Here is a 72089-nt window from a genome sequence, read left to right as displayed (position 1 = left end):
CTGTCTTGAAAACTCTAAAATTAAGTCAGGAGATTGCAAATGAATGTCAAGCACCCTATATACAGATAACCTATGATTTAGCTATTGGTCGTAAGGATGCAAACGATACATCGACGTTTTTCAAACATCGATATATCGTTCATAAACATCGATATTTTAACATCGAAATTGAAACTTCTAACATCGATGTAACATCGATGTAACATCGTTCTTCATGAACGATGTTTTATGAAGGATGTCAGCATTCAGATGAAAAAAAAAAATGCATATAAGGGAACGTTATTGCAACGACAAATCGGAGCTTTAATAGTTTACCAGATAAAGCCTTGGTTTCCTAGAGAGCAGCACCGCTATCCGTCACAGGTGTGAGCAAGACAGACTTATATACGTGCATATAAGTCTGTCCCGCTCACACCTGTGACGGATAGCGGTGGTGCTCTCTAGGAAACCAAGGCATAAAAGATTATGGTGTGTAAAGATTTGTAGTTTTGGCAACACTGAACGAAGCAGTTGCTTCGCTCCCCCCATTGACGGCTATTGTGTACTGTATTTTATTTGACGTTCACTATATCAGAGATCACAATTTAAGAAAAAGAAGTGAACTTATTGTTAAGTGTGATAGATAACTCAATTGAGTATTGCTAAAGTACGTAATGTATCTATTATTTTAATAATATAAGTATTGAATTAAATAACTAAATACGGTTTTTATCGCATTTATTACGTTTTTATTTTTACATGTGACGTTTCGAACACTTTTCAGTGTTCGTGGTCACAGATAGACCGTACCGATCTGATTGAAAACCGTATTTAGTTATTTAATTCAACATAAGTATACTCTATTTAATTGTAAATAGTGAGCTTAAAAAGATAAACGTTTATTAAAAGGTTATGTTATGTGACAGTTAGGTTATTCTTGCTTTGACTTATTGTATAATATAGATTCAAAATAAGTATTCTCTATAAATATTTCTTAAAGTAGGGACACGTCTCTCGATTTCCAGTTGTTGTTTTATTACACACTATTTTTACGATAATATGGTTACGAAATTTACGAAAATAGTGATGGGATACGTGCGCTTTGTATATCGATATTCGTTTATTTGTATTTTGTTAATGTACACTCTAAGAAATTTAAATGATTTTATTTAATTTCTGATACGGATCTGTATGTATTTAAGTAGTATATTAGTTATATAGTACCCATCACAAGCTTTGCTTAGTTTTGTCCACGAACATTTATTTACTTTGTCCATGATTATTTAATTCTCAATATTGATGTTATTTTTAGATAAAATGCCACCGAATAAAAAGAAAAGCAAAATTTGGAATTATTTCAAGAAATGTGACAATGATAAAGATGCTGTTTGTAAACTTTGCAATAAAAACCTAAGAACTTCAGGTAATACTTCAAATATGCGGGGCCATCTAGAGAAGGTTCACCCAGAAGTTAATAAGGAGGTTACAGAACTTACAGAAGAGGAGCCAGTAGGAAAGAAAAGTAAAACCTGTAATGATGATGACATAAACAAAGAAGTTCAATGTGCACAGCCCATTGCAAGTACTAGTACTGCTACGGATGTTGTTATTGTCGATTCCAAACATATTTCAGACAAACCTACCTCAAATGTCAAAGAATTATTTAATAATATTAAAAGCATCTCAAATACTGAAGGTAATAAACATAAAAAAATTACTGAATCTATTGTGAATTTCATCATCATGGACCATAAACCGTTTTCAGTTGTAGAAGGTAAGGGATTTATACAACTAATGAAGGAAATTGTGCTTTTATATAAAATCCCTTCAAGAGAAACTTTAAAAAAACGCGTAGATGATAAATATGAGGCCATGTCAGAAGTTTTCGAAAAATATGTAAAAGAGGCAGAACAATACTGTATTACGTACGACATTTGGACTGAGACAATGGAAAATAAGTCGTTTGTTGGAGTCACTATAAATTTTTTAGAAAATTTCTAACTCATGAGCGGATCTCTGGGAGTTTTTGAACTGTTTGAAAAACATACAGCTGAATATTCACAAAAGAGACTTACAGATATTTTACAGGAGTGGAATGTTTCAATTGATAAAGTAACAGCTATAGTAACTGATAATGATAACACGGTGATGAAAGTTAATCGGGAGATGTTTGGCTAAAAAAAAATTATACCTTGTTTTGCTCACACAGTTAATTTAGTTGTCACGAATTCGTTGGATAAATCTAAAGTTGCATCTACCATCATAAGTAAAGTACGTGAAATTGTAAAATTCATTAAACTTAGTGTCAGTGCTAGTGACGAATTGCGCAAAAAGCAAAGAGAGAATGGATTGAAGGAAGGTCAGGCAAAGAAACTAATATTAGACGTTCGTACTCGGTGGAACTCGACCTATTATATGTTGGAACGTTTTATGGACTTATTTGAAATAATTGGCGCTATATTGTTATGCCGTTCAGATGCGCCACCGATGATAACTTCAAATGAAGTAGGCTGTCTGCGCGAAATCATACAACTTTTGCAACCCTTTGAGAGATTGACAAAAGAAATTTATGTGCAAAATTATATCACAGTAAGTAAAGTCATTCCTCTCGTAAGCTGCTTACGAAACATGCTAGATAAATATTCAGCAACATTTGAATGCACCTTGTCATTAAAAGCAGAAATTGAAAAGGAAGTTTCTAAGAGATTTGATAAACTAGAGCAATGTTCATTGTTGGCAATTGCTACTGCATTGGATCCTCGTTTCAAGCTAATGCATTTTAAAGATCATATTGCGAAGGGAAAGGTCATAAATTACATAAACAATTACCTAATGAGTAATGAAACGAGCGCAAATGAGTCTTCTGACGAATCGGAAAAAGGCGATAATATTGAAAGTAATATATGGAGCTACCATCATATAGCACAACAGTGCGTAAGCGTAGATAAGTAAAATGGAAAATTGAAAGGGTAATGTATGATGATGTATGATGATGTATATGTGAAATGTGAATGTTTTTGTTGTGACTATATATACAGGACATAAAATAGCCCTTTTTCACACCCTTATATCTCAGAAACTACATGAGCTATAATGTTGAAACTTTCAACTTAAGTAGATACCCTGGGACGCCGTAAATCAAATTTCACGTTCACGGCTCTCATCGTTTCCGAGCAATAAAGCGTCAAAAAACGGCCACGCCCCGAAATTTTGTTACTCACTCATATAAATTCACAGCAAAACTGAGAAATGGTATAAAGATGCGGTTTTCGTTAAAATAAATTAGAGAAAAATCATACCCCAGAAATACTTCCAAATATCAAAATTTTTAACGGGAAATGGGAAATTTCGCTAATTAAAGGTGCATTTTTACCCCTTTTAAAAATCAATGGTAAAATATGAACCAATCAGAAAGCTAGTTTTTTTTCCTATACACTTTGTATGGGAAAACTTAAATACGCTTAAAAATTTGTTATTTATATAATTTTTATTAAATTTGAATAAATATTAAATAAATAATTAAAAATTAAATGTGTATTTCAATATTTTCAACTTAAAATATTATAAAAATTAAATAAAATATTTCGAAAGAATAAGACCCTATCATATTCAAAGTACCATGTAGAAAACATATTAAAATTATTTTGTTACATTAATTAGGAAAATTTTAATTTGCTTTTATAGCAAAAACTGTAAGAGATAGAACAAAAGTTTAAATGCAAGAAATGTTCCTTGCATAAAATTAAACAATTCTGTATGAAAAATTTTTTTGTAAAGGTAATTGTTTTCCCGTGAAGAGCAAATAAATTAAAAAAATTAAAAAAATTAAATTGCAATTTTCGAAAAAACGGTAAGAGATAGAACAAAAGTTTATATGTAAAAAAATGTTCCTTACATAAAAATAAACAACTTTTGTTTGAAACATTTTTTCAAAAAAAACAATCATTTTCCCTCGAGAAAGTAAATAACCAGTCCTGTTTTTTTCGTTAATGCAAAATCAAACTATTTTTGGACTGACATAAATTCACAGCAAAACTGAGAAATGGTATAAAGATGCGGTTTTCATTAAAATAAATTAGAGAAAAATCATACCCCAGAAAAACTTCCAAATATCAAAATTTTTAACGGGAAATTTCGCTAATTAAAGGTGCATTTTTACCCCATTTAAAAATCAATGTTAAAATATGAACCAATCAGATGGCTAGTTTTTTTTCAGAAAAGCTGATTGGCTATATCAAATGTTTGTTTTATATAAATATAGGTGTTTCAGCAAACTTGCATTCACATCATCGTGTTCGATACAACCAAGTGACAACATCTACCTGTGTTTAACAAGTGTTCTTTAAATTCAAGTGGTAAATGGTTCAACCAACCATAAAAATTTTTAATAAGAGTAAATTTCTTAAAATATCCTGTGTGGGTATTTTAAAAGAAGAGTAAATTATTTAAATTTAATTAAAAAGTGTTAGTGTTAAATTCATAAACTCGTCCTAAATGGACGGAATAGAATCCACTTCCCAAGGAAGTGATTCTAACCAATGGATCACCGTTTCAAGCAAAAACAATAACAACAGAACCAGGCTCAACAGCGGCTCTAAACGACCAAGACCAGATTCACCAGAATTTGTTTCTGGCAACAAATTTGCAGCCCTTCTCACGACAGAAGGTAATGAAGAATTTTATCAAACAATCAAAAATCAACAAACAAAAAATCAGCAACCTAATAATGCTACGAAAATTAATAACGCTCAACAAGTGACTACTACAAAAAAGCCACCTAGACCACCACCGATCATTTTACACAAAACGGTCCCAAAGCCGAAAAAATTTGTGGAATATATAAAAACATTGTGTCCAGGAGGGTTCCATTTAAAAAATGTTGGACCTACAACGCAAATTCATATCTACATTAAAGAAGATTATTTAAAAGTGAAAAACCAACTAATAGCTACAAAACTGCCATTCCATACGTTCACAGCCAAAGAAGATAAAGTTTTATCGTGTGTACTACATGGTTTGTACAACGCAACCATTGAAGACATCGCCGCCGAATTGGCTGAAAAAAATCTACCAGTGACAAACATCTATAAAATGAACATCAAAGCAAGAGGTAGACACTTATTTAAAGTTGACTTCCCAGCTACGACAACGTATCAACAAGTACGTAAAGTGTACGGGATACTAAACACAAGAGTATACTGGTCCAAATACCGCAAGGGTGATGGCCCAACGCAATGTTTTCGATGTCAGGTATTCAGCCATAGTGCTTCCAATTGTTACTTGGAACCGAAGTGCGTTAAATGCCTTGAAAAACACACTACCAAAGAATGCAAAAAGGAAGCGGAAATAACTCCAAAATGTACAAATTGTCAAGGTGAACACCCGGCCAACTACAAAAAATGTCCTGCTTATATCAGCTATATTGAAAAACTAGAAGAAAGAAAAGCGAAAAATTTTAAACCTAAATTTATTGCTGCACCGATACCTAAAACAAACGTTTGGCAACAAAGATTATTACAACAAGAACGTGAAAAAACGCAAGAAGAAAATAGACATCAAAACAACTCCAACGTTGACAGCAGCGATTTTTCAACTTTAATGAAAGAGCTGAACGAGTTGAACAAATTAGTCGACATCAAAAAAATGATCAATGCCGTACGAGAACTTAACAACATAATGAAAAATACTACAGACCCAATGGCGCAAATTCAAGCGTTCGCCATTTTTGCATCAAAATACGAAAAATGAAAATAATAAACTTCAACGCGAGAAGTGTATTAAACAAATCAAACACAATAAAAAAAATGTTAGTGTGTGAAAATGTGGACATTCTAGTAATAACAGAAACGTGGTTAAAACCTAAACATAAGTTCGGTGTCCAAGGGTACAAGACTTATAGGAATGACAGAGCAGCAGGAAATGGTGGAGGAGTAGCCATTTTGATAAAAAGAAACATACAACACCACCATCTCTTGGTACCAGAAGTCAACACAATTGAATGCGTCGCCATCTACGTCAACAGCTTAGAAGCAAACCTTTACGCTGTCTACACTCCAAAACAGGTACTTGATAAAACTGATCTGTATATAATAACACAAAATATTCCAAGATTCTTTATGATGGGGGACTTTAATGCCCATCATAAGAATTTTACAAATTCAAAAATAACTAATCATAATGGTAAAGCATTGGGTGATTGGCTTGAGGAAAACCTTGATTTTTCCATCAACATACCTGGTGACTTTACACGCTTAAATCCGGACGTTATACTAGACATAACTCTCCACAACACATTATATCCGATTACTTGCTCGGTAATCGATGGTCCTGCATCCGATCACCTACCGGTGCTTAATAATATAAAACTTGCGTTACCAAAAATTCAAAAAAGAATGGTGGACGATTTAGCAAATGCGGATTGGAAGGCCTTTAAAAAATATATATCAATTAACCTTCCCTTCACTCCCCAAATCAATAACACGACAGACGTTGACAACCTTATAGACTTACTAACAGACACAATAGCTGAAGCCGACAAACTTTTCATACCTAAAAAACCTTTTTTCAACCAACTAAATATCCAAATAAATAACGAAATTCGTCACCTACAAAAACTCATTAAATATTGTAGGCACAGATACCAAAAAACGTCAGAAAAATCATATTTAAACACACGACAATTACTACAAAAAACGCTTGAAGCTAAACTCGCGGATCTTAACATTCAAGCCCAAAACGAAAAATTAAAAAAAGTAAATCACTTAACAATCTGGCAAGAACTGAAAAAGTTTAAAACATGCTATAACGAAATCCCCACATTACATAAACAAAACGCTGCTCCTGCATCTACCAACCAAGAAAAAGCAAATCTTTTGTCTGAAGCCTTCCAAAACGCATTTCTACTTAGCTCCAATCTTGCGCCACTAGACATTCAAAACAAAACTAAATTATTAGCTAACAAAATATTAGAATTAAAATCTGCGCAGGATGAAATTGACAAAACTTCTACTACCGAAATCAAAACCATTATTAAGTATTTAAAAAACAAAAAATCACCGGGTGATGATCGGATACAGAACCATCACCTAAAAAATCTACCAAACAAAGCACTGGGTATGTTGAGGGAAATATTCAATTTTTCCCTCTCCAACAATTATTTTCCAACTAAATGGAAAGTAGCCACAGTCATCGCCTTACCTAAACCAAGCAAACCATCACATCTTCCGACCAACTACAGACCTATTAGCTTGTTATCTACATTGGCTAAAGTTTTTGAAAAACTAATTCATCATCGTCTTCAACGCCATCTAGATATGAATAAAATTATTATTAACGAACAGTTTGGTTTTAAAAGAAAACACGCAACGACTCAACAACTACACAGACAGACACATGACATAATAAACAATTTCAAACGAAAAAGGTCTACACTGATGGTCTGCCTGGATATTGAAAAGGCGTTTGACTCCGTGTGGCATGACAAATTAATAACAAAACTTCATAAGCTTAATTTACCATCCTATCTAACAAATATTATAAACAATTATATCAGAGACAGGTGTTATTATGTAAAGATCGGTGATACCAAATCTAACCTTAAATCAATCCCTGCTGGTGTCCCACAAGGATCAGTTTTGGGCCCCACACTATTTAACATATTTGTAAATGACATACCAAAAACAAAAAATACCAAAATCAGTATGTTTGCTGAAGACACCATTTATACAAGCTTTTATAGAGCACGTGAACATCTCGCAATATCCACAATTGAAAAAGCCCTTAACAATGTAAACAATTACTTCAAAAATAATAATATTCAAGTAAATACAACCAAAACCGAAGAAATCATTTTCTCCAAACAAAGCAGCTTGCAAAGATCTGCAATAAATTTCAATAATCAAAAAATAATTACGAAAAACTACATAAAATACCTAGGAATCAATAATAAATAAACATTTTTCAATGAAATAGCACTGTATAAAAAAAAAAACTGAATGCAAGTTTCAAATGCATGTTTATTAATTGATAATAAATACAATAATTATTACATTTGTTGCTTAAGTAAAATAATATGAGTTATTCTAAGTACCTTGAAACCTTAATTTATACATAACAAATAACAATTCTTAAATAAGATAATATATATATATATATATATATATATATATATATATATATATATATATATATATATATATATATATATATATATATATATATATATATTTTTTTTTTTTTTTTTTTTTTTTTCAATAAATATTTTTCAGTGACTTTGGTTTTTTATTGAAAAAAAAATTAATATTAAATTGAAAATTTTGTATAACAATTAAAATTTTAAATTTTGTGTGTGTTTGTGACTTTTCTGAAGAAAACTTGAATAACCAGTGAGTAACTGTTAAGATATTATTATATTTATTTTATTCGTTTATATTTTTTTACTATGGATATTAACTTATATATTCTAGTTTCAAAATTTATTATAATGTGCTCAGCTCAATTTTTTTATAATATAAAAGAATATTTTGATTGTTATAATCAAATGCTACTTTATTTAGCATGTATATGCGGGTGTAAAGATATTATTCTATTTATTTAATTCGTTTATGACGTAACTTTTAATTAAAGATGATTCAATTTCAACAGTTAAGTTTTTAGTTTTTTAATTTTTTTTTTTAAATAACATGCTTGAAATGAATTTAGTTAATATTTGTTTTAGTTGATTCAAACTCCCATAAAGTATGAAAGAAACCTTTTTTTTGAAACAAAATTTTACAGCAACTGTTAACATACGAAAAATCACGTAATTTGAAACCGCAAAGTCGTTTGATAGCTTGTATATACTAGTTTCGAAATTTATTGTTATTTGCCTAAATCATTTGATTTACTAATTAAATATTTAATTTTTTTATGCATGTCTTAAATTGTTTACGGAGATAGAGTTCGAAAAAATGGGTTTGCATCTTTTTCAACAGTTTATTCCCTCAAAAACTTTCTTTTGAATATAATTTTTTAAATTTCCTTTTTTTTGATACCCTAGTCGATAAGTTTCGTTAATTTTTTTTTTATTACCACTTTGTTAGGTCGTACCAAATCTTCAAATCTCTTGGTTACTAGGACGAATATAACGGTGGCTTAGTTGTTGAAATTCAATATTTGAAAAATTGTGTCGTTTAAAAATACGATAAAATGAAGAAATTAAATACAAACGCGCGAAAAACATAATTACTTGTGGACAATTTTGGGTGGAATTTTGCAACTCCATGTCAAAGTAGATGTCTTGAATCGATTGAGACAAATTTTGTTTCCACGTTTAGTCTGAATTACAGTGTATTTTTATGGTAATTATGATTTGATGTTCTCAAGTGCTCATTATATTTCATATTTATGCCTCTTTTAACGCGCTTTTTTTTAGCATAATTCGTATGTTAGTATATTGATTAGTATGTAACGAAAATTATGAACATGATTTTGACTCATTTTAAAACTACGAATTAACTGGAAATTTGGTTCACTTATCAAGGACGGATCAAGAACACAATATAAATAATAGTTTTAAAAAACTAAAAAACACTTTTTTTGTAACTAGCTGAACAAAAGGGTAAAAAATAATATCTTTAAATTAAAAAAAAATTATTTTTTCATAAAAATGCGGGAGGCGATTTTTATGATATTTTATTTATATTTACAATAATTGAAATTTAACATACTTTTTTACGATCTAATGATTTTTTGAATTAGAATATATTAATTTATTACCTTCTAGTTCAGCTAGTTTTTTTTTAAATCAATATTTTTATACCATGTATATATGTAATATGCAAGGTATACAAAATATTGATGCTATGAACAAAATTTTGATAAAGGCGTTTACAAAATCACATAATTATTCCATTTGCGGTTGTCTGTCCGTCTGCCTGCCAACACAATAACTCAAAAACGAAAAGAGATATCAAGATGAAATTTTTACAGCGTATTCAGGGCGTAAAAAGTGAAGTCGAGTTCGTAAATGAGCAATATAGGTCAATTAAGTCTTGACCTATCCAACCGACCCATCAATTGTAAACCGTTAGAGATAGAACAAATGTTTAAATGTAAAAAATCTCTCTTATCAAAAAATAAACCACTTTTGTTTGCAACATTTTTTCCTAAGCATCACTGTTTACCCGTGAGGGCGCAAATTATTCGTAAATTGTGTAGTATGTATTATTTGGGGACATCAGTTTATGTATGTGTGACGTGACACGTGTGTATGTGTAATGTGATAGAGTAATCAACACTGTCTTTGCATGGTATTTCAACAAGTAACTCAGTCAGTTGTTTTTTTATTCACTTGTTAGTTTTAAATTTTAAATTTAAATAATAAATATCTTTTTAAGGAGAACAAGATATTATTTGAAAATATTTTTGCTGAGTAACTCATACATGGCTACTCATAAAAAGAAAACTTTCAACAAAAGGAAAACCGACTTCAAAAGAAAATATTATCCAAAATTAATTAATATGCATTAAAAAGTAAAAAAATAACGATATTATAATGCAGTTAAAATTATTGTTATTTTTGGAGTCGGTGTCAGCCAAGCTAATGTAGCACACTGTTCTGTCAGAGCTGTTTCCTTGGCTGATACCGACTCCAAAAATAACAATAATTTTAAATGTATTATAATATCGTGATTTTTTTACTTTTTAGTGAATATTAATTAGTTTTGAAAAAAATTTCTTTTGAAGTCGGTTTCCTTTTTGTTAAAAGTTTTTTTTATTTCGTGGTTTTTAGTGAATCTGAAGTACACAAACTAATCTTTCACTAAAAAAGAATCATCGAAATCGGTTCACCCAGTCAAAAGTTCTGAGGTAACAAACAAACAAAAAAAAAAAAATACAGTCGAATTGAGAACCTCCTTTTTTTTTGGTTTGAAGTCGGTTAAAAATTTGAGGTACTTCAAATCATTGCCAAAGAAAATGAATTCAATTTTTTTTGTACTGCTGATGCAATTGTTGTCCAAAAAAACAAAAATATGTGATGCTTTAAGGCAAACATAATTTTTTGTATATGTTTCAAGGCGAGTTTAGGGTTCCGTATGCGAAAAATTATTAAGCGGATGAAACAATTTGGATTGTTTTGATTGATATGTATGAAAGATATTTATTATAATTTGTTTTATCTTTATTGCATGTAAGAGTTAGGTTTTCTTGCCCAAAACAATTAAAAAATAGGCGATAATCATTTAAATAAGTTTAGTTAGGACAAGACTATAAGGGTAATTGAGTAGAAAATATTCTTACATAGTTTTCAAATTTTAGTTTAGTGCTACGTATCTGAAAAATTTATCGAAGTTTATTTAAATTTTGCAAATTTCACTTGTTTTTACTTCTCAATTAAAAAAAAAAGATATTATAAATTTGACCGTTATGTATTTGTGTGTGTCTGTCTGTGTTTGTGGCATTGAAGCGAATAAACGAATGAATCAATTTTGATATCTCTTGTTTCATTTGAAAGACAATTTAATGAGGAGTGTTTTTAAATATGTTTCAACCACGATTTCAGGGTTTCATATCCGAACTTGTGATGAAAATTTGATACTCATAAACTTGACAGTTATTGTGTGTCTTTCAATAAATATCTGTTTCTAAACTAATTAAATCCTACATATTAGAAATTGATTATTTCATCTTAATTCACCGTTTTCGAATTACTAACGTTTAAAATAGTTCAAAGTGAAATTTGTTGACAATAAACCAAGATATTTGTATTGTATTGTTAGAACCAAAAAAATATATTAGTTTTTTATATTCACCGATAGATGAGTCTATGAGCATAATATTTTTATTTTTAATTTGTCTCATCATAGTGCATTTAATTATTTAGTTTTTTTCTATAATATGTATGTCATTGTGAAATAACGTACCTAAAAATTCAAGCAATAAACTTGATAATATTTTTTCTTTAAATCAATTTGATACTATCGCCTCTGTAAAAGTTAAACTTAAACTTTATAATACAGTAGAACCTCGATAAGTTAAAGTCCAAGGGAAACACAAAATATTTTAAGTTATAGAGGTTTTAAGTTATCAAGGGTCTATGTTAGGTAAAGGTTAATATAGAGGTATGTACATGTTTCTATGTACGCTAGTTAATATAGAGGTATGTACATGTTTCTATGTAGTTACTGAGGGCCTATACAGAGATTATTTATTTAAGTTATAGAGGTTGCGTATTTTAAGTTATAGAGGTTTTGGGCTCTGATGGGAAGGGAACATAGTATTTTGTGACGTAACAGAGGTTTTTATGTTACCGAGGTTTAAGTTATAGAGATTCTACTGTATTATTGAAACTAAAAAATAATGAATGCAAAATGTGAATGATCTGAAAATAGTTTTTCAGGTGTATTTTATAATAAACAATTTTCATTTTTTAAAATTTTTCTTGTATTTCCCAGTTTTAAATTAAAATTTTAAATAATATACAATTTTTGAATAGAAAAAAGTTTGTATTATTTAAAATTTTAATTTAAAACTAGGTATAGAAAACAAGAAAAATTAAAAAAAAAAAAAACACATGTTCTGTATAAATTAGGTAAACGAATGGTTGTTTTTTTCTGTATCTGATACAATTAATTTATATTGATAGTATTAAATTGATTTAAAGAAAAAATATAATCAAGTTTATTGCTTGAATTTTTAGGTACGTTATTTCACAATGACATATTATAGAAAAAAACTAAATAATTAAATGCACGCCTATGATGAGACAAATTAAAAATAAAAATATTATGCTCATAGACTCATCTATCGGTGAATATAAAAAACCAATATATTTTTTTTGGTTTTAATATGAGGAAAAGTTCAAAATATCAAATGGTGAGTTCAAATATGTGTATAGAATTGGGCTTCTATATGTATCTATAATCTTAGGTAATTATTAAAAAAAATTTTATATGCTCCTCATTTTTTATCTTTTAGATTTCAAATAAATAAATTGCCAGTTTTCAAACGAGCTATTGGGCTTTCAAATTAAAGAATTTTTTGTTAAAATACAGTTCTTAAAACTTTGTTAAAAATTTCTTTTCACACTTTAGTTGTATATATTTCATGTTCTGTAATTGTTGTCTATTACAATATTATTTAGAAAAAATGAAGGCTTTAAAAATTTGTTGCATAGATAACAAGTTATTATTTTATCGAAATTTTAAATTTGTAGCTAGCCGGACTTTTTTATTGTTTGAACCTGTAACCGTTATTCAGTACATAAAGAACTGTTTTTGTTTAAAGTTTCAATTATTTGATAATGATCGTACTAGTTAAAAATATTTTTTTAAATTTTATAAAATTCGAATCAATTTAAAATTAATATTTGATGTTTATTCCTTATATATTACAAATATTTTATTAAAAATTTGATTTACAATTTGAAAGTCCTTCGGATATCAAAATCTTTTTAAGAAAACCATATGCTTTGAAGTTTTCATTATATTTAATTAATTTTATTTCAGATTTTAGTGCAATAAAAGATATTCTTTTATTATAATTTATTTTAAACTTAATATCACATTTATAAAGATCTTAATTTATCATTTAAAATCATTTTCAATTGTAATACGTGATTCTTTTCTCGTGATTTCTAGCTGTGAAAACGAATAGGCCTTCCTCAGTTTAATTATTATAATGGAAATTAAATATCTAGTCCCTAACACTGTACCAATTTCGCATGTCATAATTTCAATACCAGATACAAGTGAAAATTTATTTTATAACCTAGCCTACGCGCTATATAGAAAAAAATACAAAAACTGGAAAAAATTTGCTCTACATATTCGACGAGAAGTAGTAAATTTTATTGCCCAAAAGTGGGATATAATTAATTTTTTTATTCGTAACCGTAATGGAAAAATGTATAAATCGCGTGAAGATTATATGCTTGAAATGGGCAAAAAAAATACATATGGTACCGCTTGTGAAATTCGGGCTGCAGTAAGAATATATAAATGTCAAGTAGAAATATATAGAAGTGAAAACGCACATCCGTATGAAATATATGGAAATAATCCCGACTTAGTAATACGTTTGTTTAGTACGTGCTATGTAGTTGCCCTGGTTCCCAATTATTGGTGAACTGGTGTTCGAGTTTTGGGGTCCGTCACGTGTGAGGGTGTTAAATGTGGAATTTGTATGGGACACCCAATTTCCCAGAGGTCCTTTGAGGCTGGTTCACTAGCAAGCTTAGATGTTGACAAACCTGGGTTCATGCAGGCTGAACGAATTAGACATGAGTCCAAACGACGTCGACTAAATGTTGTTCAAATTTGGGTACGGTACTGTCCGTCTGATTCACATATGGTTCAACTTATCTGAGTCCGACTTTACTTATTGACAGTTGTTGGTAATAAATTTTAGAAACTCAAATGTCAAATACATATGTGTACGATGAACGTGGAATTTGTCGTTTGTATAATTCGACGTCGCGATTTGGATGAATGTCCAATCTGTTCTTGCGTTGGCGAAACTTTTAGGTGTGTTCGTATTAGTGGGATAATTACAATCAAATTTGGACTATGTTGGATAAAATTGTAGGTTATGTTTACCTGTAAAATGTTGAGTGTTCAATTTCTTGGAGTGTAGACTCGCCGAAAACCATTGTATAATTGGAGTTTTAATTTAATATCCTCCAATTCTTGGATGACAAACTCCTAATTGAAACCCACGTGTTGGACGTATCTTCCACAGGTAATCTCGTATTTTGAATAATAAAAAAAAGATGAATTTGTTTAAAGATAATTTATTTTGTTTTAGGTATTTATCCAGAAATACAAAATCGAAGTACAGTTGATTGAAACAATTTAAGTAATGCTACTCGATTGAAACAATTTAAGTAATTCTACTCGATTGAAACAGTTTAAGTAATTATTTTATACGTGTCTTCACTACGAAGTTCAGATAATAATTTAGAAAAGGGTAAGATCGTTGTTTTTCTGTTTTAGGATGTAGGTGGGGTTTTGGAGGCAAAATTGTCACCAACCAGTTGAAAAAAAACATAACTATTATGTTTGTATGAAGTTATGTTATGCAGTGACTCTGATGAAATTTCCCTATAAATAAGGGTGAATCTACTAATGTATTTTTAGCAGATTCACTACATAACATACGGTAAAGTTGAATGGCCCACATTATGATGTCTGTGAACCGGTATATAATAAGGAATTAACTGGAAATCTGAAGAAACAGTTTTAAAAAAAATATATTTAAATTATAAAATATATAAAGGAAGATACTCAACAAACAGACGCAGATGAAGATGAACTTGAGGAAGGCTTTAATAACCTACAAAAAGAAACTAAAAATACGAATTCACAAGCTAACAGCAATATCCTAAGCTTCACAATACAAAGTGGGAATTCTGAAAATGATGATAATTGTGGATCACTTTATGAATATGAAGATAATTTATCTTTTGTATCTATGGAAGTGCATCCAGAAGACAATAGGCGCATTGAAAATATTGCAATTTCAAACGAAAATACAAAAGAACTAAATACAAATTTATACTATCAACAGAAAAAGAGCAACAAGAGCCAATCCAAATTTTCCAATAATATCATAAATTTAAAAGTGGAAGATAGATATATTCCACATATCAAGACTAATATACCTCGAGATGGAAGCTGCTTGTTTCATTCGATTTCGTATGGTATTTATGGAGAAAAAGAATATTTAAATTATACCCAAATTGTACGTAAAGACGTTGTACGATATATTGCAGATAAGTGGGATGAATATCAAAACTTTACGTGTAATCAATTTGGTAATCCTTATTCAACCAAACAAGAATATGTTCAAGAAATGTAAAAACATGGTACTTATGGTTCACTTATCGAGGTTAAAATCGCTACTTTGCTTTATAAACGGCACATCGAAGTTTATTTGAACGAACACAACGTGCAATCATTTGGAGAAAAAACAAATCCTCTTACAAGAATATATTTTTCGGGAGAAAATATTTTGTCTGGCCATTTTGATGTTTGTGAGCCTTTAAATTGTGACAAAAATTCAAATGATACAGCAAATGAAAAAGGATTGAACGAAACGAATCAATTAAGAAACAGTAAATTAAGTCAAGCGGAAATTTCCAAGAATATTATAAATTTAATGGTAGAAGATAAATACGTCCCACATACAAAAATTATTATGCCCGGTGATGGAAATTGCTTGTTTAACGCACTTTCATATAAACTTTATGGAAAAACAAAGTATTTAGAATACACTCAAATTATCCGTAATAATGTTGTAGAATACATTTCAGATAACTGGGATGAATTCAATTACGTAACGTGTAATGAATATGGCAATCCTTATGCAACCAAAGAAGAATACGCCACAGCTATGTCTAAACCAGGGACATTTGGTTCAATTATCGAAATTAAAATAGCTGCTTTGTTTTATCACCGTCGAATTGAAGTTTATTGGACCCAGAACCAAGTGTACCAATTTGGAAAAAACACCGATCCTCTTATACGGATATATTTTTCGGGAGAAAATTCTCTCTTCGGTCATTTCGATGCTTGTGAACCACTAAACTGTGACAGTAGTTTAAGTAACGAAGATTGTACAATAGAAACTAATGAAGTTGATTTAGAAAAAAATAAAGGTGGTCGACCCAAAAAAACTAAACGTGGTCGACCAAACTTATCAGGAAAATCTTTGAACGAATAACGTGTTGATGCCAATCGACGATGTCGTATGAAAAAACCTGAAGTTAATAGAAAAGCTGTTTCTGTATATACAAATAAAACTATGGATATAAAAAAAAAATCCATGAAATATTATCGGTTAAAAAAATTTTATGGAAATACCGAAAAAATAATTAGCGAATTAACGAAAATCATTGGCGATAGAGTTGAAGCTGAAAGAATTATTAAATGGACCACTGTTAATCGCAGAAATTTAATAGGCCATTACTTAAGAACTTATGAAAATTTAAAAAAAAATCTTGTTGTAGGTCTAGAAAAATATCGTTACTTACCGGCTAACTCAAATACATTCACAAAATTTCAATCGTTACTTGGCCAAAGTTTACATCGTTCTACACAAGAACCATATTGTGCAGAAACATCTTATAAACCATTAGAGCATGATAAAACGATCATTATAAACGATGGTGGAAAAGCTTCTCTTCTATATAATTTTCCACAGGATAGCATAAATATTATTGAAGAGAATAAGTGCTGCTGCAATTCAAACATTTGTTTACTTACTGAAAATAAATTAAAAATATTAAAATCGAGATTTATGGATATGTCAAATTGGTGTTCCAAAACAACACTAATACTCATTTTTATATCAGAAAATGAAGACTCATTTGACAATAACCTCTTCACTACTGACTTATTTGAAAAATTAGACCCTCATTGACAACTTTTGTACAATATTTTGTACATAAACTTTAATGTACACAATTTAATGAGAAACGAGATCAAACTTGAAATATCATACTAAATTTCAAAGGATAGATACTTACGAATAAGAATTGTCACTATTCACAGTTTTTTGGTATTATTATAAAAAGTTGTACTTGTTGAAAACAGCCCAATTGTGTTAGTGTTCTGAGAGTTCATGCTTTGTTTATTTTATTTGTGTTTTTCATTCTTTTTTCGTGGAAATTTTGATTAATTTTTGAGAAAAATTAATAGTTAAATATTTAACTAATTGAAATATAATAGGTAAGTTATCTTTTATAAATTTTTCATGGACGAATTTTCAATGTAAAATTGATGTACAATATTTTGTACATTGGTTATGAATAGTTGTTATATCTGACAGTTTATTGTTTTATGTCATATAGATTCCATACGTGCCATGGCGAATCAACAATTAACTTCGTCTGAAATTTTACAAATTTTAGAAGCTGATGATGTGTCTGATATTGAAATGTTAGAGGACGATGAAGATTTTGACGACGAAATAAATGACTTAGATATTATGAATGATGAATATTTAATTCGCCAAAATATCGTAAGAGTAGGAGCTGATGTTGTTCGTAACAATGAGCGTGAAAATCTCAATGATTTTGAAGAAGATATTCCCGAAGATGAACCCAACCAAGAAAATTCCGATCCAAATACTCCATCAACTTCAAAATCAAAGACAAAAATATATTGGCGAAACAAAAACTTCACCAGAAAAAGTTGTATTTTGCTGGCTGAAATCGATGAGGAAATCGAATTATTGTCACCAATACAATACTTTTCAAAATATATTACTGACGAGCTTTTTGAACAAATGGAAATGTATACGAATATGTACACTGTTCAAAAGGGACATACGAGATTTAAACATTGCAGTGCAAAGGAACTGAAAATACTTTTTGGTCTACACATAGCAATGGGATCACTAAAATTTCCTCGTATAAGCTTATACTGGGATACGAGCCTATGTGTTGATTTTTTCACAAAAAACATGACACGAAATCGATTTTACGAACTCCGGAATAATTTGCACTTGGTGGATAATTTGGCAAAAGGTACTAATACCGACAAATTTTATAAAGTGCGGCCCATTTTCGATTGTATTAAAAAAAGAATGTTGGAACTGGAATTAGTACAAGAAGTGTGTATAGACGAACAAATAGTGCCTTTCAGAGGACAGCTTTCCATGAAGCAATACATTAAAGGAAAACCAAACCCATGGGGCGTAAAACTGTTTTTATTATGTTCCAAAAGCGGCCTTTGTTATGATTTTATTTTATACCAGGGATCTACAACCGGTCTTGATGAAAAGTCCTTAAAAATGTACGGTTTTGGTGCTACGGTTGTCTTACAGTTAGCAAAAAGGCTTGACAACAAAGGCTATTATCTATATTTTGATAATTATTTCTCGTCATACACACTTTTACGAGAATTAATATCTAAAAACATTTACAGCATGTACAGTTCGGGTAAATCGGTTTCAAAACCCTCCGTTCCTTGTTGATAAAAAAGAAGAAAGAGGACATTCGCAAGAAATTTGCAATAAAGAGGAAGACGTAGTCCTTGTGAAATGGAAAGACAATCGAAGTGTTGTCCTTGCTTCAACTTTTGTTGGGATAGGTGAAGAAGATACGGTGAAGAGAGGGGATAGCAAAGAAAAAAAGTATATTCAAGTTACTAGACCAGAAATTGTTAAAAAATACAATAACGGAATGGGGGGAGTCGATCTTATTGATAGACTGATCAGTCTTTATCGCATTTATATAAAATCGCGAAAATGGACATCAAGAATGATATTTCATGCAGTGGATTTGGCTATAACGAACTCATGGATCGAGTATCGAACAGATGCCATGAAACTACAAATGCCAAAGAAAAATATTTTGGATCTTTTACATTTTAGAATGAGGATTGCGGAATCGTTAGTAAAAGTAGATTCTACATTTGTTGGGCGTAGGAAAGGACGACCATCTTCTCGTGCTTCGACAAAATCAAGATCCGCAACGCCAGATTTTATTTTACATAGTCCTGAACCAATTCCTGGACCATCGAATCAATTACCAGAAGTTCCAGAAGTTCCTGAACCGGGTCCTTCAAAAAAAAGAAAAATTGAAAATCGACCGATAGACGAAGTGAGAATGGATACGGTTGACCATTTGCCTATCCATGACGGAAAAAATGCTCCAACACGATGCAAAGCAAAAAAATGTTTGGGAAGAACATTTTTTAAGTGTGTCAAATGTGAAGTACATTTGTGTATAAACAGGGAAAAAAAATGTTTTTTGGAGTACCATCAATAGTCAAAAATAATTATACTTTGAAATAAAAAATAAAAATTAATCATTGATTAACTGTTGTTATTATTTTATTACGTTCCACAACCAATGTACAATAAATTGTACATTCCAGAAAACTCACAATAAAAGGAAAATTTTTTTTTTCTGTTGTTATTTCGTCAAATGAAAGTATTTTATGAAATCTTTTCACGAAAAATATTTTTTTACTACTCGGCGTTCAAAGTTGGGTTTACCGTACCATAAATTTTTATGTACAATATATAAAGTCCCGAAATCAGAGACTTTGAAAGGAGTGTGAGGTTATAATAGTAAACACAGATTGACGCAGTAATATAACTGATTCAATATTATTGTGGATAACTAAAATTAATTAACAATATTCTCACACACGTCTTTAATTATTCTTCAGACATTTTGTATTCGTATCTACCAGGAAATGTCATTAATGGAAATGGTGTTACCAGGGTAATACCAAACAGTTTGGCGGAACGTTCAAACTTACATCCCCTCACTTTGGCAATGGAGTTACTCACTCCAAGTACGGCACTAACTTACTTGCATGAAATAAACTATCATTCTTTCTAGATCTACTAGCAATACCATATATTACCTTTGATATTTTTTTCTTAATTCGGAATGGTCCTATCCTGATATTATCTAGTTTATCCCTGTTCAGTTTGTTTTTGTTCTGAACATATACTAAATCTCCTACTTCATATTCTATTTCCCTGGTATTTTTGTCGTAATATTTTTTGCTTTGTACATGTATTTTTTTTGAATTCTCATATGCTATTTCCTTATTTATTTCCCAATTATCTTTATTGTTTATTTCTAATAACTCAGGTAGAATAGAGCATTCTTTTCCGGTTAACAAGTAATTTGGAGTGTAACCTGTAGAGCTGTGGATTGTATTATTATAATCATTTACACATTCTTCTGCTACTGTTGGCCACGATTTATTTCTATTTTCAAATATCTTGCACCTCATTCTATTAATTAACGTTTGGTTTGTTCTTTCATTAAGACCATTAGAAAATGCACAGTCACTTGCTGTAAATATTAAATTTATTCCTTGTTCATTAACATAATTCTTAAATTGAGTAGAATTTATGCCAGAGTATTGATCTGTTAATATTGTTTTAATTTTCCCCTGTTGTTCTACTTTTTTTATTAACTTTATAAAATCCTTAGCAACTTGAGTTTTTGATGTGCTTATGTAAGCAAATCTCGTGAAATGATCCACTAATAGATGTATATATCTTTTAGTGCTTTTTCCTTTTAAACCTCCGATTGTATCCAATGATACAAGTTCAAAAGGTTCTTTTGCTGGACCTAATTGAGACAAAGGTGCTTTAAAACAGCCAATTCTAGTTTTATTTTTTTTACACACTTCACAAGAACGGCATATCAACTTGATATGTTTATACATGTTTTTAAAGTAAAATTTATGACCTATCATTAGGATTAATTGTTTGGTCCCAATATGTCCTTGTTTTTCATGTACTTTTTGTACCAGAGATTTCCCAAAATCTTCTGTTATCCATATTTTCTCTGTTATTTAGGGTTTTATATATGATATCATTTTTAATATTGCACTTCTCATCTAGTTGTAAACTTCTTTGGTTATTTTTTATCTCTTCTAATTGTAAAAAATTTGTTGTTCTGATTATTGAAATATCATCCCCTTCTCTTCTTGGTTCTAGTACAGGATTTCTAGATAAGCAGTCTGCTTCCATATTTTCTGTTCCTGGATTATATACTATGTCAAATTCAAATTGTGATATATAATTTAATATGTGAATTAGTTCTGTATCTTTACTTTTTTTAATATTAAAGTTTTCTAACGGTTTGTGATCTGTGAATATCACAAATCTTTTTCCTATTAAATAATATTGCCAATATAGGATGGCTTCTTTGATAGCTAGACATTCAATATATATTGCTTTCTTTGTTTTTTGTGAATTATTTAATTTTCTTGAGAAAAAAATACTGGTTTTAACACCTCGTTTTCTTGAGGTTGTTTTAATACAGCCCCAACTGCATCTATACTTGCATCAGTGAAAATATAGATTGGGGCTTCTGGGTCAAATATAGCTAAAGCTGGGCCAGCGCATAAATATTCTTTAACTTTTTTAAAACTATTCTGGCATTTTTCTGACCACTTGAACTCAATGTTTTTCCTTAACAAATAATATAAAGGTTCTAGCAGTCTTGCATGATTTGGGATGTATTCAACATAAAAATTTATCTTCCCCAAAAATTGTCTGATATTTTTTTTTGTTTCGGGTATAGGAAATTCTTTTATAGCAATGAGGTTATCATTCATTGGTTTTATATAGTTATTACCTATCTCATGGCCTAGGTAAATGACTTTGTTGCTAGCAAATACACATTTTGATAAATTTAATTTAATACCTTGGTCTTGAAATGCTTGTAACGTCAGTTTTACTTGTTTTAAATGATCCTCATAGTTTTTTGAATGAATTAAAATATCGTCTATATAGTTCACAGCGAATTCACTTAGATTATTCTTTCGTAAAACACTAGATAATACTCTTTGAAATATTGCTGGAGAAGTTTTCAGACCAAAAGGTAAGCATTTCCACTGCCAATGGCCTTCGTGGGTCACAAAAGCTAATTTGTATCTGTCCTTTTCACGTACTGGTATCGACCAAAACGCCGAGTTTACATCTAATTTTGTGAAATATTTACAATTTCTAGCACGTATTTTTAAATCGTCAATCCTAGGGAACGGTTGACTTTCCGGAACAAGTATTTTGTTTAATTCTGTAAAGTCTATGCACAAACGAGATTTTCTTCCCTCTTCTTTTTTATACACCATTGTCACTGGAGCCGCATAAGGGCTGCATGACTCTTCAATCAAATCTGCTTCTAATAATTCTTTTATTTGCTTTTCAATTTCAACTTTATCTTGAAATGAGCATCTGTATGGTTTTCTTGAAACATATTTATTCTCTTATAATTTTACAGTTGCTTCATAACCCTTTATTATTCCAATGTCAAATTTTGTTCTTGCAAATACCTTATCAAATTTTCGCATAATAATTTGTATATCATTGGGTAGTTTTTGTTTATTTTTTAATATATTTAGATTTACTTGTTTATCTTTATTTATTTCGCCTTTTTGTGTAATTTTTAAATTTTCGTTTTGACATAACCTAAATTTTTTTATTAAGTCCAGGCCTAATAATAAATCGTCTTTAAAAGTTTTGCTTTTTATTATGAAAAATGAAAAATTACTTTCTATGTTACAAATTTTTATTTTAAGCGTAACAGTGCCTTCAGCTTTGGCTATTCCTGCCACTCCTTTTATATTTTCATCCCCACTTATTATATTTTTTAACATGTTTCTTTGGTTTAAAAATTCGTAGTTTATTAGTGAAATGTTAGACCCTGAGTCATATAGACCCACAGCGGATTTATCATCCACTAATACGTGTAATCTAATAAGTGGGAAAGCTATTCGTTTTTTGCCTCCTCGGAATTTGCTATAGCATCTTCCCAATCTACATTATTTACTATTTTAATATTATTATTTTTTTTATAACTTGATTTTTGCTCTTTTAATCTACACATATTTTCGGGGTGGAATCTATTTGGGAATCCTAACTTCTCACAATTTGAACATGGTTTATGATGATGTATTGTTTTTTTATTTTCTTGTTTTTTATCATTCAAGTGTCCCATTTGTTTTAATTTTGACATTAAGTCCTCAACTGTTCCTATTGTGTTTCTATCTATCCTGTTTTGAATAAAATTTGGTAAGCTAATAACAATTAAGTTTATTTGAGAATTTTGCGAGATATTTTCATCTACTTCCATTAATAAATTTCGTTTTTTTAGTGCAAAATCTAATAAAGATCCATTTATATATTTAAAATTATAGGCGTAAGCTATTTCAGTCCAGGACTGTACGGAGAAAGTTTCTATGAAAGAATTATTCCATAACTCTCAATTGTCTAGAAAACTTTGTTTCACGCAAACATGGTGCCAATTGACAGCCGAATCAGTCAAAAACAGCCTTAAAGTTTCTGCATATTTATTTTGAGTGATTCCGACTCTCGTACATTCCTGAACAAATAATCTAATCCAATTATTGGCTTTAAAATTTTCTCCATTAAAATTTTCAATCACCATATCTTTTGCTAATGATCTAGTTGATTTTTCATGGTTACCTGTGTTATTCGCTTTTACCAAAGGTGCAACCTCTTCTAAATATTCATCGTGGAATGCAACATTTCCCTCTTCATCCAAATAAACAGCTTGTAATTTGTCATCCAGAGTAATCATCACATTACGAAATTTATTTCGAGTTTTCAAACTTTTCACAACATTTTTGACTACATTCGTATCAAAAAGTTCCGTATGATGGGTACTGCATTGTTTGTCTTTCGGAAATTGAAAAATTTCTGGTTGATTCACGAGTTGAATTGTTTTTACTTTCACGATAGTGCTTTTAGCATCTCTACCTGCTTCAGAGATGAATTGGAATTTAGCTTTCTGCATAATATTGAATTATAAAGTCCCGAAATCAGAGACTTTGAAAGGAGTGTGAGGTTATAATAGTAAACACAGATTGACGCAGTAATATAACTGATTCAATATTATTGTGGATAACTAAAATTAATTAACAATATTCTCACACACGTCTTTAATTATTCTTCAGACATTTTGTATTCGTATCTACCAGGAAATGTCATTAATGGAAATGGTGTTACCAGGGTAATACCAAACAGTTTGGCGGAACGTTCAAACTTACAAATATATTGTACATCAGTAGTGAAGAGGATAATATTGTGTTCTTTAATAGTCTAAAGGCACATTTTCCTAAAATGCGAACTTTGGTACGACAGTTATATGAAATGAAAGCCAATTATAAAAAAATCCGTGAAATTGATAGTGCTTTAGACATTGTTAATGAAGACAAACTTTCAGTGTTCGGGAACCCGGAAAATTTCCAAATAAATAAGCAGGTATGCTTAGTAGATTTTGATGATATAACATCCGACATGAACTTACCAGAGGATGAAATATTCAAGAAATATAATAACTCATTCAGTGACATGACGAAAAAATGTCTCGATACACCTAAAAATGAATGTATATCTTGTCAAAAACTATTTTGCTTAGCGCAGTTGAGAAAATTATCTGCACTTCGTAAACCAATAGAAAGTAATGTCTGGGAACGCTTAAAACGGTTTATTGAAGATAAAAAAAATTACAAGTAGTAATTTTATTTGTCAATTATGTTTAGATTACATACGAAAAAATATCTTACCTGCAATTTGTATTCTTAATGATCTTTATGTTGGAGAAATTCCAAACGAATGGAAGAAATTGAATGAATATGAAAAAATATTAATTCAACGAGCCAAAGCTTTTCAAATGGTAACCACCATGACTCCAGTATCAAAAAGAAATATTCCTAACAGGCAAAGTATAAAAAAAATTATTGGTAGAACATTTCACTTACCATTGCCATTAGAAGCAACATTATAAAAATTACCGAAACCGGAAGAACCTTTAAATAAAAATCAAGACATGTATATTATAGTACGTGGCTGCCCAACCAAAAAGAAAATCATCTGGGAAGATTTGGTTGATGTGGAAAAGCTTTATCAAGCATTAACATTTTTAAAAAGTAATAATAAACATTATTCAAATATAATTTTGAATCAAAATGTTAAAAAATTATTAGATCCTTTAGATAAAAATATTCAATATGGAACGGAAAATGATAAAAACAATAAAATGTTAAATGATGGTATTGATAATTCGGCATTATTAACACAAATAACAGATAATAATCAACATAATTATGAATATGAACACTACACAATATATCCATTACACGAGAGACAAAAAAATAGTTCAATAACAGCTTTATATCAAATGTTGAAAGTGAATGCTTCAACTTTAGACCATTGTGATAAAGAAATTGATGTGAAATGTTTTCCAGATCTTTATTATGAAGGTAAATTTGGTCAATTTCATCCTAGAGAAAAAAAGATAACTTCAGCTGAATTCATCAAATCGCAACTTATGTCTTGCCATTCGCAATTTAGACATAGTTATCAATATATTTTTTATTTATTAAACGATGCGAACTTAAGACAATTACACTGCAAATCCAAGTGTTTAGTTTGATGTTTTAAAGTAAAACACATTAGCGTTTTTATAACGCAAGTGTTTAGAAATAAAACGATTGAAGTGTTTTAAAGAATAATATAAAACACTTAAGCGTTTTATTGAAAAACATTTGATCTGTTTTAAAGTATTAAACACTTTGAACTGTTTTAAAATAAAACGTTTATTATTATACCAAGTGTTTAATTAAAAATTAAATGTTTTAAACCTAAACGCATTTTCTCCTTGGAGAACGAAATCTCCCATTTCAATGAATGTATTTAACATTCCTGGACAACCTTCGTAGTAGTCCATATTTTTTAATATATTAATTATTGTTACTTTACTAGTAGCCATATTAGCTTTGTTATTTTCCAATTTTAATTTTGAGTTATTATGTATTTGGTATAATTAAATAATATTTAAAAAATTTTGTTAGTATTATTTAAATTTGAATTTTCTAAATTATAATTAAGCTATATTTTATTTCATAATTGTTGATAAATCTTCGTCCGTATTTGAATCGGAGCTAAGATTTTTTGAATAATCTAACTTTTAGCTTATTCTTTACTTTAAATTTAGTTGGATGTTTAGGCATTAAGGTGTAGGTATTCGAATATTCAACAAAGAAAAATTTACTTACATTTGAAATATGAACACCAACCACATTGTTACGTTTAAATTCCAGATAATTCCAAAAAAGAATACCATAAATCTTCGATATGCCGTCGAAAATGGATTTAACCAGTTCCAATGTTGCTTCCAATCCAGTAAATTTTATTTTGTACTCTGGTTGATATTAAAAATTTATTTGGAGTGTAGATACGTCCCAAAGACTTAAGAGCCACTCGTAGAATTTACACAAATTTACGATGGACGCGATAATTTTCGAAAATATTTTTCTCAAATTATCCTACCGGCTGCGCCATTAATATCTTGTAGACCAGATATTTAAATAAAAATTTATTTATTTAATTAAATTTACAATTTAATTTACACTTGTACAAAATTAAAGTAACAACAATTAAAAATAAATATTTTAATGAAACGAATTATTTAACAATCCGAACGTATGTCAAACGATTGTAATAATAAGTAATATTGAAACAAAGATATCCGAACCCGAACATACGTCAAAAAGTTTGGATACTAAGTATTTTTTGTACATTAGATAGTTTACTTTATATATGCTTTTAAAATACTGCTTAGTACTTAAGAGATGTGTTTTAAAAGATCCTTTTTGTATATGATCCTTTGTACATCACTTTAGACCGTCCAGATGTTTTAACATTAATATTATTAAAGGTCAACTTTCTCGTTATATTTAAAGGTCAGTTTTCTGAGAAATATTTGAGTATAGCAATATTTAAAATAAACTTTCTAAAATAACTATTCTAATTTATGAAAGCTAATAAATAATTATTTAACAAATGCGTAACATGCACATGTTACTTTAAAAAAATGGTTTTAAGTGTCTAAATAAATATAAGTAATAGAGAATATATAATTCCGGCGCGCACCCTTTACCCTCCCGCGGCCCCCTTGTCAGTTGCAAGCAAGCCAACAGAGCGCGCGCATGTGTTCACGGGAGCCATTTTTCGTTTTTGTCAACGCTCGATATAATTTTTTAGTTAACTTCTTAAGACAATAATTTCAACAAATAATACTCTTTGTGAAAGTGAGTTAAACCAGGGAAAAGATGAGTTATTTTACAATTATTCATATTAGGTTACAATAACTAACAGTTTTTCTGATTTTTTTAACAACAATATTAACCTAGAAATGTATGTGTATTATAATATGGACCACCGGAATGTTTTGAATATGGACTAGTAGTCCATATTACAAACCGTCACTAATATTTAATTGTATTGTTTTAGGATGGCATCTACAACCAAAGAAAAGACCAGACAAACATGGGATAAAAATGCAATGGCAAATGCAATTAAAGCTATACGAGAAAAGCAAATGGGATTTTTAAAAGCATCAAAAACATACGGAGTACCCAAAACTACGCTGATACGCTTATCAAAAATAGAAGACAAATCAATTAGTGACATTACGAACCAAACACTTGGAAGAAAATCTACTTTACCGAGTCAATTGGAAGATGAATTAGCTGATTATATTCTAGAAATGGAAAAATCTGGATTTGGTCTCACACGCAGGGCCATCAGATCTTTGGCTTACCAGCTAGCAGAAAAAAATAACATAAAGCACTCATTTTCACAAGATAATGAATCTGCAGGAAGATCATGGTTGAGATTATTTCTCAAGCGCCATCCTAATCTATCCTTCCGCCGTCCAACGGGCACATCAATCGCAAGAATGAAAGGCTTTAACAAAGAAAATGTCAACGCTTTTTTTGATTTGTTGGAGAGCTCTTTGAATGAAATCCAGTATCCTGCGAGCAATGTGTATAACGTAGATAAAACTGGTATTTCAGTTGTGCCATCAAAAATGCCGGAGATATTGGCACTCAAGGGCAAAAAACAAATAGGAACTGTAACATCAGCAGAACGTGGATCAACGATCACTTGTGTGATATGAATGAGCGCAGGTGGCACATTTGTGCCACCGATGATGATATTTCCGCGAAAACGGGATAATCCACTACTGATGAAAGGTGCTCCACCTGGTGCCATTCACGCTTGTCATCCCTCAGGATGGATACAACTTGAACTATTTACTCAATGGTTCGAGCACTTTTTACAGCATGTGAAACCAACTGCTACATCGCCAGTTCTCCTGATTTTAGACGGACATGCCAGTCACACCCGAAATATCAAAGTAGTGGATTTAGCCAGAGAAAACCACGTTCGCTTGCTGAGTCTACCTCCTCACTCAAGTCACAAAATGCAGCCACTTGATAAAACATTTATGGGTCCATTAAAAAAGTATTCGACTGAAGAAATTCGTAAAAGACTACGAATGCAAGCTCGAGCAATAACACATTACGACATCGCAGAATTATTTGGTCAAGCCTACATAAGAGCTCAGCGTGCAGAATTGGCCATTAACGGCTTCCGTGCAACTGGAATATATCCCGTGAACAGGAATGTATTCCAAGATCATGACTTCATTGACGAAGACCTTCCAGAGGTAGAAGAAACTTTTGATGATCCAGTGCGCGATTTAATGACACCAGTCAATGATGATTCCGATAACTGTTTGCCTGAGCCAAGAACTGTTGTAACTCCGAGTCCTCAATCTGTGAATGTACCGCCATCACCCCAGAGTGTTGATGGACATCACCAAGCTAACCCGCAAACCGAAATGCCGACGACGACCATCGATGATGCTATAGCTGGTCCCTCAACATCATCTAGAACATTTTTGTCGCCAAAAGTGTTGCAGCCTATACCGCGTTTGAAGAAGACAGTCAGCAATAGAGGAAGAAAAACCACCAGGCCTACGATTTTGACATCTTCACCTTATAAACAAGATTTAGAAACGTCGATACAAAGGAGCACAAAAAAGAAACAAAAGAAAACGCCAAAGAAAACAGCACAAAAGAAAAGAAAAATCGCAAAAGATAAAAAATCATCGTCTGAAAGTTCTGATAAGAGTGATTTTTCAGTCAATGATAGTACCGATGAAAGTCCAGATCGTTCCCAAAATCAAAATGGTAGATGTTTGTATTGTAATGGGCTTTTTTCAGAAGATGTTCATGGAGAGAAATGGATCCAATGTGCATCTTGTAGGGAATGGGCTCATGAAGATTGTGCTGGCGTAGAAGATATGGTTGATTTCTTCGTGTGCGAATTGTGTACCAATGACTAGTTTAACCCTAATAGTTTACTGATTCAGTTTTAGGTGACAGGGCTAGTTTCTTTGATTAATTTTGAACCCAATTAACTGTGGTCCATATTTGAAACCATGTGGTCCATATTTTGTACACTATTTGCAAATTTCCATTTATGATAAACTTTAGAAAATGTTGATTATTTCTAAGATGTCAAGGTTTCTTCAGAATTTTATTAATCGTTTTTGATACCAACTAATCATCGAACTGTTCAAAATATATAAGGCTGATTAAACTTTAAAACACTGAGTTTTATTTGACAAAACCCTTATGGTGGTCCATAATTGCCGCACTTACTCTAATAGTCCTGAAATGGCAAACAAACGTATTGGTGAATTAATTGCAAAAGATCCCGTATCAACTTGTAGAATTATTGATATTAAATTTAGGGCCTTTTTAGATTTTCTTAATTCACCTGAAGAACCTCTAGGCAAAATAGATTATTACATTAATCAATTGAACAGACTACTGCAACTGCCAGTTGAACATGGATCCACCCCAAAGTATAAATCTCTTTCAGATCAAGTTCTGAAAGTGTTACGAGCCGATTTAGGCAATGTTATGTTAATAATCATTGATGAAGTATCCATGATTTCAAATATCACTCTCATGTATATTCATTTACGATTAACAGAAATTTTTGACAGCTCCATGAATGAAAATTGTTGGTTTGGAGGAAAACATATTTTATTATTTGGAGATTTATTACAGCTACCCCCAGTCAGAGAAAATTCACCATTCGAAAATATATCGCAGAAAGAAATTGATAAATTTTTAGGCTCCCTTACTGCTTTTAATTTATGGAGAGAATTATTCAAATATGAAGAGCTATGTATCAATATGCGCCAGCAAAATGATTCTAACTTTATGGATATGCTAGGACGTATACGATTAGGAGTTTTAACAAAAGAAGATCAAGAATTGTTGTCTACAAGATTACTTAAATTTAATTCAGCTTCAATTGTTGACAGGCTACAAGAGTTAACTGTTTATTATTCCTTATTATCAAACAAAACAGTTTGTTTACTACCAACCAAAAATATGTGCACTCAATTAAATGAGGCCATGTTAAAACAAATTAAAGAACCGGAAATTGAACTAATTGCAGTTGATGAAATAGACTGTCCAAAATATTTTCATAAAAAAGTGTGTGCAGCAATAGAAAATTATGAAGATGATTCTTCAATGACAGCCGGCTTAGAAAGGAAAATAATAATAAAAATGGGAAGTCGTATAATGCTGCGAAGAAATATCGATATTACATTAGGCTTAGTTAATGGTTCAATTGGCATAATAAAACAAGTTTATTATGACATTCATGATAAAAATAAAATTAACAAAATTAAAATTAACTTTAATCATGGAATAGAATACGATTTAGAACGAGTTAAAACTAAATTTGAAATTTTGCCTCGATCATTTGTATACAGAGAACAGTTTCCAATATGTTTGGCATACGCTATTACAATTCATAAAAGTCGAGGCTTAAGTCTTGATAGTGCATTATTAGATATTGGATCGTGTATATTTTCTTGTGGCCAAGCATATGTGGCATTATCAAGAGTTAAAAATTTCTCTGGCGTCCATCTAATTAATTTTGATCCAAGTCAAATAAAAGCTCAAGAAAGTGCAATAGTACAATATAACAGACTTAGATCACTCTATTGTAATAATTTGCAAACACTTACAGTTAATAAAATCAAATCTAAAAAAGTTCAGAATAGGCAATGGTCGTTACATCCCAATATCATTTCTGCAGATATGATAGATATTACTCCGATAAGGAAACCACCTGCTAAGAGAAAAAGAAATTTTCCTTCAAATAAAAATAAGACAACCAAAAAGAAAAGAAAATCGTAATACAATAATTGAATTCAAATTATATAATTTGTAGAATATTTAATTAATTTCATTTTATGGAATGTTTTCACTCATTAACAAAATCATAATAAAAGAAAAAATGGTTATGATATTTCTTTATTTCAAAAACATTTAATACAAAAGAAATTGATTTAAATGACAATTTTTTTATTGTGATACAATTATTTAAAATTAAAATTCAACAGTTGCATTGTAAATTGTTTAATCGTTATTAAACAACTCTTTATTTGATAGATGAGTTAGTCACGTATTCTTATTGTTGATTAAAAATATATTTTAATTGTCATAAAAATCAAATTTCATTTTTAAACCAAAGACACTTTAGATTGCAAACTTATGCTACAATTTTCCTGATGAAATGACCCCACCAGAAATTATGTTGAGGAAAATTTTACTAAATAATATAAAAGAAAGTTTAAGCACCATGGTGTTATGCATTTTGTTAAACTATATCCCCTTAAGGACCCACAATAAAAGTGGGTCCTTAAGGGGATATATTTTAACAAAATGCATAATACAGCCCACAGAAATGCTCATCTTAATTTGAACCATGGTGTTAGTTTTGAGCGGTACAGATAAGTACAGGAGAATATATGAATGTGACAGCTTTTGGTGTTTGACTGCTGCACTAGCAAATATATACATCATTGTTGAAAACTAATTCTGCATAAATATCCGAATAACATAAATATTGTACAGAAATAAATCACGCAGGGCTTCGGAAATTGAAATTAAATTCCGGTACTAAAATTGTCGGATCTATTTTTGTATGGCATTTATGTAATTTTCTTCGAATACCTATGCAGAATTAGTGTCCAACAGCGCGCGTGTCGAACATATTTGCTCCTGCAGTGGTGAGGCACCAAAAGGTGTGACATTAATATTCTCACCTGTACCGTATAAAACTGACGTCAAGGTGCTAAAATTTACTTCTACATATAGAATCATCTTTTTCAATATGATTTTTGGTGAGTCATTTCACCCGAAAAATTTTAGCATGACCTTGAAGTCGGCTAAAAAAAATGAATTAAATCTGAAATTCAGGTCTGCCCACAGTGTGCCGCATTTAACATGAACTTTTCAAATAGTTCGCTAGACAAAATCTCAATAATTTATCCTATTTGTTAATTTAAAATAGGCTATGAAGTTTAAAGTTCTAATTTTAAAGTAAGTAAAATATAAAATAAATACGTACTAAGGAGAAACCTACACAATAAATTTAAACCAATAATTTTAGTACTTTAGTAAAAAAAAATTAGGCCTTTGTTAAGTAGGTGCTTGACTTTTATCTGAAGAATACTTTCGATTGTTTAAATTTAAATTTTGATGTTTAAAAAAAGTTGTGAAAAAATTATAACGTCATAACATTTGAGGGGAGGAGGGAGGTAGTAGGGAGTTAACGATTTTCTTTTGTTCTCCTATACAGGTGCGTGTAGGTATGACGTCACCGAAAAGTTGCTAATGTAATACTTTAATGCGTCTTTACGGAAAAGTTACTCAATAAATTTGTCATTTTTATAAATTTTTTTCGAAGAATTTTTTTCTCTACGGGATTTTACAACTTTTTTGGGCTGACGTAATTGAGTTTATTGGGATTCTGTGACATCTACGCCTTTTTACACATTCATGTTTTTGGTGGGATAAAATATTGACGCACAATAATATGAAAAAAAATACTAAAGCAGAAACAGAATTTCAGATGTTCATGTCATCTTCTGTTACTCCTATAAAGGGAAATGCGTTGGAGATGTGGGATGACATGAAGGGGTTATTTCCTAGGCTTCATAATTTAGCTATAACCTATTTGCCTATAGTGGCAACTTCGGTACCTAGTGAGCGGTTATTTTCTGAAGCTGGAGCTACAATAACCCAGCAGAGAAACCGCTTACAAGGCACCAGGTTGTCAAAATTATTATTTTTAAATTCTTTGTTAAAAAAATAAATACCAACTTGTTTTCTGCTTAGATTAAAAATTATAATTCTTTAAAAATAAATGTTAAAACAAATTAAGTAGTGTCTCATTTCTGCTAAAAAAAAACATCGATCAAAATATCGATATATCGTTCATAAACGTCGATATTTCTAACATCGATGTTTCACTTTTCAAAATATCGATGTTCTGATATCGATCTTTTTTATGAGCGATGTTGCATCCCTAATTGCTCGCGCTAGTTATAGCATTCAAGCTCAAGAATCTCCTAGATTTGACAATATTTTTATTCATTTAGGGGCTTTCCACATTGAAATGGCTTTCTTCAAGGCAATTGGCACTTTTATAGATAATTGTGGACTGAGCAATATCATGACTGAATGTGAACTGATCGCTAATGGCTCAGTTTCAGGTTTTATTAGTGGAAAAAATTACAATAGATGTAAACGGTTACATTCTCTCGTGTCATTGGCATTGCAACAATTACATTTGGAGGCATTTTTGGAGAACAAGCAATTGACGGTCGGGGAATCAGTGTTAGAATATCTTACCAAATTTTTGAGTCACAAAGATGTCTCTCCCCAAGTTCAACATGCGGAAACACAACGTCTCATTCAGGCTTATGAGGAATACACCGAAGACACATTAGACGGTAAGCACGGAAAAACAGCGCAATTTTACAATGTACATCGATTTTGTAAATCTTTACCACTTATTTATTAAAAGTATTAGATTTGGAGATTTAGATTTGTACTTATACACCATTGCGAAGATCGTCTGCTTATTTTTCTACTACAATCAACCCAACTATAGTTGATGGCTAGTGTATTATATTAATTTACTGCACCACGTAGATAACACTCATCCAGGCCTCCGAACTGAAATGACCAAGGGTTCGTTTGGAATCAGAAGAACCACGAAGCCTTTCTCACGAATTCCTGTGGACTTAACATTAGAGCATACGATCAATGGTGATACTGCTCGTCGTCTTACTGGAATAGTTAATCTTACAAATTCAATTGCTGCTAGACAAAGTTGGGCGAAGAATCATGGGGCTCGAACAAGAATCATATCTCATGTACTTGCTCGTACAGGGCTTGACAAAAACTACCATGATGTTGCTGCGGGTCTACATCCAGACAGAATGAAAAAACAACACATTCAATTAAAATCTTTTTCGAACAGTGTTTTGCAGAACATTAATCCATTCTCTCCTTCCATCGACAAGAATCAGTTATTTAACATCTCAACAGGGCAAGCTGCCCCTGTTGAAATTACGAACTGTTTACTGAAGACAAGTGTCTGGTGGTACATTTTTGCGAGATCAATTTATAATGGAATGTAATTTAAATTTTGACAGGTTTCACCAGCCAATACAAAAAATACTGTGCAGACTTTTGCAAGCTGAAAGAAGAAAAAAAAATGGCAATTGGTGGAAAAGTTCACGAAGTTAAATTACAACGGGATTTATTTGGTCGATTGTTAGCTCTATCTCTTGACACGAGTATAGACTTGGAGAAAGTTCTTTGTTTTCCCATAGCTCCTATGCCGTTATCACTGTGCCATATAGATGGCTCGATAAATAAGACTGATAAGTCAGTACTCGTTCATGAGCTAGAAAAACTAGTCGAAGATATGGAGCAACCGCCATCCTAAATTGATCTTGCAATTGTTGATGGCTTCTTTTTTTGAATACCTTGAAAGAAATGCCTCGTACTTTTGGAGGTGTGTCAAAGAGAATATTGCACTGCCTAATTAATAACACAACAAGTAAAATTGCCATTGTATTTGATCGCTACTTCACACCCTCAATCAAAGATTACGAGCATTCTATTATAGGCAACGTAGAAAACAAGGAATTTCATATCACCGGCCCTCAACAAATGAGAACAGCAGATTTTACAAAAGATTTAAAAAATCTAAATTTTAAGCAAGCTGTTGTTAAGTTTTTCATCGATCATTGGGCTGATCAGGAGATGGCAGCGATTATCGGTAGTAAGATTATTTACATAATACATGATTTGTGTTATGAATATTCTGTTACCGATAATAAAGTAACGCGCATCATTAATTATGAGTTGTCTTGCCCTGACTACGAAGAAGCGGATACAAAGATAGCATTTCTTGCTTGCCAACAAAAAGAAAATTCCACTGTTACTATCAGAACATCGGATACTGATATTTTGGTGATCATGTTGGCAAATATGGAACACCTGCAAGCAACAGTAGAAATCTGGATGGTTCTTGGAATTGGCAATGCACGCCGATACATCGACGTATCCGCTCTCTACAATAAACTTGGCCCAAAAATTTCGAAGGCACTTCCAGGTTTGCATGCATTCACTGGTTGTGATTTCAACCCAGCATTGTATCGACGAGGGAAAAAGAAACCTTTACAGTTTCTGATGACTTCTGAAACTTTTCAAAATGCATTTCTGGATTTGGGATCAAAGGAGCACAATGTGCAAGATTCGTTTCACATTATACAGTCTTTTACTTGCCACCTGTACGGATTAAAGAAGTTAAGCGATGTAAATCAAGCCAGAATTGTTATCTTCAAGACGTACAAGGTAAAAGACAAATCTCAACCCTTCTCCTTGAGTATCCGGAATTATGATGCGTGCAACTTGCCACCGTGTCAATCGGAGTTATTCCAACAAGTGTTACGCACAAGATTCATTGCATGCTTGTGGAGTAATGCCTATAAAGCAAACATTATTGATCTTTTACCAACGGACTATGGGTGGAGAGAAAATACGAAATGATCTGGTTTGCGGGTGATCAATTGCCAAAAGCGTATGAAGATGTAGTCATAACACCAGATATTTTTGAAGATACTCCAGAATTAGGTATATTTTTTTCTGCAATGATTGAACAAATCGTTATTCATGAAAAAAAATTTCGTTTAATACTCTCATGATTTCTTGTTACAGATACAGAATCTGAGGATGAAATCGAGCCAGAAGAGGAAGATGATTTTACCGACGAAGATGATGATTAAAATAAAAATTCTCAAAAAAATTTATATTTTTATACTTATTTTCTCATAAATAAAAGTTTTGTACTTCAAAGAATATATACTGTTTTATTTGCATGCTATTTTTTCAGCTCTTTCATTTGTTAACGTAGTTCCAGCGTGGTGTAGTATAATCAGACAATTTACTATAGATAAAAATGCACACAGACATTCACACATACAATTACATATGGTTAGTTTCAGTGATCTGGCAACGTTGCTCTGAGTGTTTATGTATTTTTGTTTATGGTCTCAGTATGTACAAATAATATGGCGCTTTAAAATAATAGTAATTATTATAAAATAAATAATAGTAATTAAAAAGATGCCCAAGCAATTACGGCACAAAGGTCAATTTATAAAAAATAAAAATTTATCTAAAAAATTGTTTTTTTATATTGATATGAAAAAAGGCCAAAGAAAAAAAGAAAGAGTTAATAAAGGCATAAGTCCTAACCTAGAAGGTAGGCGCATTGTCGAATTCTCAGAGCTTGGTAAAAATTTAAAGTGTTTTAAATGTCGACAAGTGTTGAGTTTAGAAAATATTGAAAAAGAACAACTTCGTGGTCTACATTCACAATTATGGATAAAATGTGAAAATTGTTTTCGTGTCACTCAAGTTATGACAGGAAAAGTGCATGACGGAAATAAAAATTCCAAGGTCTTTGATGTGAATTCAAAAATTGTACTTGGTAAGTTAGTGTCAATAAATAAGTACAATATATGTTACTAATTAAAAAAAGATTTACAAATATTTATAAAAAACTAATCAAAAATTTTTATTTTAGGTGCGGTACATGCAGGTGTTGGTCATACAGCTTTGAATAAAATTTTAGCATGTCTTAATGTACCGCAAATCTCTGACACTTTATTCAAGCGATATGAGAGAGAAGTGGGTCCAGCCATCGAAAAAGCTGCTGAGGAAAGCTGCAAAAAAGCAGCTCAAGAAGAACGACACTTAATAATAGAAAATATTGATAAATTGTGCGAAGAATTGTAAGAATAACTTTACTTATCAATTCTAATTAATAATCATGTAGAATTCTTAATATTTTTTATTGAATTATTGTTCATCAGTCTTAGATATAACTAATTGTACATAAAATCAAAGTGACATTTTTTTGTCAACGACATTGTTTATAGATTTTATAATATTATTACTTGATGTCAATAATGTATTTGATAAATTACCAAAAGTGTCGATCAGGAATATTAATTATCAATTTTTTATTTAAAATTTTTTGAATTGTAAATGTTTTAATGAATATTTTAGAATTTTTTACTTAAAATTTTTTGAATTGTAAATATTGTAATGAATTTTAGAATTTTTTATCTGAATGGATTTGTCTGCGTTGAGAAGGAAAGAACATAATGTATTGTAATGTAATTCTGATGATTGAATCTAATTTTTTTTTCATCAATTTAATAAATATAAATAATACTACAACAATAAATAAATTCTTGTTATTTTTTATCCATCCTAATTAACATAATTTAATATTTCCAGACCTCAAGAAATTGTTGAAGAGATTTATCCTCATCTTAATAATCTTAGATCAAATAACCCTCCAGAACAAAATTTGGTATCCGATAATTTAGATGAAGCAGCGCATTCAAAAATTTTTGATTCCAGTATTGGTGAAATAATCAACATCGTAGTTTCCTACGACATGGGATGGAGTAAGCGTGGCAATGGGCGAAGCTATGATAGCTTGAATGGCTATGGATGTATCATAGGGTTTCTTAGCGGCAAAATTTTGGATTATGGAACTCGTAATCGTAAATGTAAGCTATGCACCAATGGCCATCCTAAGACCGATCACGACTGCCGTGAAAATTTTCATGGTAGTGCAAAAGCTAATATAAAGTAAATGACAGTAAGATTTTAAAAAGCACAGGATTGAGCGTGCGAGTTGTCGTTGGTGACGAAGATAGTTCAACCATCGCATCTGTGCGTCGTGGGACAATTAATAAAATATTTAAATTAAGTGACAAAAACCACTTGCAAAAATCATTTCAAAGCGACCTTTATAAACTTAAGCCAAAGTACAAAGAACTAGCAAGAAAAAACACTATTCCTCATTTGAAAAAGTGTTTTAATTATGCTATTTCTCAAAATAAAACTCGGAGCTCTAAATTAGCAAGTATTTTGAAAAGTATTCCTGATCACTTTTTTAACCATCACGAAAACTGTGGAGATTGGTGTAAACGTGGAGCGTTTAACGGTACATCTAGCCCAAAGGTTGTCCTGAAAGATCCTGAGCTTTACACTCATTTGTATAATCTCTTTGGCAAATATGCTAATAATGCTCACAAAATCGCTTTCTCTGCTTCAAGTCAAGCTAATGAGAACGTTAACAATATAATGGCTCACAAAGCTCCAAAAAGTCGGTGTTACTCGATGAGCGAGTCAAGTGATTACCGCTATGCAAGTGCTGTGTGTAGCAAAAATGATGGTGAGAGTTATTTACTTGAGGTTTATAAAATTTTAACTTTGTCACCAGGAAAAAATACAGAATTATATGCCTCCAGGTACGACAAGAAACGACGGGATAGAGCTAAAAAAGCTAAATTGCTCTCAGCTAAAGTACGCCGGAATCTTCTGGCAGAAAACAGAGAAAAACTACGTAAGAAAAACGAGAAGACAGAAGGTTTGCAATATGAATCAAACTGCGGTTTGAGTAATGACAATAATATTAATGAAGTTGTTGACGCTAACATAGCATCAATTTGTCAAGATAATTTCCTAATAACTTTAGACAACTGTGATATAGTTTACTTTGACTTGGAAACATCAGGTTTTGGCAAATTTAACGAGATTCTGCAAATTGCAGCAATGTATGAAGAACACGAGTTCAGTATTTATATCAATCCAACCAAAGAAATCTCTTCAGAAGCATCACTTCATACTGGATTACGAAATATTTCTGGACAATTATACTTGCGTGATAAGAAAGTTGAAACAGTTCCCCTGAAAGATGCATTGTCGTCATTTTTAAAATTTTTAGATTTATCACCAAAACCTTGTGTGTTAGTTGCACATAATTCATCGTTTGATTCGTCATTTTTTATACGAGCTGTTGTACAGTGTAATATGATTTTAGAATTTAAAAAAATTGCAGGGTTTAGTGACTCATTGTCGTTATTTAAAAAAAGACTCGCTTCTAGGAAAGGTCCAGGTCAATTTAAACTTGGCACTTTAGCTAAGGACTTTTTGAAAATTGAATCAACCGATAACTTTCATGAAGCTCTTTATGATGTAAAAATTTTGAAACAACTAGCATTGTCTGTTTTAAATATTGAAGAAATTTACAACAATACTAAGTCATGGGCATCATTATTGACTCATACACGGGAAGAGGAAAAGTCGAAAATTATGCTGCTGCAATTAAAGCCCTTAAAAACTGTTCTAACACCTGGTATTCTTAAGAAAATGGCAATTGCAAAAATGACGTAGGAGTTACTTACAACTACGTTCAATCATCTTGGAGAAAATGGGATTGTTGATTTAATGTCAAGTAAATTAGAAAATGGAAAACCTACAGTAACCAAAAATAAGAGAATAATTAATACACTTATTAATTTTTTAAAACCAAAAATTGAGTAAAATAAGTTATTTATTTATATACGACCCAAAGTTTATTTTAAAATCGTCATTAAAGTTTTATGTTCTAACTTTGTATTAATTTGTTTATATAAAATATATAAGTTTCAAAGATATAAAAAGTATCATTTATTTATTTACTTATTTATTTAATCGTTTTTTTTATTTACAACTAATTTAAATGATGATTTTAATATGTTAGTAACGCCGCTGAATTTTACTAAAATCGTGAAAGATTTGAATTTCCCGCTTTTTATTCTACACTATTTCAGAGAGCGTTGCACACAGCGTTGCCAGATACTATAATCTGTTGAGTGACAGGTTGGAAATGGATCGAAAATTAATTTTTTAAATTATTATATCTCGATAATAAAACGGTGAGGTGCTATTTTTATTTTTTTAACTTATTCGAAAATCATTTCTCAACACTCTCCTAGTTTTTTTTCCAATTCTGTCGAGTGAATTTTTTAATATAATAAAAAATAGTTGGAGAGACCGGACATTTTACATGCTTTAAATGGGACATGACCCTCAAAATCGCGAACTTTGACTTTAAATATCTCGCGATCTAAACGGTCAAAAATTATGAAAATTTAGGAATTCATAAATAAAGCTATTATAAACCCGAGAAAAAAAATTCGGCCAAATCTGTCGAAAAGTGATTTCATGCTGGTACTACCTTAAGTTAAAAGATTTGAAAAAATACAAAAAAAAATTCTTTCCATTGTCAGTTTAGGCGAATCCCTCCAGATAATCATCAGATTATGAGACAGCACGTTTAAGGTATATAAATGAACCATATATATCTTAATCTGACGCGCTCGAGTATTTCAAAATGGCGATTTGTTTTTGCACATTTTAATAATGGCCGCGAGTTTAGGTCACATCCAAATCGTCAGATTATTATATAAGAGCCTTCTTTTAGGTTCACTTAACATCCCCTTTGAAAATCTGACGCGCTCGATTAAATTTTTTTTTCCGTTTTCAACTCTTACGCGCGACCACCCCCATCATGGAAACAATCAGATTAACATACGTATGTAAACGTAGGACATGGATGCTATTAATATAGCCGCTCCCCCCCACCGATGAAAGTGTATATATTATATGATATTTTTTTCTTCTTATCATCTAAGCTTCGCAATCCAATAGGTCTCTTCGACGCTCGAGTAAATCCCGATTTAGCATCCTGGGCTCCCCTACTAAAAGTGAATAACAGCTACCAATAACTGATACCAACTTTTATAAAAATCTTGGGGCTGTATTCAATAGCGCGAAAGATCGAAAAGAGCAACAGAATTTAAGGAGACAGAAAAAAGACTCGGGAAATTTGCATGATGCCGAAGACAGGCTTTGCGAAGAATTAACCGCAAATATTGAATGAAATATCTTGTAAATACATTTAAAAATTTTTTATTAATTCTTTTTTTTTTTTTATTGTTTTTTTTTTTTTTTTTTTTTTTTAAATAATTGTTTTTAAAAATAAATGTTTAAAAATAATGACGATCCCTTCCTTTTTTAACTACCCTGAAAATTAACTTTTGTAAATATTTTATTACTGATGACAAACGATTTGGATCTAACTATCTAAGCCTGTTATAACTTGAATAGTCAATTTGCCACCATAAGAAAATCCAAAAAACTAGTTTTATAATTTATATAACATTCTTGAATTTTACTCACGATTCTTCTTAATTCCTTATGTTTCTTTATAATTCTCATACTCGGGCCATTTCTAAACACTAAACATTCACAAAATAAATTTCAAATTCCATGAATCGGACTCGATAAATTTGTTAATTTCGGTGGAGACTTACTCAAGCATACGCCGGATAGATATATTCTTATTGGAAAAGTACATCCATTCAGGCCCGGACTGACTCCATCTTCACACACCTTAGCTGAATCTGATCCGAACCGCCACTTCTCAGCGTGATTTCATTTAAGAAAAATTTGATCAGTCTGTGATCAATGCTGTTATTCGAGAATCATTCCGGGATGGATTAAAGTACTCCTATCAGGACCATAACAGCTTAATTAATGTGGGCCGGATATATGCACCAGCTTCAGGCCCGGACTGTCTCAAGTATTACAAATCTAATCCGAATCTGATCCAGCCCATCACTTCTCAGCATGATGTCATTTCAGAAAAATTGGATCAGTCTGTGATCGGTGCTGTTATTCGAGAATCAATCCGGGATGGATTAAAGTACCCCTATCAGGGCCATAACAGTTTTATTAATAACGGAAAACGAATGCAATGAAAACTCAAAAGTAACGAGAAAAAAGATTCAAATTATCGAAATATTCGAAATTATAATGGGAAAGAATATAATATTATTCCATCATTACAGAATGATAATCATAGAATCGTTAAAATGGTTTTAAACCATCATGTGATCGACTTTGTAGAGCACGACAGAAGAGAAAAGATTGATGACCGTCAGAATAAATACGAGCAAAATGATTAGAGGGTACGGGATAAAGCCGTTCATGGTTAGAGATGGCGAAGCAATTTACTGGCCCATTTCGCAAAAAAATTATATTCTAATTTTACATTGTTATGAAGCAAATATATTCAATGAATGTCAAAATAAGTGTAATTTGTGTATTATTAATTAGTGCAATTCGACATTCAAATTCAAATGTTTAGAATGTGATAAAAAAGTGAATGAAAATAAAACCAAGGTATGTTTCCCTTTTTTATTAATGCCAAACTTTTATTTGACGATGGAATATTTTAAATGTAGTACAATAAAGCGGAAATATATACATGAGCATCTAACCGGACAGAGACAGTCCCATGTTCAGCCTCTGTGACCCTGCACACAGGTATTGGATGGACCGAACATCAGCGCCATCCCTCCCCACCATCATATGTGATACTAGTGAATAGTGATATGTGTGTACTGTGCAATTTGTTGATTAATTTTTTTTAATGACTGTGATAGGACACTTTTGTTTCTCTGTTTTTTTTTCAAAAACTAGTTCAATTATTTATTGTTTTTTAAATGCGTAGTCCATTATTTATTTATCGGTTTTTTAATAATTTTAACTTTATTTTATTTCTATTTGTATATATTCTTAAACTACATTTTGTTCGATTCTCTGTTAATACGCATATTTTGTTATTTTTGTATCTATCAATATTATTAAAATAAACGCTTTAATATATTTTCATCATATATTTTGACAGCAAGGATAGCTTGTGCTCAAGTCACGACTCCATTCACCTATGGTAATAACTTAGATTTGAAACTATTATTCACTACTGACCAAATTCGTCAAATCGATGGCAAGACACTTCCAAACTATTTTGCTTGGATTATGGCAAATATATGCAAATTCATGCACCAAGGTCAAGATGTAGTTCAATTATTTCCTCAACTTGAAGAAGCGACTATTTTGACAACATGCATGGTAGTAATTTTCAGATAGGTAATTACGTCCGTCGTCATGAGACAAGATAATGTCGACATACAAGAAGCTGACTTAGCCAACCTCCAAATTTTACAACTAGAATTTTCTAGAATAACATTTAATGTAGCAAGAACATGATTCATTAATGCAGCTGTACAATATTGGGTCAATCATCCCACGCCAGCCCAATGGGAAAGTTTCACTCAGATCGCTGCCATCTAGTGAAAGAAATTAATAAAAAATACAACAACATTACTACTGAAGCAGTTATGTTGTATTTATCTTTATGTGAGGCATGCCAAAAAAAGGCAAAGAGCAAGAAAAAAGGAATTGTGATAAAACCAATTTTGACGAGTGAAATAAATTCTAGGTGTCAAGTGGATCTTATAGATTTACAGACACAACCAGATAATGAATTTAAATTTTTTTAAATTATCAAGATCATTTAACCAAATTTGTTGTACTGCGCCCGCTTAAAACAAAAACTGAATTTTAAAACTAAATTTTCGTTATCAAAGCCTTTTGTATTATGTTTATTTAAATAAATATTCTTTTACTGCAACAACATTTTTAATTTATTTGTATTTCAACTTTTCTTAAAACATGAAGGTAAGAGTAAGGTAGCGTGGGGCTTGTTGTAACAGGGGTAAGTGGTAACAGACTCTTTTCACTAGGATCTTAAACGCTATCAACGTATTTCTTTGACTTGATTTAACCTAGCGTTAGCATTCGTACGATAATTATCGTACACATCACATAATTTAGCACTTGGTACGCTAAAACATAGAGGTGTAGTTATGTGACGGAATTGTACGATAATCCAACGTGCTTAAACAGTTTAAATGTTTATGTCGGCGTAAATGTAATGAGTTATTTTATCACACCATCTTTATTAACTTTAATGTCATCATTACCTCGAATAGTGAAACCAATTGATTATAAGTAATTGACAATGAATGACGACAACTCCGCAGTGTCAATGAAATTAGCAATCGGATAACATTAGCATAAATGATACTGTTGATGTTTATTGGCATAAAATTTCTTTTTATAATGATAAAGATAATATTTCGAGTTTAAGAAACTTAGCACAATTCGTATTAAATATAATATCTCTTCCTCGCTCTAATGCCGATTGTGGGAGGGTTTTCAGTAAAATAAATTTAATTAAAACGAAATCTAGGAATAAACTGGTGACTAAAACTATTAATGAATTGTTATTAGCTAATCAAAAGGTTAATCGTAATTGCGCAGAATATGAGCCAAGTAAAGAAGAGTATTCTAAAATGAAAAACTCTCTCTATCCAAAAAAAATTCTGCTAAAAAAAACACAGATATGGAGGAGGATTGTAATCTGAGATATGAAGATATTCGTTTGCCTGAGTCTTTTTAATTGCAATTCATAATTTATAATAAGAATTTTATTTTAAGTCAAAATCTTGAATGGCAAAATGATTTTGCCATAGTCAATGTCCAGCCGGCCGGCGCAGTGAGCGGAAGTGTGCACATTTTTGCCAGGTAATATAAAATTGTATAGTCGTAAAATTTCGGCTTGCGTTATTATTATCGACTAATTCCAAATTTTCTATATCTTATTTCTATTCAAATTTATCTATCTCTGATAATGTGTAACAGTTTTTATGATTGCTAAATTGTTTAAATAGGTAGTTATTTTGATGTACGTTAAAAATCATACCATGGGGCTAGTTGTAACAAAATCCCGGATTGTATGAAACCGGTAGATCGGCCGACTATGGCCCTGACCATGATCTGAACCATGGCTTTCAGATATTCAAGGTTGACAACTAAAACAAATGTGCAACAAGTTAAAACCCGTCCTGGATGAAGCGGTGACGATCTATGTGGGTAAATTTATTAAATTTTCAATTATTCTTTGTTTGCAATATGATATAAAAAGCATGTGAGAAAAATAAAACAGTATAGTCCACAACTATAGTTTAAAGAATAGTGACAAATAAAACAGCAATAAAATGGCAGACGAACCACCAACAAAAAAACAAAAAACTACTCATGAAGAAAACAGCGAGAGAAGTGAGTTTTTATTGGAATTAACGATTGACAGAGTGGACACACCAAAATTAGATGGTATGTTTCGTGTTTTTGTTTGTTTTTTTCCAACTTGCTTTGGAGTTGTATTTCAAAGTCCAAGTGATTTCCAGAACTTTTCAACGAAATCCTTAACAACTTTGAAGAAACTAACGCCGGAACATCAAATCAAACGAATTATAACCAAAACAATACAAATGTATGAACGAATCTAGAGGACAAGGAAACTGCGAATGGATGGCACAATTTAGAGAGGAAATGTCTCGAAAACCATTTATTCTACACCGAATACTTCGATGCAGAAATAAACGAGAAATTACTGATCTTCTTAAGGAATTGGAAAAAAGAGTCACAAGATACATGGGGCAGATATTGTGGGCCTCAGTGCACGACACAAGTGGATGGGATCACATCTACGTCGTCCACGACTGTTCGTTCAGTAAAAAACAATTTAGACGCGGAATTCTCGCTGGATTCGATGTTGCGAAACCTAACAACAACGCCAATGTCACAACTTTCAAAAAGTCTTTCATTTAACAATTTTGATATTTAAATGTGCAAAAACAACCCAGCGAAGCGGGTTTAACAGCTAGTAATATTAGATATCAGAACAAGATTATACATATTTATCTGAATTATGTAGGGTAGGTTGCAGTGTCGTTCTGTTCATATGTAATGCACGCCACTGATCCTGATATATAATATAGTATTTCCCGGGTACTATTGGGGTAGTTATTATCCCGTAATATGTTTTTAATTATTACCACATTGTCTTCATAATATTTTTCATGGCTGAGGTTGTTTGCTCTCCAAAGTAGACCTTTTATTGTCCCAATTTTTTGATGTAATGGATGGTTCGATTTATAATTGAGCATCCGCCCAGAGCTAGTGGCTTTCATATACCAATTAGTTATTAGTTGGTTGTCTACGGATCTCGTGATTCGAATGTCTAGAAAAGGAATCGTGCCATCTATTTCCATTTCCATGGTGAACTTTATCCCCGCGTGGATGCTATTGAAATAGTCCAATGTTTTATCCATTTCGGATTTCGGAGCAAGTATAATCGTGTCGTCCACATACAGAAATAACATTGGAATGTCAAATGGAACTTTATTGCAAACTTCATCCAGAATGTGGCGCATTACTAAATTAGCAATGGCCGGGCTTGCCGGGTTTCCCATACTTGTTCCTTTTACTTGCTGGTAGAGTTTGTTTTTAAAAGAGAAATAACTCGTATCAAAACAATAATCTATTATTTCCACCAACAGTTGTTTAGGGACATTGACATATTTTTCCATTTGGTTCCAATATTTGTCGATGGCAACGATTGCCAATTCTTTGGGTACGTGGGTGAATAAAGACACTACATCGAGAGAAGCTAAGATGTAATTGTCCGGTACTTTAATTTCTTCCAGCTTCCTGACCAATTCAAATGAATTTTTGATGTTATATTTCGACGTTGCGTTCCATGGGCTGAGTAAATTACTCAGGAAGTTGGATATTTTGTAGCTTGGAGCTCCAATACAGCTTACAATAGGACGTAAACATATGGTTTGTTTATGTGTTTTAAGTAGTCCATATATTTTGGCGTTGATGGCGTTGTGTGTCAACAAACTTTTTGCTGTCCAATCATTTATGACTTTGGACTCTAACAATTTCTTAACCAGGTTGTTTGATTGGGACTGGAACTTTGTAGTTGGATCGTTCTTTATTTTTTTGTATGTGGACTTATCATTTAACAGGTCAAACATACACTCTTCGTAGTCGCTTCGATACATTATTACTGTGGCGTTGCCTTTATCAGATCTCGATAAAATAATTTCCTGGTGTGATTTTAGGAATTCTGCAGCGCGTCTGACATCAATAAGGATGTTGTCTTTTTTGGTGTTCGAGCTCTTAGTATAGTGATTAGTTATAATATTTACAATTCTCGACCTAAGAATGTTCCTCGCTTGATCTTGTTCTTTGGGGGAGTTGCCGTCCACCGAAGTGTTGATGAGACAAAACTCAAGATCTTTGATTATCGTTGGTATTTGTACATCTTTTTTAGTAAGTGGCAGTCCAAATTTTGGTTCCAGGCAAAGTATTCTTTTGACGTCTTCAGGTATGACTATGTTGGTTTTATTAATGATAAATTTATCCTGGTGTGTTGATGTTTTAAATTTAGTCGTGTTTGTCAACAATTTATCAAATTTAGTAATGTTGTTGGACTTAATTTTGGTAAATTCAATCTCATATTTTTTGGCGATGTCTTGTAATAAGGTTCTTGTTGTGTTGTCAGGTACTGTGTCTTTGATATTGTTAATGATTACATTGTATCTCTCCACTGATTTGTTTATTTTCCAAATTGTAATTTTAAGTTCTAAATCAAGAATTGATCTTCTAAACTTAAATAGTAAATTATCTGCTTTTTTTGAGAATGGATTGTCGATTTTCGAAAACAAGGAAAAAGATAGTAGATGGTCCTAACCATACCAAAACAGAAGATACTAATATCAAATTCTTTAAATTTCCATTTATACCTCAACTTTCACAAAAAGTTGAGCGGTGTTTCTCAGGTACGGGATCAAAATTGGCACTATACAATTTAAAAACTATCAAAAGTGTTCTGTTCACCAAATTGAAAGACAAAACAGATAAGGACAAAAAATCCAATGTCATCTACAAAATTCCTTGTACATGTGGAAGTTGCTACGTTGGCCAAACGAGCCAATACCTCAAAAAAAGGATAAGGCAACATATGAACGATTGTGCCCCAAACAAACGGGACAAAGAACCCAAAACGGCCCTCGCTACACACCATTTCGATTCCAATCATGAATTTCTTTTTGATCGAGTCTCTATTTTGGACAATGAAAGCGCTCGATCAAAAAGAAACATAAGTGAAATGCTTCATATATCAATGAATAGGACGGTAAACTTTAGAATGGACACCAACAACCTCAGTTCAAGCTACCTCAACATACTGAACGAGTATACGAAGTTACACACCGCTCAAAAGAAATAATAAGATATCACTACCTAGCAAGTCTATGGATAATGGTATATCTAACATCTGTTATTGTCTATCTGCACGTACTAGTTTGACAGATAATTATTTAACAAAAAAAGACATTTTTGTTAGTGAGTGATAGTCAATTTTAACCTTTAACTTTTAATTTGTAAATTTTATATGGAAAAAAATAAAATTTTTAAATGTATGTTTTATGTGTTAGCTATTTATTAATTGATGTTTTTGATATATTGTTTTTATCTCACTTATGACGAAGTGTAAACATTTTTTTTTTTAGGTATGATCTCAATTGTTTTTTACGTTATTTTGACTAATTGGTGTAATTTTTAAATATTAACTTGTTGTGTGTTTCTATTATAGAGCCTTGAAAAAGACCCAATTGAGGTCGAAACGTCGGCAAATAAAAAATTTAAAGTAAAATACACTTATTTGTGTCCTTCATTCGCGAGAAAACCATTCCCATAATAAAATATATTTATAGATCGAATTTGTTGACAAAAATGCCGATTTTATACTATTGTAATTTAATCATTGTACCCACAACTCTTCATTTATTCTAAAAATCTTATATTATAATTTTTTTTATGATATCTATTTTAACTCAAACTTACTTTTTTTTTTTTCATTATTACAGGTTTTTATGTTAAGAGGAATTGTCCAAAATTGGAAACAGCCGGTGCTATACCAGTTTGTGAATGGAGCCGCAAAAGGGCCACAAATAGTAAAGGCCATTAAAGAAATTATTTTGGCTGCACCAAATGCTGGATTTAATTTTGTCGGTACTATTTGTGACCAAGGGTCAAATAATATCAACGCGATCCATCGTTTACTAGAGGATACGCGGGGAAAATATTTGGCCCGAGGTGAGGAATTCAGGCATCAAGTTTTTGAAATTGGAGAATCAACAATAATTCCTCTCTTTGACACTCCCCATCTCTTAAAAGGAATAAGAAATAATTTGATATCAAAAAATATTTTATTCTAGAAAGACGGTGAAAAAAAAGTGGCGAAGTGGAACGATATCCTGAAGGCTTGGATATTGGACTCTCCAAGTGGCGATCTTAGAGTAATGCACAAGTTGACGGAGCATCATGTCAAAAAAAAATTTTAAAAAAAATAAAAGTTTGTGTTTGTGCCCAAATTTTTAGTCGTTCAGTTGCGGCAGGAATCAATTTAATGGCCAAAAATGGTAAGTTAAAGTTTATTTTATTAAAGATTCACATTTTTACAAGGGAGGGAATTGTGAAGATGATGGGTCGAATTTGCTGATTCCATTGCATTTTATCATAACATTTATCCTACAGGTAAATAATAACTTTTGATTATCAACAATTATTGATAACTTTTGTTAAATTTATTGAAGAACTTGATTATGTTTCTACGTTTCTAAAAAATTATAGTTAGAATATTGTTATTTTTATCGATATTAAAATTTTTTTAAATTTTCTGAAAACAGTTACGAAAAATTAGTTTTATTTTTTACTAATGGAGATTACAGCGGTTGAGATTCCATCTGAAGTTTTGAGTCATATTTTAAATGATTTAGAGAAAAATGCTATTGCTTATATTTATTATTTATTTAATAATAAATAATAAATTTATTAATTAAGCTTAATTTATTTTAAAAAATGACCCAAACAAAAAACATTTGTTAAAAATGATTAGGAAAACGGTTTTTTAGAACGTAAAATTCAATTTCAAAGAATGCGAGCATTCTACGAAGTTGAAATTTAATATTGTACATAATTTTTGCAAGCTGATTGTGTTCACTTATTTTAACGGATTTAATAGTATATTGGCCGGTAAAGATTTAAGATCTTTGCCTTTCAATAGTAGTAGCTTGTATAAAATCGCGAAGAAGTTGCATGACCAGTACAAACATACTAAAAAGTAAATAATTAACAAATCTTTTATGTTGGGGTATTAAAGAGAATTGATAAAAAAATGAGACCACTATATTAACCCTGGAGTGGTCGCGCGGATTACATATGTAATCCACCTATACAAAATTGATATTTTCTACGAATCGGTTTGCGTTTATTTGTTGCGCCTCTAGGTACTTTCAAATGAATGCTCGGGTGACGCGCTCAGTGCAGCGCAAGCTCCGGACTCGCGCGGTTGTGACACAGGAGGTCCGTAAAGTGTGCGGACTACAATCGTAATCCGCGCAACCAATTACTTAAGTTTTTTTTTTCATTGATTTACTACGTTTTCGATTATTTTATGATGAAATTTTGTTATATTTTCGTTTATTTAGATAAATAATGTCTTATTTTGTTTTGTTAATGTTAAAATATTGTATTATGATGTTCTTTTCAAGAAAACAATGGATAATCGACGTGATGCACTAATTGAGTCGTGGCTGCCTGAAGATGATGTTGGTAATGAAGATTATATAGCTGAGTCAAGCTCCGACGAGGAAGTCGATAATGTGGAAGAGCAAGGACATCAATCGGAATCCGAGCAGGAGCAAGACGAACCAGGTGTGGGATCCTACGAAAGCTCTGAAGAAGATGATCCGCCTCTGCCACGTCGCCGGCGCACTGATTTTTACATAGGAGTGGATGAAACATTGTGGTCAAAAATAATTTCCCGAAATAGAGGGAGAGTACGAAGTCATAATATAGTGTTTGTGCCTCCTGGTCCGAAAGGAATAGTTCGTCAAAAAACAACTATTGAAGATTGTATGTCTCTATTTCTTGATGATCATATTATTCGCCTTATTACTAAATATACTAATAAAAAAATTTCTTATATCACGGAGAAATACAGAAGAGAACGAGATGCTAGACAGATCAATGAAACTGAAATTAGAGGCTATATTGGAATATTACTAATGGCTGGAGTAGTTGGCAAAAGAAAAAGTACTGGTATAATATTTGAACACATAAAACATACAGGGATCGACGCCATATATTTAACTATGTCTGAACAAAGATTTAAATTTTTAACAAGAGTCTTACGTTTTGACGATATTGAAAACCGTCAAGATCGTGCCAGAATTGACAAACTAGCCCCAGTAAGAGAAATTTTTGACTTGATCCTTGCAAATTTTCAAAAACATTTTGTTCCTAGTGCGGAAATGACATTGGATGAACAGCTGGTAGCTTTTCGAGGCCGCTGTTCTTTCAGGCAATACATTCCAAGTAAACCAGCAAAATACGGGGTGAAAATTTTTGCGCTTGTTGATGTTCACTATCCCTACACATTAAACTTGGAAATTTATGCTGGCCAACAACCAGATGGCCCTTTTCGCTTTAGCAATGAAAGACATGACATTGTTATGAGAATAACACAGCCTGTTTTAGGCAAAAATATGAATATCACCATGGATAATTGGTTTTCTTCACTTCGAACTGCAAAAGAACTTTTTGAAAATGGTACTACTATGGTCGGGACGATGCGGAAAGATAAACGGGAAGTTCCTCGGGAATTTCGTGTCGCAAGAGGAAACCCACTAAATTCCTCTCAATTTGGGTTTCACCCACCATGCACACTAGTATCTTACGTGCCGAAGCCCAACAAAGTTGTTATTTTGATGTCAACGATGCACAATGATGTCACAATTGATGAAGACTCTGGAGATAAACGAAAGCCAAAAATCATCACTTATTACAATAGGACGAAGAATGGAGTCGATCTGATGGATAAAATGTGTTCCATGTCTGATGTTGCAAGAAACTCAAGAAGATGGTCCCTTACAATTTTCTTCAACATATTGAATTTGAGTGCGCTCAACGCCTTGTGCATTTACACAGCAAATAAAAATTATGTACCAAACTGCCGACGTGAGTTCCTGATTGATTTATCTCTAGCTTGGATGAACCCACTGGCACATAAGAGAATAGACAGTAAATCGTTACGAAGAACTTTAACACTTAGAATAAAAGATTTTCTTGACATAAAAAATCCAGAAAGTCAACCATCTACCTCGCAAGGAACGTCGAGTAATGTTGTGCGCCGTTGTCATGATTGCGGAAGAGCACGCAACAAAAGCACTAGAAAGGTGTGCACCAAGTGCAAAAAATTTGTATGTGGGGATCATCTCATGATAATGTGTCTGTCCTGTACGGAAAATAACATTTAGAAATAAGTTTCTGGAATTATTTTTTATTGTGATCTCAATAAGAACAAACCATGTGATTTTTGTGCCATTTTAGAGAGATTTTTATTATAATGTTGATTATTCTTATTACAGAGGCTGTAATTAGGTTTGGATAACTATATTTAATTAATTAGATGTAAGAGGACTCTAATTGCGTTGGTATATAAAAATTCAAAATAGGAAAATGAATATAATTTCGCCTTAAACCAACGAAGGTTCTATTAGAAAAACCAGTTATTTATTCAAATTAAGCGACGTTTCGACCACGTTTGGGTCATTTTCAAGCTACAACAAAATTTTTTTACAATTAGTTTCCATTTTTACAAAATCACACTTTTTACAAAAAATTAAATTAAAAATTGTATAATACCTCTACTTGTTAACATTGCTTATTTCTATAGTCGACTAGTATCACTATTGCTTAACAAGCTATCTGTAAAATATCAAAACGACATGAAATTAGAGGTTATGTTTTGTCATTAAAACTTTTCATGTCATAATTATGAAACAAACCTCTTTCTTCAATCTTGCTTTTGACGAATAAAATAAACAGATACTTAAAAAGATTTTGGTTTTGTCAGACGTTGTCATGATAAAATTTAGTAATAATTATTAAACACTATCACAGTTAGTTCGTAATAAAATTTAGTTATAATAATTAAACACTATCACAGTTAGTTCATAATAAAATTTAGTAATAATAATTAAACACTATCACAGTTTTATTATTATTACTTATTATTGTTGTTCACATTTAATCATGCACACAATATTTACATCATGGTCTGTTCGACTAATTTTGATATATAATGTGTTACATACATTCGTAAACTAATTATTGACAAATACTTGTCTAGTAATTTTTAATTAAAGAGAGAATTGAAAAAATTACACTCGAACCAGGACTTCTTGGATTCATGTCAAGCGCCCTACCAATTAGGCTATTCGAGTTCTAGACACGAATGCAATTTTTTCAATCACAGTTAGTTCATTGGTGTTGTTGACAGTTGACGTGTCGCTATGTTACTGGGTTAAGTTCTTCGAACGTAGGTGTTGTCACGTGATGAGCGGCAAATACACATTATTCAATTTGTCAGTGTCAGTCTGTTCATTAATACAATTTCTATTTTTCTTTATATGTAACATTTCCGAAATTAATCTTTTCTTTAAATTTGGTTCTTTTTCTAAGATTTTAACACGGTTCCATTTGAAGTCATGGTTATTGTCTTTTTTGTGTTCAGTTACTATCGTGTGGTATTTTGGTTGTTTTAGAATGTTTGTTTTGTGTTCATGTATTCTAGTTTGTAGTCGTCTGTATGTTTGTGCTATGTATACGCTATTGCAGTTATCATCCGCACAGTCGATTTGATAAATTACATGTGTTTGATGTTCTTTGCTCATTTTATCTTTCCCTTTAACAATTACGTTGTTTAGTTTATGATGGACAGAGTTTACAACATTGAAGTCAAGGCTTTTTAAAGTTCTAGAAATTTTGATGGTCGAGTTGTTAATATATGGAACAATTACCATAGGTTTTTTCTCTCGCGTTGTCATTTCATCGGTGTTGTTCGAGATGTTGTTAAGATAATTAATTCTTTTGCCTATGTGTTTATCAACAAATTTCTTTGGATAACTGTTCGCAGATAAGATTTCTTTGACTTTTTGGATGTTGGCATCATGATACATTTTCTCAGAAAGTTTTATTGCCTTGTCGACAAGATTGTAGACCATTGCTGCCCTCTGGTGTGTAGGGTGAAAAGAATTATAATTAAGGACACGACCCGAGAAGGTCGGTTTTTGGTAACAATTAGTTATCAATTTACCATTTTTTCTTTCCACTTCCACATCCAGAAAGCAGAGTTTCTGGTCTACCTCTTGTTCGTGAGTAAACTTTAGGTGATCGTCAACTGAGTTAAACGTTTCTAACACGCTGTCAACATCTGAGTTTGGTAATACCAGGAAGCTGTCATCGACATACCGATAGTATGTAGGAGATCTCATATCAAGTTTGAAAAAACATTCATTTTCCAAATCATTCATGACAATTTCACTGAGAATGGGACTCAGAGGACTCCCCATGGGACGGCCAAACTTTTGTCTATAAAATTCGCCATTGAAAATAAAAAAGGTCGAAGACAAAATGAGATTGACGGCTTTTTGGAACTCGTGCCAAGGTAGATCACAATTTGGTTGTATTTGTGACCACCGTCTTTCTAAACTAGTGATGACCGCATCTTGAGAGATGTTTGTAAACAATGCGGTAACATCTAGTGACAAAAGGACTTCGTCGTCTCGCAAGTTAATATTCTCAATTTTCTTTTTAAATTCTAGGCTGTTTTTCACACTAAACTTAGATGTTCGGATGTTTTTACTTATGATATTGTTAATAAATTTAGAAAGATTATATAACGGTGAGTCGATGTAAGATACAATCAGTCTGTACGGGACATCTTTTTTGTGTATTTTAGGAAGAGCATAACATTTTGGTAAGTTACCGTCTGACGTATAGATCCAATTGTGTATATTCTTATTGATGTAATTTTTCTTTTTCCAATCCCTACACAAGTTAGTTAGTTTTTGTTCAGGTCAATTGACGGAGGAATTGACGGAGTTTAATTTCTCATAGATGTTATTATCCGACAACATTGCTGTAACTTTTGAGTCATATTCTACTCGCGAAATTGCCAACTTGACATTGCCTTTGTCAGCGGGAGTAAAGAAAATGTTTTGCTCTTTATTGAGTATATTTTGCTCGTTAGAAACGTTTAACTCAGTTGACGATCACCTAAAGTTTACTCACGAACAAGAGGTAGACCAGAAACTCTGCTTTCTGGATGTGGAAGTGGAAAGAAAAAATGGTAAATTGATAACTAATTGTTACCAAAAACCGACCTTCTCGGGTCGTGTCCTTAATTATAATTCTTTTCACCCTACACACCAGAGGGCAGCAATGGTCTACAATCTTGTCGACAAGGCAATAAAACTTTCTGAGAAAATGTATCATGATGCCAACATCCGAAAAGTCAAAGAAATCTTATCTGCGAACAGTTATCCAAAGAAATTTGTTGATAAACACATAGGCAAAAGAATTAATTATCTTAACAACATCTCGAACAACACCGATGAAATGACAACGCGAGAGAAAAAACCTATGGTAATTGTTCCATATATTAACAACTCGACCATCAAAATTTCTAGAACTTTAAAAAGCCTTGACTTCAATGTTGTAAACTCTGTCCATCATAAACTAAACAACGTAATTGTTAAAGGGAAAGATAAAATGAGCAAAGAACATCAAACACATGTAATTTATCAAATCGACTGTGCGGATGATAACTGCAATAGCGTATACATAGCACAAACATACAGACGACTACAAACTAGAATACATGAACACAAAACAAACATTCTAAAACAACCAAAATACCACACGATAGTAACTGAACACAAAAAAGACAATAACCATGACTTCAAATGGAACCGTGTTAAAATCTTAAAAAAAGAACCAAATTTAAAGAAAAGATTAATTTCGGAAATGTTACATATAAAGAAAAATAGAAATTGTATTAATGAACAGACTGACACTGACAAATTGAATAATGTGTATTTGCCGCTCATCACGTGACAACACCTACGTTCGAAGAACTTAACCCAGTAACATAGCGACACGTCAACTGTCAACAACACCAATGAACTATTTGTGATTGAAAAAATTGCATTCGTGTCTAGAACTCGAATAGCCTAATTGGTAGGGCGCTTGACATGAATCCAAGAAGTCCTGGTTCGAGTGTAATTTTTTCAATTCTCTCTTTAATTAAAAATTACTAGACAAGTATTTGTCAATAATTAGTTTACGAATGTATGTAACATATTATATATCAAAATTAGTCGAACAGACCATGATGTAAATATTGTGTGCATGATTAAATGTGAACAACAATAATAAGTAATAATAATAAAACTGTGATAGTGTTTAATTATTATTACTAAATTTTATTATGAACTAACTGTGATAGTGTTTAATAATTATTACTAAATTTTATCATGACAACGTCTGACAAAACCAAAATCTTTTTAAGTATCTGTTTATTTTATTCGTCAAAAGCAAGATTGAAGAAAGAGGTTTGTTTCATAATTATGACATGAAAAGTTTTAATGACAAAACATAACCTCTAATTTCATGTCGTTTTGATATTTTACAGATAGCTTGTTAAGCAATAGTGATACTAGTCGACTATAGAAATAAGCAATGTTAACAAGTAGAGGTATTATACAATTTTTAATTTAATTTTTTGTAAAAAGTGTGATTTTGTAAAAATGGAAACTAATTGTAAAAAAATTTTGTTGTAGCTTGAAAATGACCCAAACGTGGTCGAAACGTCGCTTAATTTGAATAAATAACTGGTTTTTCTAATAGAACCTTCGTTGGTTTAAGGCGAAATTATATTCATTTTCCTATTTTTATATTTAATTAAGAATACTGTACTGATTTTATTTTCATTTAAATAATAAAGACTTTAAAAGAAAACCTTTTTTTATTTCAATTTGAAAATGGATTACACATGTAGTCCACGCGACCACTTATGCAACTTTTAGGGGCGCGACCACTGCAGGATTAAAGACAATCTCTAATTTAAAATACATTGAATTTCTATCAATTTCTGGTAACAAACTACTCAAAAAAGAATTGTAAAAATGTAATCAAATTCGCCATACAAAATCTTGGCATGAAAAAGGAGGCCGCGTACGGGACGTCGCGTGGTTTTTCCTCTACAAGTTTTTCCTCTACGAAAATTCTATTCAGTTCTCTTTTACAGAGATAATAAAATTTTCGATTGCTCGTTTCTTTCTTATTGTAATAGAAAACTGATGCAGTGAAAATTTAAAAAAACCATTTTATCCCACCTGTGAAAAAACTAGACGTCTATTGCCCGAAATATTGAAAATAGCAATTTCCAGTTTGTCAAGTGGTGGACAAAATGGATTTTTAAAATTATATTGAATCATTTTCCAATTACAATAACAGAAAAACGAACATACGCCAAGTTTACGATTACGCACTATGTGAGAACAGCCCACTTAATCGAATCTTCGTAGATGAAAAAATTGTTATACATACTGTATAACCATAATTAAGCTACATACAAATTTTTAACAGATGCTTATTATCCCATAAAATGCTTTCGGCCTCACGTACTATTAGTAACAATCTTATTGTAAATATTAGTGTTACCTTACCATAAAAGGGAAACCTTGACGAAGTGATAAGGCTTGCGCTCTTCTATGATCTTAAAGGCTAAATCAGCTCAAGGATACCCATGCTGGCCAGGTTTTGAGGGAGAAGACAGACGAATTCCTTTTTTATTATATTGTATTATAGCTATTAAGTTTGAATATACATTTAATCAATTTATCAAATGCATTTAATCATTGTGAAAATTTCAATGCTATAAATTAATAGCATAATTTCTTGTTAAAATTATCTAAACAAAATGTGCCCACTCAGAATTTGTTCTATAATTTTTTCGAAAAGTACTAATTTGATATTCACAAATGTCTTCAAAACTAAAATTTTTAATAAGCAAATGAAATTTTTTCGACAATATTTGCGACAAAAGATTCTAATCTGACTCAAAAAAATTTCATTTTCTGAAAAAACTATTATGAAAAATGGCTTAAAATACAAATGTAATATATGGTATTGATCATTTTTACGAAAAACTTGCTAAAAAAAATTTTTTTTTCTTTAATAATATTTTGTTAAAATATTTTGTTAGAAAATTAATGTAAATTTATTCATTGTAATGTATTTTTAATTTATATAATAAAATTATTTTATTTAAATTGGTATTTGTTTTTGTTTACATATAACATTTAAATAATATTAATATAAACAATTTAAAAGGAAATAATATGTGGTGGAGTTCCTCGCTAAATTAATTTTAGTTCAACATCAAGACGTCTGTAGCGCACAATTTGAAAAATTAGTTCAGATTGCATTCTATCCGTCAGGTTATATATTCTATGGACTGAACTCAAAGTAGATGAAGATGCAATGAAATCTGCGAAGAAGGAGGTTTTAGATAGAACTTTATCAATTCGATAATCTGCAGAAAAGTATGCCGCCAAACCAACTACACTTGAAAGTCGCTTGGCGAAGTTTAAAAGAAATGCAGACGCTCACATCCCAACGCGTGTTTTTACTTCTAAATTCAAGTGTCAAATCAAGTGCCTATTCACTACCGAAGAAGAGTCACTTTTCAAAAAGTACATCACAGATTGCTCAAAAATACACAACATTAAATAACTCTGCACACCACTCAACTTTTTCATTACCTTTCACAATAATGTTGTCAGTTTCTTCTTTTTTTTAAATGGAATTAACAATAAATTTCACATCTTCTAATTCTGCAAAACCATCCTCCCAATCAAGGCAATGGTAATAGTTGGTCAACCACTGATTCGATCTTTGTGCTTTTCGCCCCAGAAACTTCTTTCTATATGGTGGTTTCACTATAAAGTGTAAAATTTCATCACCATTTTTTAGAATTGCAAATTCTTTTAAAATAAAATTATTACCATCATCTTTAAACCCATGCAAATCAACAATAGTCAAACTCATATCTATAATATGTTCCATCAGAAAATATCAGTATGTAATAAATATTGATTTCTCATATGTGTTTTTCTTTTATATAGAAAATAATAAGCAGGAGGGGAGCCATATAAAAAATTAGCTATTATTCAATTTACGTAAAATGTAGTATAATATTTCATCCATCATTGAATTAGGATAAAATCAGTAAACAAAATATGAATACACTAATCTATATTCAAGCTTATTAGGTATAATATTTTATCATAAAGAAAATAATCAAAAGTGGTTCTGTTTAATAGAGATTTTATTTATTTATTATACAGTAGAACCTCGATAACTTAAACCTCGGTAACATAAAAACCTCTGTTACTTCAAAAAATACTATGTTCCCTTCCCATCAGAGCCCAAAACCTCTATAACTTAAAATACGCAACCTCTATAACTTAAATTCATTCATTTCATTTATTTGATATAATAATCAATTTTACAAATTTTCTTGATAAATCAAATCAAATTATCAAGTCAAATCATCAATATATAACAAAATAATTACAAAAAACACAAATTAATTTTAAATAATATAAATTATAAACATAAAAATCAAATTATTTACATTCTAACTTCTAAATAATAGAATCAAATTCTAAATGTTCTTTAAAATAAAAGAAAAAGAAAAGTAATTCATAGATCTATTCATTATATCTATTAATTCTAAATCTATTCTATATCTAAAAATCTATTCATTAAAAAAAGGAAAGATTAGTAATACAATTTTTAAGTAACAGAGAGAAGACAAACAATTAGGGAGCAATTTTATAGGTAAGTTTGTCGCCTGGTTAAAATATGGCTTAAATAATCTACTATGACGGGAAGCTTTTTTTTGTCATACTCATTCAGAATGGTCACTGCTGAAGACAAATTGAATTCGTTAACCTTGTCCTTTAAACATCCAGCTGTACCTTCGCAATCCTCCAATAAATGTTCCACACTTTCTACTCCACCACATAAAACACAAACACGTTCATCGTTTATCCTTAGGCTGTTCCATTTAAAACCGTATACTCTAAAATTGGCGATAATACGTCTTCCATCTCTATCTACGTTGCTCAAATATCTCGCACCTTCTTGGTAGTGCGCCAGTTTGCTATAGAGGCTTAGACTACTCTTTATATTTATGTCCATTAAAGAATTAGTTATGGATTGTTCATGTATTTTTTTTTTAATAACGTTTTTGTTTATATTATCATAAGGTTCCCTGATATTTAATTCATTCATTTTTATAGCAAATTGGTCACTCCAATCTCCGTTCATGCATAACTTTTGTAAATATTTGTCACTTTTCGTAATTCTTAAATAGTAACACAAGGCTTTTTGTATGCAGACTTCTTCAATAGATGTCACTCCTAATTCAATGTTAATGGCCGAGTTAGGGGTAGATTTTGGGACACATATAATTTCTTTATAAAAATTATAAGCTAGTGCATTGACAATTTTAAACTCGTTTTTATTGCAGTTTAGGGCCCAGATTTCACTGCCATAAGTTATTATAGGTAAGATTAACGAGTTAAACAAATTTAAAATTAATTTTAATGGGAATTCGTTGTATTTATAAATAAATTTGCGAATACTCATTAGCGCACTCTTCGCTCTATTTTTTATACGTTCTACATGTACCCCCCCCACTTTCCATTATGAGTCAAGATAACTCCCAAGTACTGAAAATGTTTCACATTTTCGATCGTGTGTCCATTGTATTTCCAAACCTCCTTGGACGAAATCTTCCATCCGTTACTCACTACCATTGTTTTTGTTTTTTCAACGTTCACACATAGGCTCCATTTTGAACAATAGTCTTCAATTGCCTTCAACATTTTTCCCATGCCACCAATCGTTCTTGACATTATTACTAAGTCATCTGCGTAAAGTAACGTCTTAATCTCTTTTCCGCTGATACATGGAGAGGAATTATTGACATTATTCATCCAATCATATAGATCGTTTATATAAAGTAAAAAGAGAAGTACAGACAAATGGCAGCCTTGCCTTAAACCACGATATGTGTTGAAACTGCGAGATGCAGAATAATTATTCACCATTACGCAACAACTGTTGTTCTTGTAGATAGATTGTAGTATAGCTATAGTGTCACTCGCCATACCTATGCTGGATAGCTTTTTCCATAGTAAACCACGATCAATGCTATCAAATGCCTTTTCAAAGTCTATGAAAAAAAGGTAGATTTTTGATCTTTTAATAAGTAAATTACGGTCGATAATCCTTTTTAACACCAATACGTTATCCATAACTTCATACCCCGGGCGAAATCCAGCCTGATTTTCATTAATTATGTTATTTTTCGTACACCATTGGAGTATTTGGTTAGTCAATAACTTAGTATACAATTTACTAATATTGGGTGTGAGGGTTAGCCCTCGATAGCTTCCTGGGCTACTTATTTCACCCTTACCTTTATAAATATTCACTATTAGTCCAGTGCTCCATTCTTCCGGGAATTGTTTATTCTGCATCATAGCCTTAAAGAGTTTAAGTAATAGGCTGCCAAATTTGTGGCAATACTTATGTGCAATTTTAATACACTCGTTAAGGACACCATCTATTCCTCCAGCCTTACCTGTTTTAATAGAATTTATCACCCATTCTATATCGTTGTTGTCTATCTGAATGTTGCTATCACCAACACTTATTTCCGATTCACTTATATTAAGCGCATCAGAATCCAGAAAGCTCCGTTCTCCGTATAATTTAACATAGTGATTAACCCATGTATCAGAATTTATATTACCCCTAATATTCATTTCTTTCCTTTTACAATTGTCACTATTAATAGTTCTCCATAATGCCTTCATATCGTTTTTGCTGAGAGCCTCGTTAATACTTGACACGAATTCATTTTTATAGTCTTGTTTTTTTTTTGTCACATAATAGCGTATACTCACTTTTACTAGTTAAATAGAGTTGTTTGTTAAAATTATGCCTGAATCTCCTCATTGCTCTCAGATTTCTTTTAACTTCTCTCCTTTTTTCTTTACATTCTGCATCGTGCCATTTACTATGATTTGATTTTGGAAGATATGCATGATGATGATAATTAATTTCAATTTCCTTACAAATAAAGTTCATCCATTTTTGCAATATTATGACAGCCTCGTTTATTTTACTTTCGTAAATCATATGTTCTATGCCAACAAGGTAGATATTGGATTCTAAAGAACTGATTTTATTTTTTATGCTAGATTCTGATTGGGTAGACCATCTATATTTAGTGAGGATTTTAGCATCATAGGTGTCTACAGCCTGATAATTACATTCCTCGATAACTAGTGAAATTTCTATGGGAAAATGCAGCGACTCAATCATTTCTCCCACATTCATACTCAGATTATTCCCCCACAGACCTTCAGTTACACAAACGTAGTCAACCACACTTCTACCGTTCTTTGAGACATATGTCCATTCCCCTTCACGGTCACCTTCAGTTCTTCCATTTAATATTATGAGACTATTGTCTTTCACAAACTGTAGAAATTTGTCACCGTATTTGTTTTTGAATTTATCCTTGCTACATCTCGGTTTAATCATGATTTTATTGGTGTATTCAACACTAAAAAATTCTTCAGGTTGATTGATTTGATCTGGTTCGTTCCCTATTCTAGCATTCCAATCGCCACCGATGATGATTTCAGCATTAGGGTGTGACTGAATAAGAGAAACTATTTCAGATTCAAGTAAGACAAAAAAATTATTTTCAGAGTATTGAGAATCTTCTGGTTGAAGGTAAATGACCCCTAATAGTAGTTGCATTCCATCATATTCAATTAATACCCATAAAACACCATTCAGAGAGCTTTTGACTTCTTTAACATTCTTGCAAAACTCACTTCTATAAAAAATTGCTAAGCCTCCTGGATATCTGCCTTTACCCGATTTTCTTTCCCCGCTTTTAAACACACCTTCAAAACCATCTAATATGAAAGTTTCTCCCTCTCTTGACCACGTCTCTACTAATCCAATAAAACTAAATTTTTTTAAATACTCACTAACATTTTTATTACAAAGCTTCTTTTTGATGCCTTCTATGTTCCAAAAAACTATATTTAAATCTTTAAGTTTTTTTTACCAGAAGTGTTGGTGCTATTGATTTTTTTATATTCTTGAACAATTCTATTCACTTCATCCCCTTCCTCCGATGATTGAGGTATGGGTCGCTTAGGTCTTTGGGTATTAAATTTTTCGTTATAATTTTCTTGCCGCTTCCTTCTGTTCTCAGCTTCCCTTGCTCTTAATATCTTGGGCAAATCATCATTAATAAAAATTTTCGTACCCTTTAATTTAGTTCGTTCTCTTATAATTTGAGTTTTAATCTTATTATTATTTAAATGAATACGAATAGGCCTGGGCTTTAATGCTGTGACACATTTTCCTAATCTATACGATTTTTGAATATCTTCGCTTTTCACATTCAATTGTAGTTTTGAGTTAATCATTTTTAAAACGCTTTCTTCAACATCTTCCTCAACATCGGGACTCTCGCTTAACCCATAAATAATCAAATTATTGTCATTTAATTTTTTTTCCATTTGCAATATTGTTTCATTTTGTGACTCAACTACCCTTTCCAGTTCAGAACATCTAGACTGTAGCTGTTGGTTCATTTGTTTCAATTCCTTCATCTCGTTCATTATTTTATTTTCGTTTAATTCCAATCTTTCGTTAAAAAATGTAGAAATGGCTTGAAACAAATTTTTATTATCTTCAGTTAATGAATCCATTATTGTTTTTTTTTTTTTTGCTTATATATATAGATAAACAAAGTTATTTAAAAATAAAAAATTATATTGCTTATCACAAGATTCGAACCCAACGCACCTCAAATTAACTTTTTCAGAGTCGTACAACCAATACACACAGCTATGATGACACAAGATATATTGTTAATAATTTAATACAGTATATTATTGAATGTTTACAATTTTGACGAAAATTGTATTCTAATTAATTCAGTTTATGGTTTTAGTCTAAAAGAAAAGGATATTTTTTAACACAATTTTATACTGTTTCACCTTTAAAACTATATTTTACAGTGTCAATGATTTAATTAATGTTTAGTATGAAGTAAATGTAGTTCCTTTTTTAGGTTATTGATAATTTGAATGACAACTTGATTTTAGCAATTTTAACTTTTATTATATATTTTTATTTTTAAGCACTAAAATTTCAAACTTTCAATAAATTTCACTTATTAAACCGTAAACTATTACTTTTACACTTAGATTCAAATATTTGGCTGCAAATTCTTCTTAAATTTTCTAATTTTTTCTCACTACTTTATTATTGAATACGCTACTTATTCAACTTGTTTACATAACTTAAATAAATAATCTCTGTATAGGCCCTTAGTAACTACATAGAAACATGTAAATACCTCTATATTAACTAGGGTACATAGAAACATGTACACTCACTGTCAGAAAAAGTGCCACAGTTAAAACATTCTAAGCGTACGCATCATATGTTATGTTATAATAGTAACACTTAGAATGTTTTAAAACGAGCATTTTTTGTGACATTGAGTATACATACCTCTATATTAACCTTTACCTAACATAGACCCTTGATAACTTAAAACCTCTATAACTTAAAATATTTTGTGTTTCCCTTGGACTTTAACTTATCGAGGTTCTACTGTATTACGTATTCATTTTCATATACTTTAATTTATGCCTACTCCTAATTTTTACATACTAGATGCTAGGTATAAAATCCAAAAAATGATCATCTTCTCTCACTTATCAATCCATAATTAAAGTGTTAAAAACGTTAAGTGTTAAAAGCGTTAAGTATAAAAAAAAAAATGAATAAAAAAATAATTTCATTGCTAATAATAATAATATTGCTTCATAGTTTGGGGCTATATTTCCAAACGTAAGTAAAAACTATTCATTTAATTATTTTTAACATACTATTTTTTTTAATATGCTTATTTTTATTTATAGAATGAAACATGAAAAAAAAGTGAAGTTATTTTTCATCATCATCATAATGACATTCACAATTTATCGTAAGTAAATCCAATTTATTCTAATTCTTTAATAAAAAAATCTAATCTATTTCTTTTATTTAATAGCGACATCGTGCATATGGAAAACGAGCCTCTCTATCCATGGGAGAGGAAATTTTAAGGAGTATGGACACCTTGTCCCATACTCGATTCTAAATAGACTCCTGAATAAAAGCGAAGCCTATTTTGAAATTTAAAAGTTTTAAATTTTTTTATCAATTTTTTTTTGATGTTTTTCATCAATATTAAAATTGTTTTTTAACTTATCAATTTTTTAATGTTTTTCACCAATTTTATAAATGTTTTAAAATTTTTAGACATTTTTCATCAATATTAAAAATGTTTTTTAATTTTTTTAACTAATCAATTTTTTGTGATGTTTTTCATCAATTTTATAAATGTTTTAAATTTTTTTAAACTAATCAATTTTTTGATGTTTTTCATCAATTTTATAAATGTTTTAAATTTTTTCATCAATTTTATCAATTTTTTTTATGTTTCAAAATTTTTTTTTATGGTTTTTATCAATTTTATAAATGTTTTAAATTTTTTTAAACTAATCAATTTTTGATGTTTTTCATCAATTTTTTTTATCTTTTACAACATTTTTACATGTTTTTAAATATTTTTTATAATATTGTTTGTATGTTCAAAATTTTTTTAAATGAATTCATCAATTTTTGATATCTTTTAATATGTTTTTTTAAATACTTACTAAAATTTTTTGTATGTTTATAAACTTTTGATATCCTTTTTAAAATAAAATAAAAATATTAGTATCCAAATAAGAATTTTTATATTTAATTAGAAAAAAAAAACCTTTTTTTTTATGTTTTTTCCAGATTATCTTTATTAACAATAACAATACATTAAAAAAATTAATAATCAATACAATAATTTAAGGTAAGAGTAGAAATTTGTAAATTTTTTTCTATAACGTCAGGATATTCCATTAACAATTCCATTAAAAATTTCTTCAATAGTAGATTTTTTTCTTCTGCAATCACTGATGAAATATTTAGATACCAATTCCCAAATTGTGCTTGTGTTGATTATTTAAGAGTTGTATCCATTACGATTTAGTAAAATTTATAAATTGACCACGATGTGTTTTAATTTGCAATATATTTGATAAATCAAAAGGTGAAATTCCAATAATAATAAATTTTGTTTCACATTTATTCAACTGAATTAAAGATTTTAATAATACATCATTTTTCATATTTAGATAATATTGATCAACCTGCTTCTGAGTCATTGTTAACGTTTTACAGTTTCGCGATGGTTACTAATTAATAATTTTTGAATTAAAAAGATGTAAATATATAGTGAACATAAACTTATTGATGATTCAGAATCATTATGATGATGATGAAGATGTTGATGATGATGATAATAATTTATTACCCATTCGTTATCATTACGTTTGGGTTAAAAATCTATCACGTTTGGTTTCTTCACAACTTAATAAAGATGGTCATAGGAAGTTTTTCTGTGATAGATGCTTACACTATTTTTACTCAGAAGAAAAATTGTAAGAATGTCATAAGAATGCCAAAAGCAGGAGAAAATATTTTAAAGTTTAAGAACTTTAAAAATAAAGAGAAAACGCCGTTTATTATTTATTCAGATATTGAAAGTGTGTTAGAACCCATAAATAGTCAAAATAAATATCAGAAACACATACCTGCTGTTGTGGGATATTATTTTATGTGTGCTTATGATGATTCACTATCATACTATCGTTCATATCGTGGGATGGATTGTATAGAGTGGTTTACAAAGGAATTGAAGCGATTGTCAGAAGAAGTTGAGACAATTCTTTTGTGTTCATATGAGATGGATTCATTAACTACTATTGAAGAGGAAGATTTTCAGAAATCATCACATTGTCACATATGCAGCAAGCCGTTTGTTGATGGAGAGAAGAAAATTCGTGATCATTTTCATCTTATGTCAAAGGGTGGGGGGTATAGAAATGGAACTAATTATAGAGGTCCAGTCGAGTATTATTGTAACATAAATTATCAAGACAGCCATGTGGTTCCTGTAATATGTCTTCCATAATATGTCAAATTATGATGGGATATTGCTAGTGGAAGATGTTGCAACAAAAATTGGAGGGCGTATTGAACTACTACCTATTACTAAAGAAAAATATATTTCTTTTACTAAAAACATTGATGATTCATCAATAAAATTTCGATTTATAGATTCATACAGATTTTTAGCTTCTTCCCTTGATAAGTTGGCATCATACTTGTCGGAATTTCCTAACATGAAGAAGCGTTTTTCTAAAGTTTCAGAAAATCAGTTTCAATTGTTGAAAAAGAAATGTGTAATGCCATATGATTTTATTGATTCGTTTGACAAATTTAATTACACTCAATTACCGAATATAGAAGCATTCTATAACCGATTGGAGGAGAAACAGTGTTCTAGACAACTCTATCATCATGCGCAAAACGTTTGGTCAGCATTTAATTGTTCAAATTTAGGTGATTACGTAGATCTCTACATGGAAACTGATATAATGTTATTTACGGATATTTTCGAAACGTTTAGAACAACCTGCTTGTCTACTTATAAGCTTGATCCGGGAAATTACTATACACTTTCGGGATTTACGTGGGAATGTATGTTGAAGTATACAAATATTGAGCTCGAATTGTTGACTGATATAGATATGATGATGTTCGTTGAACGAGGAATTCGCGGTGGTTTGAGTCAATACATGAAACGACGTTCCACAGTGAATAATAAATACATTCCAGAATTTGATCCATCCAAGCCTGAAGTGTATTTACTTTATACAGACATTAACAATCAATATGGATGGGCGATGAGTCAGTGTCTGCCTTACAGTGGTTTTGAGTGGTGTGATACAAATATTGATGTTTCGATGATTTTAGACGATGCCGATAATGGGTATTTCCTAGAAGTTGATCTCAAATATCCTGAAAAACTTCATGATAAACATAAGGATTTACCTTTCTGCCCTGAACATAGATCAGCACCTAATTCTAAACAGAGTAAATTGATGGGTACTCTTCATGATAAAGAGCGATATGTAATTCATTATAGAACATTGAAGCAGGCATTAAACAATGCACTAAAATTAAAAAAAATTCATAAAGTTTTAAAATTTAAACAGTCGCCTTGGCTTCAATCATATATTGGTTTAAATACCAAACTACGAAAGAATGCTAATATGATTTTGAAAAAAATTTGTATAAATTAATGAATAATGCGGTCTTTGGAAAAACAATGGAAGCTTGTTACAAAATGGGAGGGTCGATATGGGGCAGTATATCTAAACCCGAATTTCATTCTTGTACAATTTTCAATCCAAACTTGGTGGCCATTGAGTTGAAAAAGATGGAGATATTCTTCAATAAGGCCTTGTATATTGGTATGGCAATCTTAGATTTAGCTAAAACTACAATTTATGATTTTCATTATGGCTATATGATTTCACAGTTGGGTGATGATTCTACCGCTATCTATACAGATACTGACTCGGTTATTTATGAAATTAAAAACCATGATCCCTATGCAATGATAAAAAGAGATTGTTACAAGTATTTTGATACCAGTGATTACCATCCTTGTAATGTTTATAATATACCTTGCGTTAATAAAAAAGTGCTTGGTATGATGAAGGATGAAAACAATGGAACTCCTATGACTCATTTTGTTGGATTAAGATCAAAATTATATACGTTAAAAATAGCAACCCCTCCAGAAAAAGATGCCAAATCACTTGATGATGCTACATTTAATCATGGGAATATTAAACAAGAATCAAATAATCTTAGGTTAACAAAAAAAGCTAAGGGAGTTAAAAGGTCAGTTCTTAGTACGAAAATAACATTTGAAGATTATGTTGAATGTTTAGAGGAATTTAAAGAAATATCAGTTGATCAAAACCTCATAAAATCTGATAAACTTAAATTTTACACCCAAACTCAGACAAAAATTGCTCTAAGCCCTTATGATGATAAGCGATACATTATACCTGGTTCCTATGATACACTACCTTGGAGCCACTATTCTTTGAATACTATAACCTATAAACGAAAAACTGAAAATATAGATGAACCTTGCATCAAAAAGAAAAAATGTATAGTTAATTCGTGAGCATGACAATATCACTTATTCATTGAAGAGATCGATGTTAATGTCATTTATAGTGAAATTCTTGTATTCATAAGTTAATATAAGTTATCTCAATAATCTCAATATTGTTAAAGTGTAAACTTTAATTAATTGATTAATTATTACCTATTTAATATTATGTCAAAATGTTTTTTTGTTGATTTTTAAAATATCATCTCATTAAAGGATGATTATGTGTGTAACGTAAAATTAAATAGGACTTGTAGAATCTTATAAATTAAATTATTTACTAATAATTAAACAAATTAATGGGGAATCGGCCAAGCAGGGAGTTTCCAACTTCAGACTGTAGGTGGCGTGCATGTGAGAGTGGTACTTCTAGCGGAAACATTTAAAAGGATGCAAGTCGTTGCAAGTTCAAAACTGACAGACGTTTTTCAATAATGTGATACAGTTTACTTAATTATTGTTTGCAATTGTTGAGCATGTCTAACCATAAAAAAGATCAGAATTACGGAAATTGGTTGATAAAAGATTTAACTGCTGAATTAACAAGGAGAAACTTGAAATGTTCTAGCAAAAAAGCTGTTTTGGTCGAAAGGTTAAGATAATGAATTTTTCGGAGTAAACGTCAGAATTTGCATTTTGTTGTTGCAATGGTGTCAATTAAAATAAAATTTACATGTGATATAAAAAGTTGAATCGGTTGTCAATGCAATAACAATTTGTTTAATGATGTGTGAATTAGTAGCATGTTTTTATGAAAGTGAAATAATTTTTTGTAATATCATATAACATAAAAGTGCAAATTCTATCGACGAGCAGTATAGACTTTCATCGATTGAATTCATTACTGAGAAAAGTTATTTTCACATTTATAAAAATAATTTCATTCGTTATTGTAGACTGCAAAACCATGAATTGGATAAATTCAAAGTTGTGACTGAAGAAGAATATTATGTCTTTGAGAGTCCAGATTCAACTTTGTATAGAGATCTTAACTCTAGCACAACGATAAATGTTGATCAACATTTTCTCCAGGAGTATTATAAACAATTTGACTGCTCATACAATCTAAAAGGGCAACAGATGTACGAACAGAAATACTTAATCACATTGAGAAAGACGGCTGTGAACGGATGTACTTTTTTCGCTGGTCGAGTTTCATCGGAATATCGCAAACGGGTCGTTTACACTGTCAACGTAAAATTTTCAAAAAATGGTTTTGTGTCAGAGTTAGAGTGCGAATGCGCAGCGGGACGAAGACCTGTCGCTTTTTGCAAGCACATATGTGTAACATTTGAGACAATAAAAGATTTTGCTAAAAATCAAAGTATCGTTACACGAGAAACGTGCACGTCTCGCCTACAAACTTTTCATACCACTAAGCGATACACTGGTTCACCCAAAAAAATCAAACAGTTGGAGCTAAGAAAAAAAAGTGATTATAAGTCGCTTGATTTTGATCCGAGACCAGTGACGGACCAAACCAACGATCAGGAATATCGCGATTATTTCAGGAATAAGTGCATATCTTTTGCTGCTCATTTCAAAGATCCAATCAAAATCCTGCAAGCTTTTCCACCTGCAAATTTGAAGGCTGTCTTTGATGATCACGATTATGAAGCGGACCATCCTGAAATTAAGTTTTTGAAAAAAAAAAAAACTTAATTACAATATCATACGAGGAGATAGCCCAAATCGAGCAGAAGACACGTGACCAGTCCACATCTAGGGAATGGATGTTTCAACGCAGCATGCGTCTTAATAGTTCAACCTTTGGTAAGATCGTCAAATGCAGTGATGAAAAAAAGATGACGGAGGCGTTGCTGAGACAGAGAGACTTGGATAATGTTGTCGCGATTGCGCATGGAAAAAAGTACGAGTCGGAGGCTCGTTCGGAATTTACAAAGTTAAAGAAGCTGCCGGTTTCACCGTGCGGAACTTTCATTTCGAAGCCTCATCCATTTTTAGCATCATCTCCAGATGGCCTGGTTGGTGAGGAAGCAACGTTGGAGATCAAATGTCCCTATTCTGCGAGAAACAAAAAAATATCGATGCAAACGGTCCCTTATCTGTTGATGTGCGAGAATGAAAAGTGTTGGAAACTGGATTCGCAACATAACTATCATTATCAAATCCAAGGTCAAATGTACTGCGCTGAGAAACAAAAGGCATATTCTATGGTTTATACCATAAAAGACATCGTGGTTTTAGAAGCCAAAAGAGATGATAATTTTATAGACGATATGGTCGCGCGATTAAAAAGCTTTTTTGTCGAGCATTTTAAACAAGCTGTTTTAAATAGGTTTTTGTACAGAAATGATAAATAAGTTTTTAGTTGCCATGGAGATTTTATTAATTTTAGTTACAGCATACTGTGAGAATTCAAATGTTTATCTACAATAATAAATTATTATATTTATGATCGATAGTATAACTGTCAATTGCAATAACTAAGTATAGTTAACCAGTAATTTAATAAAGGCTTAAATAATCAATGTCAATTCTGTGCTGATTTGGTCAAGTGACATTTTCAGAAACGTCAATTTTTTCACAAAAACGCGTATTTTTCT

General features: G+C 31.1%; 2 protein-coding genes across 2 annotated transcripts; both read left to right on the top strand.

Moving 5' to 3' along the window:
* The first annotated feature begins 28426 nt into the window (after positions 1–28426).
* On the top strand, positions 28427–29659 carry LOC123302281. The gene has a single exon (XM_044885147.1). The coding sequence runs from the start codon at positions 28427–28429 to the stop codon at positions 29657–29659; it is 1233 nt and encodes a 410-aa protein (XP_044741082.1).
* Positions 29660–36833: 7174 nt separating this feature from the next.
* Positions 36834–39965, top strand: LOC123302280. The gene is made up of 5 exons (XM_044885146.1): positions 36834–36858; positions 37036–37200; positions 37297–37504; positions 38016–38293; positions 38707–39965. Exons 1-5 carry the CDS (start codon positions 36834–36836, stop codon positions 39963–39965), a joined length of 1935 nt encoding a protein of 644 aa, XP_044741081.1.
* The last annotated feature ends 32124 nt before the right edge of the window (positions 39966–72089 follow it).

Source organism: Chrysoperla carnea, chromosome X, assembly GCF_905475395.1.
Source record: "Chrysoperla carnea chromosome X, inChrCarn1.1, whole genome shotgun sequence".
In the NCBI taxonomy this organism is placed as follows: domain Eukaryota; kingdom Metazoa; phylum Arthropoda; class Insecta; order Neuroptera; family Chrysopidae; genus Chrysoperla; species Chrysoperla carnea.
This window is presented reverse-complemented; position numbering and strand designations above follow the sequence as displayed.

What these genes read in the sequence shown, in the direction of transcription:
- LOC123302281 (XM_044885147.1), top strand. Translation starts at nt 28,427, where the DNA reads ATGAGCGCAGGTGGCACATTTGTGCCACCGATGATGATATTTCCGCGA.
- LOC123302280 (XM_044885146.1), top strand. Translation starts at nt 36,834, where the DNA reads ATGCCCAAGCAATTACGGCACAAAG. An exon ending in GATAAATTGTGCGAAGAATT is followed by an intron (nt 37,505 to 38,015) that starts GTAAGAATAACT and finishes TAATATTTCCAG; the next exon opens with ACCTCAAGAAATTGTTGAAG. An exon ending in TGGAACTCGTAATCGTAAAT is followed by an intron (nt 38,294 to 38,706) that starts GTAAGCTATGCA and finishes AAAACTGTGGAG; the next exon opens with ATTGGTGTAAACGTGGAGCG.